Consider the following 72,089-nt stretch of genomic DNA (forward strand, 5'->3'; position numbering starts at 1 on the left):
ACTGAAAATTTAGGAACTACGAGTATTTAAGGTTATTTATCTAAGAATATAAAATAAAAATTAGTAAACATAGTAATCACCGAGGTACGTAGTGAACACTAATAAAAGTTATAGACGTTTTACTACTAATTGTTTCATTCAAGCCATTTTGTGCCTTTTATTGCTAAAAGACTGCGTTTTAGTAGAGTATTATTAAAACCTTATTGTTACCTTTAAGTGAAAGATAAGTTGGTGGAAGAAAAAAAAGATTGAAAACATTAGAATTAGCTGAATTACTTATTACAAGTGAAATCAAAGCTATGAGTTGAGAGCAAGTGTATTTTTAAGACGCTATTTATTACTTTTTGTTTTGGTTTTTAGTCAGTGCTGTAAATGTTATACGACTTTTTTGCAGGATTAAAAAGAAAAACTAATCCAAGGACTAATCCATTAATTGTTATTAATGACTATCTATTAATCGATTAATCTTATTTGTGCATAAGGATTTTGGTGTCTTGCATTTATCGATAAAGTCCCGTGAAGAAAAATAAAATACAAACTGAGTCATAGTAAACCAATTTTTAATACAATGCTTACAATGAAATTACCAGACCTACTTTGATGAATATTTTCAATGCAGAGGTGCCCCGGTGTTACCATTTGAACTTTGTAAATATAGAATTATTTAAAATAATTTCGGAAGTCACACATACAAGACAAAATGGAAAATCGAGAAACAGCGTCTTGTACGAATCCTCTTTTCATAAGAAACGGGTTTACTTAAGATTTTCTTAACGTAGCTATGTACTGTTGGAAAAATTTCATTTTTATTGATTGGCTTCGAAGTAACGTCCATTTTGGAAGCAATATGAAAAAATTCGTAGAGCAAAAAGATATAATAGAGGTTGAGATTGTAATTTTTAAATAATCTTAGGTTATTGTAGTATCACTAGTATAAAAGAATACATTTTCCAATATAATTTTTTATTTTGTGCAAGGTCTTTCTGAATCAAAGATTCCATCATCATTCGTGAAGTGCCTGATGATGGAATGTTTGATTCAGAAAGACCTTGCACAAAATAAAAAATTATATTGGAAAATGTTTTATTCGTTTATGCTAGTGATACTACAATAAAATTTTTTTCCAATGCTCCAAGATTCTACAATATTAGGTTAAATCAGACATGATTAAATCACACGTTTCAGGGGAATTCTACCTACTTATTTTTATCAGATAGAAAAAAGTGGCGTTCCTTAAAAAGGCCTTTGACACGTAGCTTTGCAATGGGGCAAAAATGTTACCAAGATGTCTTTTTATTTCATTAATGTACCTTACTGGTCCTGAGGAATATTACGATGTTCACGTCAAGCTGTTCGTAATGGCGTCTACATTGAGGCAATGCAGCATAGTTTAATATTGCGCACAGTGATTCAAATATCTCAGTCAAGGGAAAGGAAATTTACCACTTTGTGTTAGGGTTCTAGATTTTAATTTGTTGAGTCCTTAACCACATTTAGTAATAATATTATAAAACATAAAGTCATAAATACGTAGTAATACTTTAAATCAATTCGCTGTTAACAAATGGTTTTGTGCGCCTTTCTATTTAAAGCTAAGCCAAATGTGATTTATTTATTAAATAAGAATCGTGACATTTATAATTGTTTTTTCAGTACCAACTTACTGTATGGTTTAATGAGGTTTCAAAAATTAGTTTTAAAGCTGAAATCATTTTTATACTGTCCTGTTTATGGATTGTTTTAACGGTATTCAAAATGACGATGTGTCAAAACATCAAAAAGCTCTTAAAACGATTTTAATTATTACACTGCTAGTTTTACTCTAGGGTTTGTACAAAATAGATAGGCTGAAAACGAAATTCCAAGTATTTTCTCCAGAATGTCTACACACACATCTAAACAAAATAAATAATGTAAATGATTGTTTATTGGGAAAGATTGTGCAATCGAATGATTTTGATTTCACAATACATTTAAAATGGCTACTTTATATCTCAAGTGGTGGATAAGAATAAGTAAGTATTACATCAACTTATCGGTATATGTTGTAAAAAGATATTCATACTTGAGGAGTTGCTGTTCTTTTACACTTTAGTTTGTTTATATAGTTCATGTTTTCAACTTTAACGCCATATAATTAACTTTGTAACTATTTTAACTTAAAGTAAATGAAATGATATACCTTTGAATTTAAATGGCACACAGATTCTTCTACAAATCTTTAATCAAACTTGCTGGATATATAAGGGTTAAAACTGTTTAAGCAACTCTAATTACAATACATAATGCGTAGAAACGAAAAATACAACTATTGTTCTAACAAATTTAAAGTCACTTATTCCTTTTTGACTTTAGTATTTTTGTACTAAAAATTTGAATAAATCATAATGATTCAATGTAAAGTTGATCTAAGTGCCTCTTCGAATATATACAAGGAAGGAGTACGCCATATCGTGGGTCGTACCAGGTTGCAATGCAAAATATCAAATCTTTAGTTCATTTCATTTTTGATATTTTCTAGAGACAGTTAGAGAAAGAGTCTTCTGGGACCTCTGCTCTTCGTCTTGTATATCAATGACGTAATCCCTGTCAGAACCCGTAATGTTTGCGGATGACACCACCTTATTGTTTGGTGGTCTGTAACATAAGGTGCAATCGAGTGTCTGAATCTTTCTCAACATCTTAAACATGGTTGACGAACAATTTGTTGTTTAATGCAATGAAAACTTCATTCATTAAATTTTTTACTAGGAATAAAGATATCTGTATATATCACTAAAAGATTTTGATATCACAGAGAGCTCTTCAGTGAAATTCTTGGGATTGACAGTTGATGATAACTGAACATGGTTAACTCAAATTTCCCAGCTTTGCAACAAATGAAGCCGAATCAGTTTTGCTCTCAGACCATTATATACTCTTTTCCATTCGGATGCATTGCTAATGGTTTATCATGGTAACGTTTACTCCGATATTCCTTACGGAAATGAAGTATGGGGAGGATCACTCCTTGCATCCAGAGTCTTACTTGATCAAAAAAAGGCAAATTTAAAATGTTTTATTTGTCTTTAGTATACATATTTAATATTTTACGTTCTGTCTGTATTTGACAGAATGTAATCGACATCGTCAGCGATACTTCATACAGTATTAATTATTCCATTAACTTATTAATTTTTGTATTTATTAGTTTTAGGGAAAATATAATGTGTTCCGTGTTTTTTACAGTTCATTGTTAATCTATTTTCTTAAAACCCCTGCGAGGCCTCTTTTTCAGAATTTTCTTCCTCGTGTAAGAGAGCATTTAAAACTCTGTTGTGATTAACTAGGGCGGTATCATCTGCATATACATACATGAAATGACATGAAAAAAAATCATTTACAGCAGTATTGAACAATAAAGGTCACAGAACACTTCCCTGTTGGACCCTAACAAAATTTGTGTTAAAAAGATACTTATTTTCACCTTGAGCCACAATTTGTTCTCTACTAGCCAAATAATAATGTATTTAATAAAACAAATACGTAAATAGAATACTTTAACTCGTAATAAGTTAAACAAATAATTTATATTATGACCTGTAAGCTTTCCTAACAGTAGCTCACGATTAATGCTGTACTCAAATCGATTAGAGTTCCTGCTGATAGTAATTTGTTATCGAAATTATGTCAAATATTATTTACTATTGCTTCTACCGCTTTTATTGTATTCCTTTTTGGAAGGAAGCCAAACTGTTAATTACAGAAAAGATTAATATTAAAGAAGAAACTATTCAATTGTTCCTTTAAACAGCACTCAAAAAATTTTCTAAATATTGGAACTAGGGAAATTGGTCGATAACTAGAGGGGTCCGATTTTAAACCTTTCTTAAAGGCTGGTATAACATTGGTAATTATTAATACTTTAGGAAATGAGTCTTCAAATGACATCCAGCTAAACAAAAAAGTTATTGGTACAACTATTACATTTCTAATTTCCTTAAAAATATTATTGGAAAACCCAAAAAAGTCTTCACTTTTAGAATTGAAATCCGGATAATTAATGAAGACCATCTTTAAATTCTTGTAAAGGAGTCCTTCGTTCACGTGGAGTTTTAAAATATACTTATCTTTAGATACACTCGCATAGAATTATTTTTTTAGACTAAAAGAAACCTATGATCTTTATACTGTTGGAGAAAGTTACAGACTCCCCGCCAGACGTGGTCGTTACCTCCGCACTCCAGCACATCGTCTTGCACTGTCATAAAGGGAAATATCTCATGCTGGGACCCTTTACTTCAACAAACTTCCATTTGAATTAAGAAAATTTTAAAGGTACTCTAAAAAAAACTTATTAAAAAAAGAATTTTACTGTGTTGCTAAATTCATTTTTACTGTGGCTATTTTTTTTATTTATTCTGCTATTTCTTCTACAATTAAGGTTAGCTGGAAGACCAACGTAAACAAATTCGCTAACGCTCAGCCTAAACTCCATGGAGTGACGTAAACCATCATCGAACTGATGATCCTAGTTTAGAGATGAGGATTGATGCTTAATTTCAAGTCTATAGATCAGTTTGCGAGATATCGTATGGACAGACAGGCTGAAAAGAAATTTTTCCATTGAACGCTTCATTAAAGCTCAGCCAACTAACCAATACGCTATTATAACATTATAATAAGGTTTAATGATTTTTTTAATGATCTAATAATTATGAGAATTTAAGTTCTTACGGATGTCTTTAAAGAATTCGTAAGTAGGTATCTCTATACCAAGAAGTATTCAAGAGATACTTCATGGTGTTGGCAAACACAAATCAAAATGATCAACATGCCGCCCGAAGGAAAGGACACCCACCTGATTTTGCCTGTCAATATAAGACCAATCGATTCTTCACTATGTTTTCTTTCATTCTTCTTCACTATGTGTCCATTCATTCTTCTTCACCATGTGTTCATTCATTCTTCTTCACTACATGTTCATTCATTCTTCTTCACTATGTGTTCATTCATTCTTCTTCAATATGTGTTCATTCATTCTTCTTCACTATTTGTTCATTCATTCTTCATTCTTCTTCACTATGTGTTTCTTTAGCTTTTCTTCCTAAATTGTATAAAAAGGTAAGTATTACGCACGAAACACTACGTTACCACATACTGCCTCTTTCCGTTTATCCATTACTTAATGTAGCCAACCGTAGCTAAGTAAGAGGGTATTCTTGAATTAATCATTGCTATTTTTGACGTACTGAAATGGGCTCTTACATGAGGACATTTAGCCTCGATTTGTCTGATCGAACATTTTCCTATTAATTAAAAAAAAAAACAATTCTGAAAAATATACATTTTATTATCAAGACCAAACTTGCATATTTAATTAAATTTTTATTTTGCTAAGATGAATCCATCTCTTGGTCCTTTGCGGCGAAGATGACAGACGAGAATACTCGGGAGCTGAAGAGTACAAGATCATTCTCGAATAATCTCGAAACATATTTTACAGCAGTAATATAAAGGCCTATGCTACAGCCTATTTAAGATTGAAATAACCTTCCACAGTATATACGTATGTAAAAGCTTTGGAAAAAGAGAAAATGGCGAAGGAAGAAAGTCTACTAAAAGAAAAATGGCTATAAAGGAATATTTTTGTTCCTCGGTGTTTGATACCGGTTGAAAGTAATATTCAAGTTAAATTTATTTCGGTACTATTACATTTCTGTATATATTTCTATAACTTAAAATTGATAAAAATTACCTAATTACTTACACGCATTGTTGATTTTGGGACAATTGTGAAGTTTCGTTAATTTCTGACGGATTCGATACATTGATGTATTTTGGGTGTTAAAAAGAACCATGATTGTTCTTTACATTTTAGATATCTTGATATACATTTTATTATTTGTGAATATGATAGTTACGAGTTCAATTACATTATTTAATTTGTAGTAAAAGAAAATATTGTTAGTCAATTATTTTACTTAGAATGAAACAGATCCTTTTTTCTGAATAAATAAAAAATGTAATAGTATTATTGTTTTATAGCAACTAATATGAACTTAAAACAACTCAAAGTACATTTAAATTGACATTTATTTGAAAACTATTACATGCCACTTGATTTCCTTAGTGAACAAATAATATAACTAAATAATATAACTACTCGAGTAAACAAATTAACTTTATCAGTTTAAAATAACTGTTTCCGACTATGTTCATTTGTCACTTTACACGTGGAAGTAATAATTTCTCCAGACGGTTTTATATTGTTTTGGGTTAATATATTTATACTATTTTTAATGTTGCACAGCACCTTAAAGGGAAGTTACTGATCTCTTTTGTGGTCGAAATAATCCTTTGAGAATGGATCAATCAAGTGATTATAAGTACTTCCGGTATTTAATGGCTTTAAATTATGCCACTGGACATTTTACAGCAGATCACGTTTTTTTTTTCCCCAAATCTTGAGGACATACGATTTAGGATTGTAAGAATACCAGTATTTATGTATATAATTCTCTCAATCAACTCTACGTGGATGGCGTTGAACTTTATACTTTATGATTTCAAAGGTCAGTTCCTAGGTACAGCTCACCATTCTCTCTTCTTTTGGATGGACATGGCTTTCACGTCGTGGAATTTGTTCGTGGGATCCAAAAGCGTTATTGAGGTTTTCAAAATTCTTGATGCTTCTAGGAAAAGACAAGCTGTTATTCCGGGTGTCCTGAGAGCTTCCCAGTCTAGTCCAGCAGTGTACGCTTATGCCATGACATTTTTGTTCCTAATCACTCACATCGTGTTTCCTATTGCATTTACCTACTACTCTGACCTCAATTTGACATGGAATTGTGTATTTTACTTTGCCCATTTCTCTTGTTTTCCTTACAGGATGTGCTTGGTCTTCTCTTCCATTTTCTACCTGAGTAGTCTTATCGTTCAAGACACGGCCAGAGCTTGGAGCCGCTATTGCGAGCGGTACCACCAGTCTTTCTACCACATCGAAGTCTTCTGTCAAATGCTCCAAGAGCAGAGAGACATGGTGGACAAGATAAATTTTCATTTAGGTACACCGATATTGATCCTACTTGTGTACCGCTGTACCACGGTAGCCTCTAATTTGCTGTATAATACCCATTCAAAGGACCCAGTGATTATGAATGTCAGTATTCTGGTCTTATGGACTTTCTTTTTGGGGCTCTGGATGCTCTTATTCGACACGATTTCTGTACAGGTAATTATGCTATACTGGGTAGTACTACTTTGAGGATATACTATCTATAATATATTATTTCACAACTACCTGCCTCCTGCCAATAGGAGGTGGGGGTTTGTTAGGTCTCACTGTGCTGATTCAAAAGCAGTGTTGCGTCAAAGATTTTATACACTGGAGTGAAAAGCTAACCACAAACTAACGAGAAGTGCTACTACAACAACGGGAGTTAAATTGAGAGTTTGCTTGTTTATCTCTGTGTTTGGACATATAAAGCAACTAATTTACAAAAAAATACTTACAGTTTATATTTTAATAACAACCAAAAAGCGAACCGGCTTACTGGTTTTTAGTGCTTATCAACCAAAGTGCAATTTTGAAAATGCACAATTTGGAAATCTGTGATCCCATTAAAAGCACTGAACATTCTCACATCAATCGAAGATAGATATCTGTTATTGCTTATTTAGGACATAATATTTTAGTTTTTGATTCTAACGACTTCATATATAAAAAAAAAAATAGATAGCATTGTATTTAAAAATTCAAAGTTATCAAGTGGCAGTTTTTAAATAAACATTAAAAAGCTTAATTCTAATCCTACTTACATTACTTTTCTTTTAAACATTCCTATTTAAAAGGAACGTATTCGTTCCTACGTTCAGGCAACTAATAAAAAAATTGTAAACCAAAATTGCTACAATCACGCTCAAGTGCTTGAGTCCAGCAGATTTTGTCTTTAGCCTAACCTCAAGCATCCAAAAATCATATTTAAATGTACAATATTGCATATTGAGTGTTGAATCTAATTACACTATAAGGGAACGGGAATATATTTTTATTCTGTTCAAGCTTTGTCTAGTACAATACAAAAGTTTCAAATGAAGGTGATCCTGATAAGGGAAAGGTGGAAGAGTTTATTAAACTTTGAGTGTGTATTTCGAACAAATGCAGGAACAATACCAGACTTGAAGGAAATTCTACGTAATGAGTAATTGATTAATTGAGTAAGTTAATGTTGCGATTGTGTGATTTAAATATACCATTATACGTTCAAATTGACTATTACGTGTCACCATTACGACTTATAGAGTCTTTATATCGGTATAAACACAACTGAATGTATACCTCCCTCAATACGTACAATTGATTCTTATTCGATAATGTGCGGAAAATAGCAATGGCCTTGTCAAATTGCACAATAAAGCAGAAAAATTAATTCAGATAGTTAGAACCTGTATAACGCATGTTTATTCTTGTTTAGTACAAGAAACTTGCACACAAGACCTTCATCATGGTTGCAAGAGGAGTGTCTCATAAAGATGCTTGGAAGGTAACCAAAAAAACTATATAGGTTATGTATAAAATGGAGGAAAGTTACACTAGGAACTCTGGTTATCTTATGAAATTTATAAACTTTTAAGAGTGAAAATGGTCTCATCCAGTACATTACATGAAGCTTAGAGGATAAAGATTTCGATTGCTTTCATTCAGGTCAAGGTCATCTCGTCTACAGGTATGCTCCATAAAAAAATCTTAATACTCAGTCTTCCAGACCACCGAATAGTATTATTTAGAACCATTATAGAAATATAAATAAATAAATATATATATATATATATATTTCTTGTATGCGTGTGTATGTCATTGAATTCCTCCTAAACGGCTGGACCGATTTTGACGAAATACTTTGTGGGTGTTGAAGGGAATTCGAGAATGGTTTTATTCCCAATTTGGTCCAATTTAAATAGTGTATTTAAAATTTATAAATTATTGTTTTATATATATATATATATATATATATATATATTTATATACGTTGGTTTCATTCCACCACAGGGATAAAAAGAGGTCAGTAGTTTTATTCACGATCATTTTAAATGTGGATACCCTTTAGCCATTTATTCATATTGCAAAAGTGTTTTTGCCTCAAACTCACAAAATATGGTAAAATGGTTTGAAATGGGTGCTAAAAAGTTTTCAACCGACACATATTGCATACATGATTAAAAATTCGTTGATTAATGCTATTCATTTTGTAACGAATATATTACAAAAATTTGAACCTCCCATGGCCGCCTTATACTCAAAATTGTAAATACCAAGATGAACGTTGTTGCTCGTGGAATTAAAATTCTAATACAAATTTAAACTTTCACACTAAAACTTTTACATATTATCTTCTACAATTCCAAGTTGGTATTTCCTTCTTGGACCAAATTCCTACTCACATTGGAACGTCTTCATATTTAATTTACTCAGAAAGAGAATGTTTTATTTCAAATATTAAAGTGAAATACACCTTATATTGCTCATCAATTAGTTTGTTACATAAGTAAAATAATATAAGAAACGTGTTCCAGTTATACAAGGTCAGTTTAAGTTTTCTGCTATATACAAACCAATATAATTTAAGTTATTTATTAGTAATTTTAAAAATATCATTGTAAATATCGTGCTAAGGTTAATGGCATTCTTACTTGTTGTATATTATATGTATATATTATATAATAAATGACAACTTAGACATTTTACAGAGTTTGATACTTTTGTGAGTGTATGATATTTTTACATTTAAAAGCAAATTTACCTTTCATTAAAAATACAAAATCTAAGTAAATATGAGACATATCTAAGGAAAAGACTCAATTTAAGTTAATCAAGTAATTAAAGTTGTTACAGTATAATACCCGTATTGGACAGTGATTGAAACTTAAGGTAGCCTGATTATCATCCAAGCATAATAATAAATGTCACCTCGAGATAGGACTACAGGAACAAATTTCTGACATAGCATATAAAATTAAGAATGTGCTGTAACATTTATTTAGTTAAGCGTTAGTGAAGCCCATCGCTTGAGAAGCTAGGAACATTTTATTTGTTTGTTTATCTGTCTATTTTCTATGATGTCTCAAAAACAAGCATACATATTACTTGTACACCTTAAATTGTGCATGAAGCTTCATTTCTATATAAGCAACATCGAGTTTAATGATGATGCATGTCACGAGACTTGACTGAGAGTTAGCGAACATTTTAAAACTAGTCTTATGGGAAATCATGACGTCAAAGAATTACAAATTTGTAAACAGACTGAGCATAATCATTGAAATTTTTTAATACATGATATTTGTTAAATTGGATAGTATGACTTCATTATATTCTCTTGGGTAATTGGATACAGCATTGTATCAGTTTATATATGTATAGAAAAGCCAGAGGGTGATGATAGTGCATGCTTCATGGCATTTTTCTGAGCGTTAGCAAAGCCTAAAGCTCTAGGTGATAAGTATAAAACCTAAAATTTTATTTATTTTGCTTAGCTATCTCTAAAGTACCAGTAAAAGTTCCTCTTTTTTGTTAGGAAATGCTTACCAAATGCCTAAATTTTTATGTTGAAATGATATTTTCCAGGTCAGACTGCTGCTGGAACAAGTGCACGAGAACCCTGGAGAGTTCAGCGCAGCTGGGTTTGTCAAACTCAACACTCAACTCTTCATCTATGTAAGTATACTAGTATTTCAGAAAATATACCGACACAAGTAGTAACTACATTTACCACTTATGCTACAAATATAACATTAGAATAGGAATGCTAAAGGATACGTATTTGCACTGTTATGAGAATAAAGAAAACGAAATAGAAAATAAAATAATTGGCATAAGATTTGGACTGTATTAATTTCAAGGAATATAAATCATCTATATGGACGTCGTGTGTTCAGTCCACGGTTTGTTTCTGTAAGCTTTGACCTTTGACGCTAGTGCCGCGCCACGTAACTTTGATTGTTGCGTTCAAATATTTACTATCAAACCTCTCACTTCATAGAGTGGTCATATTTGCCATCCTTCAATTTATAGTATAACTAGTACAATCAAAGCTATTCGGCCCACCCATTTTAGACTTGTATTTAGAAAGAGAAATGTCACACTGGAGACATTACTGGACTAGTGCAATCAAAGTTATTAGGCTCACCCAATATAGACTTATATATAAAGTTTTGAAGGTGTTTGTAAGCAAAATACTTTGATGATAGCAAAACTTAACAACCTATTGGCACGAACATGTGGGAGAATGTTCCTGATAAGCCTCCTATTCAAGGGAATGTGGCTGAATCATTGAGATACCTGACAATAACAAAAGTGATAATTCATGAACAGCGTGGTTGGAGAAAAAGCGTCCCGTGGGTTGGAGCAGTATCTAACCTGTCCGCCCCTCCTTACATGAATAGTGCGTGGCCACTGTGACCCTTCTCCACTCGTCTAGCAAGTTCTGCAACTTGAATATTGAAAGCACCAACAACCTTAGAAGGAGTTGTCGCGACGCAGGGAGTTAAGTTGAGCTGTAGAAGTGATCTTGTGAAGTGACAACTAGTGGTAATACTCGTTATAGTGATAGATGGAATTATGTTAATAATTATTGACTCTGTCAGTATTAAATAAGACTCGTATGTAACTAGGCAAACAACATAGTTAATAGTGGTATTGTAACAGTATTGATTAGTGACCGTTTGATAAACTATTAGTTTATTTAAGCCAGCCTAGTTTTAGGTTTGTAAATATTAAGAAATTGTGTTAACAATATTATCGACCCTGTCAGTATTGACTCGTATGTAACTAGGCAAACAACATAGTTAATAGTGGTATTGTAACAGTATTAATTAGTGACCGTTTTATAAACTATTAGTTTATTTAAGCCAGCCTAGTTTTAGGTTTGTAAATATTAAGAAATTGTGTTAACAGTATTATCGACCCTGTCAGTATTGACTCGTATGTAACTAGGCAAACAACATAGTTAGTGGTATTGTAACAGTATTAATTAGTGACCGTTTTATAAACTATTAGTTTATTTAAGCCAGCCTAGTTTTAGGTTTGTAAATATTAAGATTAATAAATAATATGTGGATTCAATATTCGCCAAGTGTTTTATCTAAATAACCCTGTAACACTACTTTTATTTAAATATGGCGGCCAAAGAAATGAAACGTAAAATTTAGTTACTTTAAATGTTTATAGAGTGTTTCATATTTATTTTAATAACATCTTGTTATGTAACACAATATTTTTCAAAGCATTCTTCTTACAGCCCAAGTACAAATTAAAATAAAATATAAATAGTTGTAAGTAAAAACTTTTAAATTTAAACATTAGGAACGTTATACATACAGTTTTTCAACTTTATACAGCAGATAAACTTTGTAAATGAGATTTTTAAAGCTCTAATAGTATTATAGCATACAATTAGTAGATTAAAATACGTATTATAAATATAGATAGTTCAAAGCTTATGGATATCATTACTTTATGAAATATTAATTTCTGTTTCAGTTCATTACTTTAGGGGTTGACTTTGCGATAATGTTGTACCAGAACCTTGCTTGTTTGAAGAGGCTTGTGAGTCCTCCAGGAACGCCTGTACTGTCACAAAATTCCACTTTGTTATAAATAGAACTTTTTGAAGGTTCCTACTATATTCACTTCTGGAATCAGTAAAGTTGCAGTTCTAAATATTATATTCTCAATAAATGTACTAATTCTGTTTTATGATAACGTTTTTTTTATTTATGAACCAATTACCTGAACTATTGAATGATTTAAAGGAAGTCCACCAAATCAAAGAACAGAACTCCTAGGATGGAACAATATTGTCATTCATCTTTAAAAATAACCCATCAATTTTGGTGACTTATTTTTAGCTGTTAATCTTTCGCGTTTGCATAAATAAAACGGTTACATCTCCCAGATGTAAGGATATATAACTTATTTTAGGAACTATGCCAGTACAATATACTGTGTTTAATGTTTTATTACATTAAAAAAATATAACAGGGGTAACTTAATTTGTAATAAATCAAATACATATATTTCCTTTATGTTTAAAAACGTGTTTAAGTTGCATTTACTTTAATTTGTATAACAAATCCTTCCTGCTGTATAAGGCGGCTTTCTTAAGAGAAGCAGTGCACTTATTTAACTTAAAAATAAATAAAAAAAAGACAATTACTAGTAACGGAATCACTGAGATATATAACTTATCAAAAGATATAACAGTATGTCCTATGCGTGAAAAACGGACAAGCTTCCGGCTTGAAATGATTTTGTTAAGGATCCTAATAAGAAAATAAACCTACCAGAAAATTAGGGTCTAAACTCTTTTCACCTAGGGACTCTAATCATTTCCACCTATAATGCTTGTTATCAATCCTGAACGCAATAGTTATTAATTATTATATAATTAGTTATGATATAATTTATTAATAATCCTGAGAAAACTTCTAACCGTCTCGTTGAGTCTTATGGGGTTTAGATAGAGAGTTATAGATCAGCCATACTTTGTGGGTATTTAAGAGATATAATTCGTGTCAAAGTCCCTCATAGGCTTTCAGAGAGGTAAAGACTGAACATACTTTGTGGGAATTTACAGGGAAATGCCTTATCGCGTCTTATTAGGATAGAAATGGCAAAATCGCTTCAGCAGTCTTGCCATTTATACGAATCAGTGTTGTCCTGAAACGAACTGGAAGGAAACATTCTGGTTATGCTTAAGAGCTTCTATGTGCTTCTAGAGTTGAGTTTACAAATGAACTCACTTAGGATCATAGATTTTTGTCGAATATCTTTGCTGATAACAACGCTTGGGTGCTTCGTTCCTACAGCAAGAAACCCGTGTTTTTTTCCTGTAGAGGTTTATTAAAGATCAATTTATTTTATCACTATGCCACTAACTTACAGAACCGATCTATAGAGTCAACGCCTCCGCAAAAGCGATGCCGAATTTGCTGAAACGGGTGTCAAGAATTTGATTTCCGCTGGGATATTCACACCACCAATTGCAGCCACACAGAACCAAAGATGGTGTTAAATTAGAAGTTTGTTTTTACAGAACGACTCTGTATAGATCGTCTTATGTATCTTGAGCATTTTTTGAGTTTTCAAGCAGTAAAGTCCTTTTTCTTCAACATGTAAATTTTTGATTGAATCAGTATCTATGATGGTTTTTCACAGATCATAGAAACAGGCTATGCTAGATTTCCGCGATTAACTTAAAAGGAGTGTAGTGAAGTAATAACATAGGATTGAAGGCCTGGATGCATCCTATGCTGTGAAAGTGGGATCAATACATTTGATACTCAGTCTGCAGTCTGGTTACAACCGGTTTAGAACCGCTAATCAGATAATTCAGTCTGGTTTGTTGGTTTTTATTTTCAAAGAAGTGTAATAAAATTCACTTAGCTTCAGGTTTTTACTCATATTTATATCTCAAACTCTTAATTGCCATTTTGTGGGAAAAACATAACTTGGAGTGTACTATAACAACAAAAAAAAACGAGATCTATCATTTATATTTTAGAGGGAAGAAATGCAAGTAATGTTTAAATTAAATTTTAATACTTTAAAAAATAAGCAACACTATGTACACAGTTATAGCTGTAGTATATAATAAAATAATAATACTTACTGTGCCACGATTCGAACCCGGATCACTCGCTTGCCGGGCGAGAATACTGAACATTACACCAAAAAGCCCTTATTACAGTATTTGTCTATATATTATTTCGTATTTGGCACTAATCTGTGATACAATGGGGAAAATAATATGTGATCGGAAACCAAAAACCTTTCAACCGACAATATTTATTTATTATATTTTTGTATGTGGCTAATGCCTTATTTGATTCCAATAAAGGTTGATGAACAAACAGTATTTGCTTCTCCGGGATTGCTCAGTTTGTGCAACAGATCTTTCTAAATTTTATTTGTTTTCCTGGAAAAAAAAACGTTAATGTAATGGAATTATCATGAAGACAAACCTCCGTACTTACGAGCCAGCTTTACTAATTACCATCTTAATTGTAGCAATTATTAACATTGCAAACCTCATTTACTACCTTATTTTTAGTGGTGAAAAAATGGGATGTGCCAAACTTAAAAAATATAATAAAACGTATTCAAATAATTAATTTTGTAAGGTGGTTCAGAAGAAATTGGTGGGTTTTCTAGTTCAACGTTTTAACATTAACAAATTAGGCTATGCACTTTATAGAACAATCAAAAGCGTTTGGATGCGTAATAATTTAAAATGGGACATCTATCGGGCTCTGATAAATTACAAAGTTGTTCATGAGGTTTAACATTGATATTATGGGGAAAAATCAAGGTCGTTACACTATAGCTGACTTTTAAATAAAAAATCACTCATTATTAACTGTTACTTAAAAAAATACAAATTAATTTAGAGGATGATTAATTTATTTAAAACTCACTCTGTCTTATCTTGATACTCAAACTACGAACATAGTTATAATTTTGTATGATTATAGAACGGCAGGCTGTTATGATTATATACGAACAAATATCGACAGTGAATGATATACAGTATAACAACTATTAATGGAATGATTAAATTGTTTAAATAATTCGAATTAACTATAGAAATTAATTTTATTAAATAAAAACCCTAAACTCGATTAAATAAACATTGGAAGTTAAAATTCACAAACCGCTTCTCCGATTTCCCAGCCCAATCAACCCTCTATTACGTCACTTTGTTTAAAGACACATATAATCAGATAAAGTTGACTGCAGTTTCAATTACTACTGCAAGGTAAGAGGACACCAGACCGTATGTCACTTAACAGGCTTCGCTCGTGTTTCATGTAAAAATTCCAAGTCTATAGCTCGTTCGGTAGTCTAAATGTGTACTATTCTATTACAAACTGGTCACGTATTAAAACGTCGTATTTCTGTAATTAGTTTGTTTACACATTTACTTTTTCTGCAATTTTCTTGTTGCCAAACTTACAAGCCAACGCTCACCCTTGTTAAGTTTGCCTTTAGGTGGCGAGATGACCAGTAGAAGGGTGCTGTCTTCTTTAGGATGTCATACTCCGTAGAGGGGTTTGGTGGAAGTATTAGGCATAGACGTAGTTGGTTGCACACTACCGATATACTGAAATGTGATCTAAGGCTAGGTAGTCATGTCTTATGGTGGTTCTGAACACCGCAAAGCTAACGGCTCTCTCTGGGGACTGGTTTTTTTCTGCTGGTTAGGTCCAGTATTTTCCATTCTGTTTTGCGGAGACGACTGATCCACAATCAGATGGCGATGTGGATTGCACATTTAGTCGAAGTGTATGATTGTGGACACGTTGGCTCTTGAAGAGTTGTAGTATTCTTCGTGAACCCACCTACCCTTTCGACTCCAACGTGATTCGGAATCCACTGCAGGACGATGTACCATCCGACCTTTGCAGTTTCAACATCGTCATGCGGCAGAGTATGGCTCTAGTTTAGTATGTTTTTTTGTTTTGTTTGAGAATAGGGCTAGTATTGCTGTCTGGCAATCCATTAGGAAGACTAAATTCTTAGTTAGGAGTAATCAATTTTTGTAACAATTTGGCTGCTTTCTTATACTGCCGTAATCTCTTCGTCATAAGTTGTCAGGAGTTAACAAGAAGACCGATATAAAAATGTTCGCTAAAGCTCAAACTAAGTCCCATTTAGTGATGTGTATTATCATCATTACGGAATTCGAGGTTTCTTATATAGCAATATAAAATTTATAATCCACAGATCAGTTTGCTCTCGATATATCCTGCGGGGAGACAGAAATGAAACCTCTCGATTGGCTTAGCCAATGATCCACAAATAAGTTCACATTTTGTCAACGAATTAGTAAATCAATGAATGTAAAAAAGACTGAAATATTTGATTTATTCATAACAGACGTAATAATTTGTTAAAAACTATTTTTCTTTTCGAATGCCTGGTTATTACAACTATAAGAAAAATAATTTAAAACATAACAAATATATAGTCGTCTAATTGTTGATTATTTGTATGTATTACATGTGCAAGTGGACAGTACGGTTATTTATAAATGTTTTCTAAAGAACGTTTATCAATTAGTTCTTTAGTTTGGAAATACTTTCGAACTGAGACGGACACACCAAGTTATAAATAAGTTGTATGCTAGGCTTAGTAGCTTTGCTGACCTTTCCGGAAAAGCTATAAGGATGAATAGTTTAACAATAATAAATGATTCACTTAGTGACTCATAGCTTAACTGCCAGTTGTCACGTAAATCCAAATGGCCCGTAGAATATCTACAAGCAAATTCTCTTTGTGAAGTTTGCTTGCTTGCATGCCTCTGTTTTACAATATAAATTTAATTTGATTTCATGCGTGTTACGTTTTAATAATTATGTTTACTTATAAGTAAAAACAATGCATAAAAACTGTATAGAGTAAACGTAGTCTTATTGTTTACATTATATTTCTATAAAATAAGTAAACTATACATAGTTTTGTGCTTTTTGAGGTAACTGATGAGAAAACCAACCGGGGATCATTGTATCCCGAAAAAACGTGTAAATTGTTTTCAGAAAACCAAAATAACTTTCACCAAAGCATTTTCTTTAGACAAAACGCTGAGAACCCTCTCATCGCACTTAGCCCTAAACGGAACTTAGCGAATGCTTATGGAGTGACAGGATTGAAGGGTAATCATTAAGAGGTTTCAATCATTTGATTGATTAATCATTAAGAGGACCTGTCACCCCTATCTCACCAATATTATATATCCTGTTTTTAGATAAACTTTTCTGAGAAACTAATGAATACAAACAAACAAACAAAAACATTGAAAACCGGGGCTTCATTAAAATTAAACCGGGGCTGCTCTAGTGCTTGAAAAATAAAGATAAATTACATGAGAGGAGTTTGTAACAGTTATATTTATTTATGTTTAATTTTATATACAACTTAAAAAAGTATACAATCAAATCATTAATCTACAGAAACAACGTTTTATACTCAAGTTGTCTAGCAACTGTTATTATTGTTATAAACAATGCTATAAGTGACCCGTGAAAGCTTTGTGGAAAAAGTTTGAATAGGTTAATAAATACTGGTACTTTGTAATAAAAAAAATATGGTTGATGGCGTGCGGGGGTTCTCAAAAAAACTAAAATATATTGATTATAGACTTACAGAAACAACAAATGCTGTGAAATTCCATTAGTGGGCTCCATATCCATGTCTGGGGTTATCAGTCACTTGCTCATTTTCTAGAATTATTTTTATATTTAATCTTGCTTTACGCGCCTTTTTTCCAATTTCCTTCATACCCCTTCCAGCTTCGCGCGCACGTGTCAAATCTTGACGTTTCAGTCCAACAGGACAGTTAGCGGGTAAGGTACGATAAGCGGACCCGGATTTTTATACTTTTATACTAATGTAGTCATCGATACCTAATATTCGCATCTCAAATCCTAGACTATAAATCGATATAAAAGTATCTATAGTCCTCAATAACAGTCTAAATTAAAATATGAATTTAATATTTACAGTGATCAAACAAATTATTATAACCAAAATTAGGAAAACTGAAGACGACCATATTTGCTCCTCTCAAAGTTACAGTTGCTTCTTTCCCACAAATTTCACATAATGGGGTTTTCAGTACGAGTTCAACATGTTGAAGCCACGAAAAAATGTCTTATCTTTCAAAGCAATGTCGTGTAGATTTCTAAAATTGATTGCCATTTTTAATAATCAAAATTACTTATGTAAAATTAAAATATTACCCTACGTGTATTATTTGAAAGTGTTTACAGCTGTTGATGTAGATTATTTAAGTTAATAGTTCAAAATAATTAATCAGTATCAATTGGTTATATCGATGGTTATGATTAAGTAATATCGTTTGCCAATTTCGATATAAAAACCGGGTCCGCATATCGCACCTTACCCCAGTTTGCACTTGATCTCTCACATACTTTTTACACCACTTTTGCCTTTCCTAAAACCACCTCTTTGTAACACATTCAACATCGTACACTCCATTGTTGAATGTGTCTAGCACAACAACATCGTCTATTGAAATTTGCGTCCATAGAAATATTTAAACAAACACCAATGTTTTAGAACAAAGTATTGTTTACTTGAGCAACTGGTTGTAGCATAATAAAACATATTGGCTGTCAATAACGAACTTATTTTTTTGTCCCATTTAAGCCTCAGCGTCAGCTATGTCGGCTTCGAAGTGCACTGGTTTTTTTTTACATTATTATTACATTTTTGGACCTCCCCGGGATTTGAACCCGTGATCTCTCGGTTAGAGAGCCGAGACTATAACCATTAGTCTACGGAGGAGTACAACGAACTTATTTTGTTAGTGGAGTAAGAATTTGATATAGGCCTATTGTGCTGCGCACTACTATATAAAGTTGCCATGAACGGAAATATTCCACCTCGTGTATTCAAAGTTAATTAGGTTTTAATTAAGCAGAAAATTAGTTTTTAACATGAATACGAGTTTTAAATATGTATTTGGTATCAATGCACTTAGAAATAATTAGAGAATAACAATAACCAATAAAAATATGAGAAATATAATTTAACATTTGCAGGTACCCTTTTAAGTACGTAATGTGTTGGCCTTGCTGTATCATCTAAGATCTCTTTCCTTTTCAATGTGCTAGGATTGTGTTACATTAGACTACGATAAACGGACCTAGTTTTATATGGGAATTATCAAATGATATTTAATTATTATACACATCGATATAATCAACCAATAGTAATTAATTTGAATAGTAACTAAATCATCTGTACCAACTGTATAGACATTTTCATATTCCAAACACAATTTGTTCTATAAGTAACTTCTTTTGAGTAAAAAAGGTAGTTAACTTTAAAAAATTAAACAAAATAACACTTAAAGATGATTTACAAAGTATTTCTCGGTTTTAAGATGTTCGTTTTGCTGTTGCATTTTCTTTATTATTTAAATGACATTTTTTCTGTCACCCGCCTTACTTTTATCGTTTGACTAATGGTTATTGTTCCTTTATTATTTATGCTTTTACGTAATTTTTTAAACTATATCTATTAATTTGGAACACGTGACTTTAATTTAATAATTTAGATACGTTGATATCGATTAATAGTTCTGTTATTCGATATGTAAAGTATCGATGATTATAATAACCGATATAAAAACCGGGTCCGCTTATTGTACTCTGCTCAATTGGGCTAATATTATTATTATTATTGTCTTTAAAACGGAATGGTAATGTCAAGACCCTTATATAACTTTAAACTTAAATCATAATTCCTATAGTGGAAATTTATTGGATTTGTTGATTTCGCATTATTTAATTAAGTGGTTAAAGACTCTAGTCCCTTAATGGGTTAGCTAATTTGACTTTGCCCCGTACATTGAGTCAATTAAAACTTATAAAATTGTATTTATATTACACCAGTAAAGATGCATTTGTCTACTGCTACATTCATCTGATAAGCGTATCTAGTGGTCAATAAAACTTGATAAGTAGAACCGACATGGTAATAGAGAAAAGGAGATAACATTTGCTTAGTAGGCCAGGGTCAGACTTTGAACTTACATCACGATAGATGAAATGTAATAAATAAATTTGCTTTAATTTACCCATCATGCCAAACCATTTTAATAAAAAAATAGTTCTATAATATAATTGTTTATCACAATTTAGAATAGAAACTAATAGTAAGTATAATATGCTAACACCACAGTATGATTTATCTGAATTTTTAAAGAATCCGTTGCGTTAAGTAGACCTTTTTATATATTTATCAAGTTAATATGAAAAGAATATTTTGATTTCGGTATGCATTATGTTTTTAAATTAAATACAGTATATTACATAATACCTCTCAGTCTGAGAAATTAAGGCGTTCCTCCTGATTTCGATATATACTGAATCCAAATGATGACAATTTGAATGATATTTCTCTCATAAATTTAACTTTTTGTTTTTTTATATTCGTACTTATTAAGTTGCAGCATTATATACTGTATAAATATTTATTTCACTATCCACTTTAGTATTATAACTAACATTTACTTTTCTTTGAGAGTCCTTATTGTGAGTACATTTAGATTAGAGGAAGCACGTGTGGAGAAATCCTTTGTCCTCCACACGTACCGTTAATAAGAAGTTGTAAACAAATCCCTTTAAGATGTGACGGTAATCAGCTCTTCTGACATGCCTTTTCACGCGTCTTTGTAATTTTGAATATTATAGGAACAATGATGACAGCACACATATTTGTCAGTCTGTGCTAAAAGTCTTATTGCTCGTTGATTGATTCAGCACTAATCTTCTGAACATAGCTGTAAAACAGTAAATCTTGTATTTTTTTACTTAAATTTCAGTGTAATTTAGTTTTAGAAGTAATTTTAAAGTTTAATAGTACAACTTATTTACAATGTGCTTTATTGTAAATATAGACTTAGGGAACAAACATAAATAGCGCATGAAAGGAGACATAGTGCGTTTATTTTTTTTGAAAATTACATATTTTTATAAAATTTACAGCTTTATAGTTTGAAGAACGGACATTATTGAAAATAAAAGGTTACTTCATGTTAACTAGAGCTCTTTTTATTCTTGGATTATTGAAAAACTCTTGGTAACAGAATGAGATGTCATCAAGTGGGCTTGACATCACATTTGGAGGATAATTAAGTTAGAACTTGCTTAATTGCGGTACAAAGTTGATTGGCGCCGTTTTTGTTGACTTTGTCAAAGTCTTTCATGGTTGACTTGCAGCGTTCTTGCCACTGCTTCGTCAACGGCAACCTGTTTCCTGCAGGACAGTAAACCTGAAACAGAGTAATACCTTCCAATAATCATACAAACTGTAAACGTTAGAAACCCCAGTACCCATGAATTTTAGATGAATATGATCAAAGGATAAGTATTTTCAGGAATTAACAGTACCCTTGTAACTAAGAACAATCGTCCTAGCAATTTATTAACTAAACGGACAACAGCAGAATATGACCAAGAAGTTCCTACAGACTTACATGGATTAGAAATTAAAATTTGTTTAGTACATTGTGCAATCATTATCTTATACGAAATTTCATAATCTTCTCATATAGAAGCCACCCGTACAGGTAAAATTTAATTGAAGAGATCATCAGTTTAAGACATGTTGAAATAGTGCAATGACTAATTAAATGAGTTTAAATTAGTAAAATAAATGTGTATCATAAAGTATTTGAGTATTTACGGGTTAAATTAAACCTTTTCTCTAATCAGTTATGTTTTCAATAATATATATATTGTTCCATTTGAGATTTTCGTATTCATATACTGTGTTCTTATAAACTATTCTGTAAATAAGAGCCATCAAACATTATTCTGGATTATGCAAGTTTAACAGTGCACATTTGAGGGTCAGATCGAAACAATAATTCTAAAATTTAAGTCATTTTGAGTTTGAATTGAACAGCTGCTACCGTTACTGAGCTAATTATTAATGTTCATATTAATTCGTTAATATTAATTAGCATTAATAGTTCATATTAATGTCCATATCCTCGCTATAGATTTCTTTATTTAGACATTTGTCATCAAGAACGAATGGATATGATACTATATGTAGAATCTATATTGTATAGTGTCTAAGTGTCCTCTCTCATTTGGTTCCTAATAGTTGTTTTATAAACTTTAATTGTTGTACTTGGCATTATCTGTGTTATCATTTGTTAATTGTTAGTTTTAATTTTCTGTGAAGAATGGATTTTATTACTTGAACTCTATTTTAAATTTAAGTTCAGATATACCAGTAAAGTCTTAACTAGTATTTACTATTATTTGTTTTGTAATACCTTGTGGTAATTTGACTTCAACTGTGTGAGTTAACAGCTCGTTTTTGTTGCAATAAAGATTTTTCCTTTGGTAGAATTAAAAAAGCACATACACTGGCCTTTTTTGGCATACACGACATGCGGAACATTTGTTCCAAAAAATCATGTTTTATTTATTATGCATTTCGGTTTATCCATACGATCACATTTGATAACTATACACTACATTTACAATACAAAACATTACGTACCTTCTCGGTTGTTCGCGAAATATCTCTATTAATTGAATTGCCAAATTATATCTCAAGTACTGCTCCTGATTGTTATTGCTCATTATATTTTCCCAAACAAGTCCATTTTTTATCACGTGGCTTTGAATATGGCTAATTTTAGTGAATTTTACCGGTATTAAAAAGTCATAACCTCAAAGTTTTTAAATGTTTAGACAAGAGTAATTGATCTATTTGTCCTCAAGACAACCTTACGATGATTGTAAACTGTACATTTTGGAAATCCTCCAAAAATATGTATATTTGATCTTTCCACAAGATTACGAACAGGAAACCATGAATAGAACGAATATAATTTATACTGTTGACAAGAAATCAGGTTTATGCTTAAGGGAGAAAAGAGAGTATAGCAAAATTAAAATATAGTTTTCCAAAAAAACAAAATAGACAGGTTACGACAGCATAGTATTGATAACCTAATTTTGATAACCTAGAAATTAATTAAAAAACAGACACATAGAAGTGATAACAATAATACATAAGAACAAAAGAAATTAAGAGAAAGAAAGACAGATAAGACATTAAGAGATTACCTCTAAGATGTCCATGTAAGTAATGTAGCTGTAATCGGCCAGAGTGAGAGAGTCGCCGGCCATGAATTTTTGCCCAGTCAGAAGCTTCTCCACGTTCTCTTGGGTCTCTCGAATCTTGCTCAGTAATTCTGCAGAGGGTTGTTGCTTAAAAAAGAGTAAGGCTACCTGCAAAAATAAGTAGTACGATAATCTTAGTTCAGCTAAAAGCAGTCGGTTTCGAGACATATTCAATCAATTAATCAATCAATCTTTATTGCAAAGACATAATTTACACGTATAGCAAACGTCAGTATTAAAAGTTCAGAGCTAACATCTTGCGCATTCTCCCCATATCAGGATCACATTCAAACATACTATTCAACAATATTCATGTATCTAACATCCCTTGCCAATTGTCCACCTACAGCGCCGGCGTAAATCGTCCGATTGGGCGATCTCCCAGTCAAATGTCAAGAACTCGGTAACATCATATATATAAAATATTTGTGACGCTAAAAAGCGTTTGAAACGAGTTTTTTAAACATTGGGTGTTACGGCATTATTTATCCAATTGGGCAGCTTGTTGGTGAAGTGAACAGCTGCCTGTGAGGGCATATTAATTACGTACTCTAGCCAAATCTCACAGGGGTATTAAAAGCCACAGAAGTAAACGTTTACGTTTTTAAAATGTATTACAAACATTTAAGTTTTAAGAAATGTTAAGAAAATTTGAAACTCTTGTAATGTGCATATTTTGCTAGTTGCGATGAAAATGTTTGAAGTAATCAACATATTAATAGCAGAAGACTCAAAATTGAAATAAAAACTATAATCTCGTATACTACCGAAATATTACAAAACGCATTAAAAGGTTTTCTTGACTATAAATGTGATTTCTTTGTTTACATCCCGTCTATAAATTGTTAACACAATTTCTTATTTTAAACCTGAACTAGAATGATGAGTTTTCATCTCCACAGGTAAGGGAAGAAGACAGAGTCTTTTCGTGGCCATCTTATCAAAAGTCTTAACCTTTTCAACCATCAATCAAAATGCCTTCCTTATTTCATGCTGCCACATTTTCAATGATTTGCAAGCCAGTCTTTCAATATACAGCTCCCACCATCTTCACTCACCTATGGATGTATACAATTAAAATTTAGTAAAAAATGTAGTGGAGGTAGCCTGAAAAGAAACAAAGACGCTGAAATATTCAAGAGTTAAATTGTGGTCGAAATTTTGCGATGTGGTGTAGATTTGAAATCCTTGGTTCTCTAATTAAATAAGAGTTTTAAGTATATGTTTTTAAGACTACAATGCATTAATGTTTGGTACTTACTTAAACAGTATTTACTTACAGTTGATTGCTTCAAGACGTAAAAGACGTCGTTGCTGTAATGGAGTCTCTGATCCACGATTGCTCTCTTCTGGAGGTCCTTCGGATAGAGAGAGTCGTCCTTGCCGTACTTGGACACCAGGTAGGTGTTGATTGCTTGGCTGTAAGACCAGCGTAGTTAGACAAAATGGGTTTCACATTTTGCACTAAAATGATGGGTTTTAGTATAATAAGCGTCCAACACTCGAGTGATCGATAATATCGAATTATCAATTAGAACCATTATATATATACTTAAAACTGTATATAATATTCCTACTTACCTTCCCCAGAGGATAAATCCATTATCATCAATAGCCGGAATCGTATGTAGAGGGTTCACCTGAAAAGTTCGTTTTTTGTAATAAATAATTGTATACTGAGAATAAATACGAGTAGTTACTATTCTAAAAATTAATAACAAAAGCGATAAGCACGTATTTTATACGGGATTAAATTCTAAATTATTCTGAAGCATTTCCAAAATTTACAATCAATTGCCAAATTTCGTTAAAATAAACAATACAAACTGCAAACAGTTTTTGGGTAAAGTTAGAAAATAGTTACTGACTAAAGAAGACGTAAGTTATATATTTACGTTTTTATCGTAAGCTGCAATTAAAAACAGTTAGTATATATATATATACATATATATATATATATATATGTATATATATATATATATATATATATATATATATATATATATATATATATATATATATATATAGAATAGATAGAAACAGGTATCATTAGATTGGGTTATTTTCCACACTTTAATTTGTATTTAAAATAGAGTATCTTTTTTTCACTTAGAAGTGGTTGATGAAATAATTCTGTGGTGTAATACTTTAATTTAATTTTACGTTTATTTTTTTATTAAAGTATATATATTTTTTTTTAGAGTAATTTTTTCAAGTATAGATTGTGAGTGCTGTGGTGTCGATCAGGTACACAAGAAGATAGTTATGTAGACTGACTGTCAGTGTAAAACACATAGTTAAGTTTTCTTTGCACTAGCCATCGCTACTTGTTCAGATGGCTAGTATTTCCACCATTTCATTTATGGTAAAATTGTACAAAGTTTGGAATAAAATATTTCTTATTCTTATTTTTTCCATAGATTGCCTTTTTGCAGAATATTCCCTACAAGCTCAACTTGTTAGAACAGCTTATAACATTTATCTGGTAAATCTAATTGCTAATTTAATATATTTTTTAATTTACCTTAAGATATTCTGGAGTCCTGGTTTCTTTTTCGAACAAGTTGATATCCTTGTGTTCAGCAGACAATCCGAGAGCGTGGATGACCAGGTCCACAGATCGTACTGGGGGGCTGACTTCTGCGTAGTACAGGGTAAGAGGCATGGTTTCCTTCAAACACACAACTTTAACGTTTTAAAATTTACTACTAAACTGCACAATTAGATGTTGCAGGTTGAGTGCATTAATAACTATTAAAAATTTTTTATTTATTTTCCTTGTTCAACCAAGGATGTAACTTTAATACAGGAATATATTTTAATGTTTTATTAGTCTAAAAAAGAAATTAGAAAAATCACAAAAGGCTGTAGTACTCAACGTAATTGAAGACTAGAGATTAATAATTCTAGCATATCATCAGTTTTTATGAATCCTACATCCGTAGTCTTATTAGTTTTATGAAACTAATTAAGACTTTAATCCAATATGCCATTGACTTCTTTTCATAGGCTTTGTAATAGTACTACGGACATAGCAAAAGGTGGATTTGGTTTCTCAAAAAGTAACAATGAACGACAAGTTCAATCAAATACAAAGAGTTCCCTACCTAACACCAAACTTTCTTGATTATATTTCCAATCTTATTCAATCTTTTGACACCACATATAAAATTACTATTAGTTACACCTAAAAAAATTTTATTTCCGTTTCTATTTACGTTTTACCACAAATTTAAAAGCCGGCTCAAAGTTACAATGTATAAATAACGAAATGAAACATAGTTTATAAGATCTGTACAATTTATGTAATTGATAGATTTATAGTAGAACACTAATAGAGTACAGATTAATTTGAAGTTGGTTCCCCATATGATAGATTACGGAAGCTACAGCTGCACGTTCCCTGTGAGGCAGAGATGGGGTAAATCAGTGCGAACGTGTAACTGTTACTTCTGATCTCATTAGTCGACGATAATGAGTACAAACATTGGATAATTGAAATCAGTACGTATTTCCGCACTGGTAAGGTTTTAAATACTAGATACTCTAATTCAGTATTTCCGTACTGGTAAAGTTTTAAATACCGGATAGTCGAAATCAGTACTCCCGTACTTGTAACGCTTTAAATACTGGATACTTGAAATCAGTATTTCCTCACTGGTAACGTTTTAAATACTGGATACTCTAATTTTGTATTTCCGTACTAGTAAAGTTTTAAATACCGGATAGTGTACTTCTGTATTTCCGCAATGGTAAAGTTTTAAATACCGGATAGTCGAAATCAGTACTCCCGTACTTGTATCGCTATAAATACTGGATACTTGAAATCAGTATTTCCGTACTGGTAAAGTTTTAAATACCGGATAGTCTAATTCCTTATTTCCGCACTGGTAAAGTTTTAAATACCGGATAGTCGAAATCAGTACTCCCGTACTTGTAACGCTTTAAATACTGGATACTTTAAATCAGTATTTCCGCACTGCTAAAGTTTTAAATACCGGATAGTCGAAATCAGTACTCCCGTACTTGTAACGCTTTAAATACTGGATACTTGAAATCAGTATTTCCGTACTGGTAACGTTTTAAATACTGAATAATCTAATTCAGTATTTCAGTACTAATAAAGTTTTAAATACCGGATAGTCGAAATCAGTACTCCCGTTCTTGTAACGCTTTAAATACTGGATAATTGAAATGAGTATTTCCGCACTGGTAACGTTTTAAATACTGGATACTCTAATTCTTTATTTCTGTAGTGGTAAAGTTTTAAATACCGGATACTCGAAATCAGTACTCCCGTACTTGTAACGCTTTAAATACTGGATACTTGAAATCAGTATTTCCGCGCTGGTAACGTTTTAAATACCGGATAGTCGAAATCAGTACTCCCGTATTTTAAACGCTTTAAATACTGGATACTTGAAATCAGTACTTCCGCACTGGTAACGTTTTAAATACTGGATACTCTAATTCTGTATTTACATACTAATAAAGTTTTAAATACCGGAAAGTCGAAATCAGTACTCCCGTTCTTGTAACGCTTTAAATACTGGATACTTGAAATCACTATTTCCGCGCTGGTAACGTTTTAAATACCGGATACTCGAAATCAGTACTCCGTACTTGTGACGCTTTAAATACTGGATACTTGAAATCAGTATTTCCGTACTGGTAACGTTTTAAATACTAAATACTCTAATTCAGTATTTCCGTACTAATAAAGTTTTAAATACCGGATAGTCGAAATCAGTACTCCCGTTCTTGTAACGCTTTAAATACTGGATACTTGAAATGAGTATTTCCGCACTGGTAACGTTTTAAATACTGGATACTCTAATTCTGTATTTCCGTACTAATAAAGTTTTAAATACCGGATAGTCGAAATCAGTACTCCCGTTCTTGTAACGCTTTAAATACTGGATAATTGAAATGAGTATTTCCGCACTGGTAACGTTTTAAATACTGGATACTCTAATTCTTTATTTCTGTAGTGGTAAAGTTTTAAATACCGGATACTCGAAATCAGTACTCCCGTACTTGTAACGCTTTAAATACTGGATACTTGAAATCAGTATTTCCGCGCTGGTAACGTTTTAAATACCGGATAGTCGAAATCAGTACTCCCGTATTTTAAACGCTTTAAATACTGGATACTTGAAATCAGTACTTCCGCACTGGTAACGTTTTAAATACTGGATACTCTAATTCTGTATTTACATACTAATAAAGTTTTAAATACCGGAAAGTCGAAATCAGTACTCCCGTTCTTGTAACGCTTTAAATACTGGATACTTGAAATCACTATTTCCGCGCTGGTAACGTTTTAAATACCGGATACTCGAAATCAGTACTCCCGTACTTGTGACGCTTTAAATACTGGATACTTGAAATCAGTATTTCCGTACTGGTAACGTTTTAAATACTAAATACTCTAATTCAGTATTTCCGTACTAATAAAGTTTTAAATACCGGATAGTCGAAATCAGTACTCCCGTTCTTGTAACGCTTTAAATACTGGATACTTGAAATGAGTATTTCCGCACTGGTAACGTTTTAAATACTGGATACTCTAATTCTGTATTTCCGTAGTGGTAAAGTTTTAAATACCGGATAGTCGAAATCAGTACTCCCGTTCTTGTAACGCTTTAAGTACTGGATACTTGAAATGAGTATTTCTGCACTGGTAACGTTTTAAATACTGGATACTCTAATTCTGTATTTCCGTAGTGGTAAAGTTTTAAATATCGGATACTCGAAATCAGTACTCCCGTACTTGTAACGCTTTAAATACTGGATACTTGAAATCAGTATTTCCGCGCTGGTAACGTTTTAAATACCGGATAGTCGAAATCAGTACTCCCGTATTTGTAACCTTTAAATACTGGATACTTGAAATTAGTATTTCCGCACTGGTAACGTTTTAAATACTGGATACTCTCATTCTGTATTTCCGTACTAGTAAAGTTTTAAATACCGGATACTCGAAATCAGTACTCCCGTACATGTAACGCTTTAAATACTGGGTACTTGAAATCAGTATTTCCGCGCTGGTAACGTGTTAAATACCGGATAGTCGAAATCAGTACTCCCGTACTTGTAACGCTTTAAATACTGGATACTTGAAATCAGTATTTCCGTACTGGTAACGTTTTAAATACTGAATACTCTAATTCAGTATTTCCGTACTAATAAAGTTTTAAATACCGGATAGTCGAAATCAGTACTCCCGTTCTTGTAACGCTTTAAATACTGGATACTTGAAATGAGTATTTCCGCACTGGTAACGTTTTAAATACTGGATACTCTAATTCTGTATTTCCGTAGTGGTAAGGTTTTAAATACCGGATAGTCGAAATCAGTACTCCCGTACTTGTAACGCTTTAAATACTGGATACTTTAAATCAGTATTTCCGCACTGCTAAAGTTTTAAATACCGGATAGTCGAAATCAGTACTCCCGTACTTGTAACGCTTTAAATACTGGATACTTGAAATCAGTATTTCCGTACTGGTAACGTTTTAAATACTGAATAATCTAATTCAGTATTTCCGTACTAATAAAGTTTTAAATACCGGATAGTCGAAATCAGTACTCCCGTTCTTGTAACGCTTTAAATACTGGATATTTGAAATGTGTATTTCCGCACTGGTAACGTTTTAAATACTGGATACTCTAATTCTTTATTTCTGTAGTGGTAAAGTTTTAAATACCGGATACTCGAAATCAGTACTCCCGTACTTGTAACGCTTTAAATACTGGATACTTGAAATCAGTATTTCCGCGCTGGTAACGTTTTAAATACCGGATAGTCGAAATCAGTACTCCCGTATTTTAAACGCTTTAAATACTGGATACTTGAAATCAGTACTTCCGCACTGGTAACGTTTTAAATACTGGATACTCTAATTCTGTATTTACATACTAATAAAGTTTTAAATACCGGAAAGTCGAAATCAGTACTCCCGTTCTTGTAACGCTTTAAATACTGGATACTTGAAATGAGTATTTCCGCACTGGTAACGTTTTAAATACTGGATACTCTAATTCTGTATTTCCGTACTGGTAAAGTTTTAAATACCGGATAGACTAATTCTGTATTTCCGCACTGGTAAAGTTTTAAATACCGGATACTCGAAATCAGTACTCCCGTACTTGTGACGCTTTAAATACTGGATACTTGAAATCACTATTTCCGCGCTGGTAACGTTTTAAATACCGGATAGTCGAAATCAGTACTCCCGTACTTGTGACGCTTTAAATACTGGATACTTGAAATCAGTATTTCCGTACTGGTAACGTTTTAAATACTAAATACTCTAATTCAGTATTTCCGTACTAATAAAGTTTTAAATACCGGATAGTCGAAATCAGTACTCCCGTTCTTGTAACGCCTTAAATACTGGATACTTGAAATGAGTATTTCCGCACTGGTAACGTTTTAAATACTGGATACTCTAATTCTGTATTTCCGTAGTGGTAAAGTTTTAAATACCGGATAGTCGAAATCAGTACTCCCGTTCTTGTAACGCTTTAAATACTGGATACTTGAAATGAGTATTTCCGCACTGGTAACGTTTTAAATACTGGATACTCTAATTCTGTATTTCCGTAGTGGTAAAGTTTTAAATACCGGATACTCGAAATCAGTACTCCCGTACTTGTAACGCTTTAAATACTGGATACTTGAAATCAGTATTTCCGCGCTGGTAACGTTTTAAATACCGGATAGTCGAAATCAGTACTCCCGTACTTGTAACGCTTTAAATACTGGATACTTGAAATCAGTATTTCCGCACTGGTAACGTTTTAAATACTGGATACTCTAATTCTGTATTTCCGTAGTGGTAAAGTTTTAAATACCGGATACTCGAAATCAGTACTCCCGTACTTGTAACGCTTTAAATACTGGATACTTGAAATCAGTATTTCCGCGCTGGTAACGTTTTAAATACCGGATAGTCGAAATCAGTACTCCCGTACTTGTAACGCTTTAAATACTGGATACTTGAAATCAGTATTTCCGTACTGGTAACGTTTTAAATACTGAATACTCTAATTCAGTATTTCCGTACTAATAAAGTTTTAAATACCGGATAGTCGAAATCAGTACTCCCGTTCTTGTAACGCTTTAAATACTGGATACTTGAAATGAGTATTTCCGCACTGGTAACGTTTTAAATACTGGATACTCTAATTCTGTATTTCCGTAGTGGTAAAGTTTTAAATACCGGATAGTCGAAATCAGTACTCCCGTTCTTGTAACGCTTTAAATACTGGATACTTGAAATGAGTATTTCCGCACTGGTAACGTTTTAAATACTGGATACTCTAATTCTGTATTTCCGTAGTGGTAAAGTTTTAAATACCGGATACTCGAAATCAGTACTCCCGTACTTGTAACGCTTTAAATACTGGATACTTGAAATCAGTATTTCCGCGCTGGTAACGTGTTAAATACCGGATAGTCGAAATCAGTACTCCCGTATTTGTAACGCTTTAAATACTGGATACTTGAAATCAGTATTTCCGCACTTGTAACGTTTTAAATACTGGATACTCTAATTCTGTATTTCCGTAGTGGTAAAGTTTTAAATACTGGATACTCGAAATCAGTACTCCCGTACTTGTAACGCTTTAAATACTGGATACTTGAAATCAGTATTTCCGCGCTGGTAACGTTTTAAATACCGGATAGTCGAAATCAATACTCCCGTATTTGTAACGCTTTAAATACTGGATACTTGAAATCAGTATTTCCGCACTGGTAACGTTTTAAATACTGGATACTCTAATTCTGAATTTCCGTACTGGTAAAATTTTAAATACCGGATAGTCTAATTCTGTATTTCCGCACTGGTAAAGTTTTAAATACCGGATAGTCGAAATCAGTACTCCCGTACTTGTAACGCTTTAAATTCTGAATTCTATAAATCTGTATTTCCGTACTGGTAACGTTTTAAATACTGGATTCTCTAATTCTGTATTTCTGTACTGGTAAGGTTTTAAATAATAGATACTCTAAATCTGTATTTCCGTACTTGTAACGCTTAGTATTCAAAAGTACAACGAAATTATGTAAAATAATGTATAACCATAATTTATTATTATTAAAAATTTTATACTTTTTGAGATGTAATTAATGAATTGTACGATCAATTTAACTTCTGCTTCTTTGAATAGAATCAAATGGACTGTTACACTGGGTATTTTGGTTATGAACATAAAATTATATATTATAAGTAATTTAAATTTCTTTGGTGAATTGTTGGTACATTAAAACTAACGTTTTGTATTACTAAAAAATTAAATAAACTCTCATTTGAATTAAAATAATTAAAAATCTAATCATAGTTTTTTTTAATCTAATTATGTAAATTAAACACTTTTAACTCATTGTATCATATAAAATGTTTAGTTTTCTTTGAATATATATATTACTCAATAACTAATTCAAGAATATCACACTTACAACGGGATAGATAAGTGATTTAGATTGTGAAGTAGTAATATTTTGCAGTTGGGGTTTTATAATTGCGGTATTTATTTTTTTGTATTTGGCAGCCTCAAATCAGTATTTCAGTATTCGGTATCAGTGAGGATAAGAGTACTTCAGGGTTAGAAATATCATAATAGTCATCGTATATAATCAGTACGATAAAATATCTGTATCTTGTTACCATATGGAGTACTAGATACCAAGTATCTGTCATCAGTATTTGTGGATCTCAGTAACCGTTACAGATAATGGAAAAAAGTAACCGTTACAAAGTACTGATTACTGAAATACCATCTCACTTCTATTTTGAGCCAGAGACAAGAGAACGTGTATATTTTTAAACCCAATTGTAATAGAGTCTTTCCAACGTTTATTTTCATTTTTTTAGTTAATTGCAATAGCATAATTTAATTTTAGTAATGATTGATTCACGAAAAGTACTTGCAGAGCAGGTACTAATATTGGTTGTTATATTTCTATACTATTATTTTAAAATCTAATGTTATCTCTCTTTGGGTTAGTGTTTGTTTTTTCGCATTCAAATTGTGCTCATTAAGCCTCATTATCCAGTAGGATATATATCTATACTAGTATATAAGAAAACTAATGGTGTCTGTCTGTGTGTTTTTATTAACGTGAAATTTACTGCATCGACTGAACTGAAATTTTATATGGACGTTCTTCGGGACAATAGTTAATATATAGGCCTATTCCAATTTTGAAAATCCTTCCAGGATACACCCCACTGTCCTCTAAAGTTGCGAAAAATTCCATCATGGTCTTTAAAGTTGCATTACAGCAAAAAGTATCATAAATTAAAATAGTATGTGAAATATAATAATCTGTTCAGAGTAAGCATTGTTTTCTGATAGCACAACCACATGTTCAATTAATTTATGATAATTCATGGTTTTTGATCGAAAAAAACAACAAGGCAATTGTCGCATTAAAATAATAAACAGAATAAATTACTATGATCATAAATATACACTTGAAACATTTTCAAAAGTGTAAAATTATTTCAAAATAATTTGCAAACAGGCAAACTCAACATTTGTGTCAGAAATTAATCCTATAAATTAAGCTGCTGGTAACTGCTAGCAGTTAAATAGTATGTTACATGTTCCACCATTCCCCTTTTTGAAGATTTAACATGCATTTAATGTACGGCGAGACTTTAATCTGTACCCATACAGAGTACAAAACTGTATTTCTGCCGGAAGTACGAGTACTACTCGTTTATACTTTAACCTATTACACAGTCTACATGTGTATCAAGCCAGGTCACAGGTGATAAGAAAGCCTGTGATAAAAACTGCATAGTTTGACCTTGACAGAGGTTATTGACCTAACCTTATAATTATCAGTTCTTTGCCGCCATGGTGGAGTCAGAGTTATCAGAAACTCTTTTAAAACTGCGAAAAGAAACCGGTTAATTATGTTTTAGACTGATTATAATATAAAATAACCAAACTGTATAAATAAAAATATACCAAAATGGTTATGTTGTGTGAAGAATAAATCTTATTTGTACAGCGTTTTGTGATGACTATGTACAATTCATAATTAAATTTTGTTCATAAATGAAATCATATAACCTCCAATCCCAGTTTCCCTAAATAGCACAGAACTGTACCTTTAAGTAAAATATTTTAACCTCGATTTACTACAAATTTTAAGATTGAAACAGGTTACGTGGCAAATGTGTAATTCATTTTGTGAAATCAATATATTTGTTATTTCAAAATGAGAACCAATCCATGTTGTGTAATAGCAGAAATACATTCTCCGGAGATTTTGTTCACGTTTTCAGACATCTCTAAGTATTTACATATTGTTTTCAATATTATAAGATCATAGTTTCTTCAGATTGAGTGCCGTACATGTACCGTAGATTTGTGTAGACAATTAATAAAAACTGAGAATAGTGTTGTAGATAATGAACATGGAAATGAGATTTTCGAGGAATGTTATGGAATTCAGCTATGAAATTAAATATTGGCTGTAAGATGATAATATTTGGATGACCTTTTAAGTTTTAGTTATAGAGAGAAAATAAAAATACCTTTATGGAAGAGAGGTTGCTGCTGTAGGTGTGTTGTGAGCTGAAGAGATGGGCGCCAACTGGGACTGATAGGATGATTATCCAGTCGTGGCTGGTATGTCTGATAGCCGACCTTGACCGAGAGATAAAGAGAGAGGAGAGAGAGAGAGAGATAGAGAGTATATAAACGAGTGAGAGAGAAGATACTAGTGCACTTCCTCCTCTTTCAAACTGGTTTTAAGGTGGTCTTTTTTCAGTTTGGATCATTTTTTATGTTGCTGTATCCCTTAAAATAACTTTCCTGAATGGAGAAAAATATTAAGATATTTACACTTTTAATACTCTGCCTTAAATTATAGGAATTTAAAGTAGGAAATTTAGAACATTTTGCAACCATGTCCAAATAAATATGGGTCTACAAATTTTAAATAATAAAAAACATGTTACATTATTTTTAATTAAAAACAAATAAGGCCACTTCATGAGGCTGTATTCATGTACATACTAGAAAAGCTTCAAATTTATATTTTCTTTCCATTTTTTATTTGGGTTTTATTATATATTTGACATTTTCTACTTTATATAGCTGTAATTTTACGTGTACTGATGAAGATTATTTCTAATTTTTTCTGTATTCTATAAAACTGTATTAAAAGGCTATGAACTTAACGTAAAAATATTTTAGAAACAAAAAATCAAAATCACCACAATTCCTTTTCGGGGCATTTATTGCTGCCTGGCCTAGGAGGTAATTGCTTCCCAGTGCAAGATTATATTATTTACCACAATAAATGTAACGCTTTCCCTTGAATAATAACATTGACAAAATTTATTATCAAATTTTGTCTTCGCTGGTCCCTAGAACATTTTGTTGTTCGAAACAATACAAATCCTGGACCATTCCCACTCGTAGAAATGGTTTTGTCATTGAAAGCCCTTCAGAGTTAGAAGGCTCCAGCCTCTTTTACACATTGAGATGCGATAGCCTTCAGTCTCTGAAAGGTTCAGATCCTGTGGTCGTTTGGCCTTGGAGGCCTGTGGTCGTTTGGCGTTAGAAGCAGTGATCTGTTGAAGGCCCAGATATCCGAAACTAACCGAAGTGAATGGTTTCCAAGTCTCTACTCCTGACGTCTTTGGAAAAATATGAACACTGAAAGTCCTTTGCCTCTGCAAAATGAAGTTATTGAGGGTTCTGCCCTTCGGGAAGACTAAAAAAGTACGCTACTGCACGGTGAAAACGCCTGAGCTTTTTTAGTCCTCGAACTGTGTGAATCTTTGGTCTTAGACTGTTTTGATTTCTTTAAATATTCTCATAATTAACAGCCTCCTAAAATAGTCCGATGGAATTATTGTATTTGTGTAGTTTTGTTCAGTCAATCCATACAACAATAGCGAATTAGAAGAATACAACATTAAATACAATAAAAGATTGTAGAAAACAAAAATTTACGGCTACACAAGAGGGTTGCAAAAATAACTACTTTAGCCTACACTTTATGCAAACTTTATTTATTTTATAAACTAAATTCATACATACATAACAAACATGCATATATGTATTTAATATCTATTAATTGAATAGCGTATAAATTGGTGAAAGTATGTGCATTTCGGTTGAAGTATGTAGCTTAGATCTTGCTGCAGTTGCAGCAAGCTCATGTTTTACTAATGAAATTCTGTACTACATTCACTATTATTTCAGAACCTTCTTTGTTTGCTTTTTCAAAGTCCTTCATGGACGACTGGCACCGACTGACCCATTGCTTTGTCAAAGGAAACTTGCCATCTGGAGGACAGTAAACCTGTAACATATCATTCGTATAAAATTAATATGGTACATAAGAGAAATTTAGCAACTAACTCAAAACATAATGCACCAAAAGGATAAATTAAGGTCTACTATATAAGTACCAGTATCTGTACAAGCGATGGAGAATAGAATAAAAATAGATCAATTCTAATGATATGGTTTAAAATCACTCGGTTTGCAAGTACTCTACACATAAATCTTTAGGTACGAGATACGTATTAAAACTGTATTGGTGTGTAAAAATATAAACTAATAGTATCTTTACTTTTTTCTAATTACACAAAAATGGAAAAATATGGTTTAAAAGTGTACAAGAATGCTCTGAAGACTAACATGTGCGTAAAGGATTTTTTTAACGTTACCCGTGTTCAATTCAATGGTAAATACATAAAACATATAACGCGTTTCGGACCTCATTTACGCTATACATGTAGTTCACTTAATGCAAATTCAAATTCAAATCTTTACCATAGTACAGGTATTTATGGCTAATACACACCCTAAAATACACGGGTTACAAATAAAAAACAGTACATATTAAACCGCTGTACCCAGGAGAGGTCTATGGCATCTATGGCCCAGGGAATACCTCACAACCAGATAATGCATCGTGCGGTTAAAGATCGATGGCCCAGGGAATACCTCACAACCAGATAATGCATCGTGCGGTTAAAGATCGATGGCCCAGGGAATACCTCACAACCAGATACCGCATCATGCGGTTATAGGTCGATGGCCCAGAGAATACCTCACAACCAGATAATTCATCATGCGGTTACAAATCGATGGCCCAGGGAATATTTCACAACCAGATAATGCATCGTGCGGTTAAAGATCGATGGCCCAGGGAATACTTCACAACCAGATAATGCATCGTGCGGTTACAGATCGATGGCCCAGGGAATATTTCACAACAGGATAAAATTCATCGTGAGGTTAAAGATCGATGGCTCAGGGAATACTTCACAACCAGATAATGCATCGTGCGGTTAAAGATCGATGGCCCAGGGAATACCTCACAACTGTATACTGCATCACGCGGTTAGAGATCGATGGCCCAGAGAATACCTCACAACCAGATAATTCATCATGCAGTTAAATATCGATGGCCCAGGGAATATTTCACAACCGGATAAAATTCATCGTGAGGTTAAAGATCGATGGCCCAGGGAATACCTCACAATCAGATAAAGCATCGTGCGGTTAAAGATCGATGGCCCAGGGAATACCTCACAACCAGATAATGCATCGTGCGGTTAAAGATCGATGGCCCAGGGAATACTTCACAAACAGATACCGCATCATGCGGTTATAGGTCGATGGCCCAGAGAATACCTCACAACCAGATAATTCATCATGCGGTTACAAATAGATGGCCCAGGGAATATTTCACAACCAGATAATGCATCGTGCGGTTATAGGTCGATGGCCCAGATAATACTTCACAACCAGATAATGCATCGTGCGGTTACAGATCGATGGCCCAGGGAATATTTCACAACCGGATAAAATTCATCGTGAGGTTAAAGATCGATGGCTCAGGGAATACTTCACAACCAGATAATGCATCGTGCGGTTAAAGATCGGTGGCCCAGGGAATACCTCACAACCAGATAATGCATCGTGCGGTTAAAGATCGATGGCCCAGGGAATACCTCACAACTGTATACTGCATCACGCGGTTAGAGATCGATGGCCCAGAGAATACCTCACAACCAGATAATTCATCATGCTGTTAAATATCGATGGCCCAGGGAATATTTCACAACCGGATAAAATTCATCGTGAGGTTAAAGATCGATGGCCCATTGGAATACCTCACAATCATATAAAGCATCGTGCGGTTAAAGATCGATGGCCCAGGGAATACCTCACAGCTATATACTGCATCATGCGGTTAGAGATCGATGGCCCAGAGAATACCTCACAAACAGATACCGCATCATGCGGTTATAGGTCGATGGCCCAGAGAATACCTCACAACCAGATAATTCATCATGCGGTTACAAATCGATGGCCCAGGGAATATTTCACAACCAGATAATGCATCGTGCGGTTAAAGATCGATGGCCCAGGGAATACTTCACAACCAGATAATGCATCGTGCGGTTACAGATCGATGGCCCAGGGAATATTTCACAACCGGATAAAATTCATCGTGAGGTTAAAGATCGATGGCTCAGGGAATACTTCACAACCAGATAATGCATCGTGCGGTTAAAGATCGGTGGCCCGGGGAATACCTCACAACCAGATAATGCATCGTGCGGTTAAAGATCGATGGCCCAGGGAATACCTCACAACTGTATACTGCATCACGCGGTTAGAGATCGATGGCCCAGAGAATACCTCACAACCAGATAATTCATCATGCGGTTACAAATCGATGGCCCAGGGAATATTTCACAACCAGATAATGCATCGTGCGGTTAAAGATCGATGGCCCAGGGAATACTTCACAACCAGATAATGCATCGTGCGGTTACAGATCGATGGCTCAGGGAATATTTCACAACCGGATAAAATTAATCGTGAGGTTAAAGATCGATGGCTCAGGGAATACTTCACAACCAGATAATGCATCGTGCGGTTGAAGATCGGTGGCCCAGGGAATACCTCACAACCAGATAATGCATCGTGCGGTTAAAGATCGATGGCCCAGGGAATACCTCACAACTGTATACTGCATCACGCGGTTAGAGATCGATGGCCCAGAGAATACCTCACAACCAGATAATTCATCATGCGGTTAAATATCGATGGCCCAGGGAATATTTCACAACCGGATAAAATTCATCGTGAGGTTAAAGATCGATGGCCCAGGGAATACCTCACAATCAGATAAAGCATCGTGCGGTTAAAGATCGATGGCCCAGGGAATACCTCACAGCTATATACTGCATCATGCGGTTAGAGATCGATGGCCCAGAGAATACCTCACAAACAGATACCGCATCATGCGGTTATAGGTCGATGGCCCAGAGAATACCTCACAACCAGATAATTCATCATGCGGTTACAAATCGATGGCCCAGGGAATATTTCACAACCAGATAACGCATCGTGCGGTTAAAGATCGATGGCCCAGGGAATATTTCACAACCGGATAAAATTCATCGTGAGGTTAAAGATCGATGGCTCAGGGAATACTTCACAACCAGATAATGCATCGTGCGGTTAAAGATCGGTGGCCCAGGGAATACCTCACAACTGTATACTGCATCACGCGGTTAGAGATCGATGGCCCAGAGAATACCTCACAACCAGATAATTCATCATGCGGTTAAATATCGATGGCCCAGGGAATATTTCACAACCGGATAAAATTCATCGTGAGGTGAAAGATCGATGGCCCAGGGAATACTTCACAACCAGATAATGCATCGTGCGGTTACAGATCGATGGCTCAGGGAATATTTCACAACCGGATAAAATTCATCGTGAGGTTAAAGATCGATGGCTCAGGGAATACTTCACAAACAGATACCGCATCATGCGGTTATAGGTCGATGGCCCAGATAATACCTCACAACCAGATAATTCATCATGCGGTTACAAATCGATGGCCCAGGGAATATTTCACAACCAGATAATGCATCGTGCGGTTAAAGATCGATGGCCCAGGGAATACTTCACAACCAGATAATGCATCGTGCGGTTACAGATCGATGGCCCAGGGAATATTTCACAACCGGATAAAATTCATCGTGAGGTTAAAGATCGATGGCTCAGGGAATACTTCACAACCAGATAATGCATCGTGCGGTTAAAGATCGGTGGCCCAGGGAATACCTCACAACCAGATAATGCATCGTGCGGTTAAAGATCGATGGCCCAGGGAATACCTCACAACTGTATACTGCATCACGCGGTTAGAGATCGATGGCCCAGAGAATACCTCACAACCAGATAATTCACCATGCGGTTAAATATCGATGGCCCAGGGAATATTTCACAACCGGATAAAATTTATCGTGAGGTTAAAGATCGATGGCCCAGGGAATACCTCACAATCAGATAAAGCATCGTGCGGTTAAAGATCGATGGCCCAGGGAATACCTCACAACCAGATAATGCATCGTGCGGTTAAAGATCGATGGCCCAGGGAATACTTCACAACCAGATAATGCATCGTGCGGTTAAAGATCGATGGCCCAGGGAATACCTCACAACTATATACTGCATCATGCGGTTAGAGATCGATGGCCCAGAGAATACCTCACAACCAGATACCGCATCATACGGTTCTAAAAAGTTATTTGATAAATGTGTTTTAAAAAGTTTAATGTGAGAGTTTTGGACCACAGAACAAGTGGCGCTGCGGTCAACCAAATGGAATGCCGATCGCCGAGCGGTTTAAGACATCGGACATTCGATCGGTTTAAAATTCTATCTGTGACCACAGCACTTTTTGTCGGTACCGACAATCTTGTAATGCATCGACTCTTCCCCTTATTCTGTTTGATAAGAACCTCGCACAGGCCAGTGGCCCATGAAGACAGGCAGAATACGGCTTAAAATTAAAACTGCCTCTAATCTGGACTAATTCATATTTTAAGCAAAAACTGTTCTTGCCACTTTCATCTGCGCAACTGAATTGGTGTATAGAAATGTTAAATCACTAACCACAAATTTTGATCAATATGTTAGAACAAAAGTATAACTTATGTATGTATATCGATATGCGATGAAGAGATGAGATGGCCGCTTAAACTGGCAAATTCCTAGTTTGAAATTCGTAATAGATCAAAATCAATATCCCAGAAGAGTAAATTTGTACCACAAAAATTGTATACAAAGTAGTACTAAACATTGGCTCCATGGGCTAAACATTGGATATTCCAAAATGGTCATGTTTATTTGCGCTTTACATGCAAATAAAGGTATTAGGAAATTTGATTTTTAAATTTATAAAGAATGTAACAATTCATTATAATTATAATTTTTTTTTCATTTAATACGTAACTATATTTACATATGTCAAAAATTGAAATGTCCTTTGTTTCAGGATATGTTTTATAGTTTTATTTGAATAAAAAATTAAGTAGACTATTTCTATGCTGAATATATTCTTATTCATTACGTGATGTTATCAAAAAAGTATGTAGCATTGTTTTGAATCTCTCAAAGTCCTCCTCCGTAGACTAATGGTTATAGTCTCGGCTCTCTAACCGAGAGATCACGGGTTCAAAACACGGGGAGGTCCAATCGGACAAACCAGTGCACTTCGAAGCCGGCATAGCTGACGCTGAGGCTTAAATGAGATTAAAAAAATTACCCTCACCTCGACTAGGTCGACAAGCGTGATGAAGCTGTAGTCGGCAACAGTCAGAGTGTCACCTGCCATGAATTTGTTTCCAGTGAGAAGCTTCTCAATGTTTTCTTGGACAACTTTCACTTTTTCTATCAGCTCAGGCGTCGGCGCTTCGTTCCTGAGGGCTATCCCTCCCTATAATCAAAAATTAGTATGTGAGCCATTTGAAAATATGGCACTATTAAAATCTAAAACTAGTTAGAATTACACCAAGCCACGAATCGTGCAACAGGCTTTGTTGAGGCTGCATGCAAAGTTTCAAGCCTATAAATTATTTCATAGTTAAGATGTCTTTCAACAGAGAGGGATTTATAATTAAACAGAGAATAGACTTTAACAACACCCCGCTGACGAAAAAGATATTGTGTCAGCCTATTGAAATATACTAAAGCAAATCCCATAGATTAACATGCACCATCATATAACTTCTTCTTTTCTGTGTATAAATAAAGTTTCATATATAAAAAAGTCTATAGATGAAATATTTTTTGAGATATCTCTCAAATAATTAAGTTACATGTGTTTCTATGTTACACGTATAAATGTTACACGGTTGTATTCAGTTTGTTCAGAAATGTATTATTATACGATTCGATTTTTACGTTGCAATCATGGTTAATTATGGAACTAATATTGCAATTTTAAAACTCAGCTAAATCCCATGTGCAAACTCAATATTGCCTATATAGAAAATATAATCCCGAGATATAAAAGACCAGTGCCATATATACAGTCAAACTAACAGAAATTAATTTTGCCAGCCCCTCAAGTGATAGGCTTCGCTAACGCTCAGAAAACACAACACATTGAATAAGTACTTGTATATTAACAAAAGTAAGTTTCAAATAACTAATAGTTTGTTGAAACATGTAGATTGTTTCGTGTCATAAGTTTAATAAACATATATACAGGTTTTTTTTTATTTTTTTTATATATTTAAAGTGAGGTGATTAATTTTATAAATTAATCCTAAGGAACTTTTTATAGGAACGATAGATTTCATATAAAAAATATTATTCGACTGATGGCGAGTGCTTATTTTTTTACTCAAGAATTTGTAACCGTTATATGTTAAAAAGGTATAACACAACGTTTCAAGGATTGGAATCTATCCTCTTCTTCAGGTGGAGGAGGTAATTGTACGTAAAAAATAAAGAATAGAAAAAAGAAAAGAAGGGAAAGAAAAGTGATCAAACATAGCCCAAGACAACGCCTGGACTAGACTCCAAGCAGCTATTGCAATACCTCCCCCACATGAAGAAGAGGATGGATTCCAATCACCGAAACGTTGTTTTTAAAAACATATAACGATGGCAAATGTCCGAAATCCTGTTATCCTGTAAAACCTTCTATTGCCAATAACAAAATTTAAACGAAGAAGTTGTAATCGTTTGCTTACCGTTAGCTGCCTTATGACGTAGAAGACATCGTTACTGAAATGCAGTCTCTGATCAACGATTGCTCTCTTCTGCAGATCCTTCGGGTAGAGTGAATCATCCTTCCCGTACTTGGACACCAGATATGTTATAATGGCTCGACTGGAAATTATGAATAAACAATATCAGTTATGACAGTTCTTATTAAACTAAATCTATATTAAATTTGTTGTTGTTTCACTAAATTCATGATATTTCGTATGTTTCGCTCCTTTTACAAGTCCACTAAGTGTGACTGTAGTCAGGCATGTAGTATGACATTATATATATATATATATAAATATAAATATATATATATATATATATATATATATATATATATATTTATTTATTATTTCATTTATTAATTAAGAAGTTTAAATATATTTTAAAAATAAATACATTATTTAGTTGTCCTTACCTCTCCCACAAAATGAAGCCATCGTCATCAATCACAGGAACCGTGTGGAGAGGATTCAACTGTGAGAAAAAATAATTATTAGATTATATAAAAGTAAAAACGTCATTAATTTTATAAGCTAACGTGATATTAACACACAGATATGCAAATGAGTCATGATTTCCGATATAATTTAAATAAAATATCTCAGACATGGGAATTTGTTAAGTAAAAATGATGAATTTATAAATAACTACAGCAAGAACAGTCAATACATAATCTGGATGAGTCTAGGTAGAACTCTGGAGAAATTATTTTTTTCAATATACATTTATAGCCTATGATTTCCTTACCGAGCATACCGTATTGTATGTACGAAATGTAACAATTCAATTTATACTGTAAGGGAATTTTATCGACGCAAGTCAAATTTTATTGTCGAACTCTACGCGTTTAAAACGGTCCTAAATCTCTTGAAAATTTATCATGATCTACGCGAGAATATAAACAGGTAGCATATTGCTGATACGAAATATACAGAACGATCAGGTCCTCCAAGGAAAATTCACCAGCATCTTCCAGACTACCAAAGAAGGCATAGCACTCCCTTGCTATTGCAGGACAATCAAAGAACAGATGTTCAGCAGTTTCTTCCTGTCCGTAACACAATCTACAGAGTAGATTCTCTCAGAAAATGCCGATTCTAGGAAGATGCTTCCTCAGGTAATCATGTACCGTAACTAGACCTACAACCTGAGAAAAAACCGATCTATCTCAGGGGAGAATACCAGATACCACCCTGGGGGAAGGCGAGTGCAGGAGCAATCTACCCATCCTCAGACCCGAATGCAGTCTCCACCTTGAGTCAACCTATGAACTCATGTTCAGTGTGATCCCACTTTGAGACAGTCCAAAGAATTCACGCCTAGAAATACTACAAGAAGGTTGAGCGACCGTTATGTTGGATGCTGAGCTCAAGTTGGTCGGGGCATCAGCTTTTTCGGGGCCTATTACAGATTGATGATCTTTTATGTAGCGCTCTATCAATCAAATGGCATATGTGCTTTGTTAACAAAATTAGGCTATTTAGATAGTGGCACAGGAGATCAATATTGATATGGCTGACAATGACAGATAAGTAGAGTGGTAGTGAAAAAAGTCGCTTGATATATAATTTTCGACAGTTTAATAATACTGTATACATTTTTATTGAAATATTATATTCTAATCAAGCTTAAGATTAAGAATACATGTTTCCTAATTTACCTTATTAACAAGTAAGTGTTTCATTGAAAAATGACATTGGTCAGCAATTTGCCTTTTGACCCCAAAATCAATATGATCCTTCCTGGGTAGGGCCGTTCCAAGGTTAATAAGCGCCCATAGTGAGATTTTAACCTATACACCCCACCACAAAAGTATGTCTAGATATTCTTACGAAATCGAATTTTAGAAACATAACATTTATTTTTTTATTTTGTGTTTACATTTACAAAAATAGCTAAACATTACGTAGTAAATTACAAACGAATAAGCAATTTTATTCGACTATACTTTAAATTTTAAACTCCCATAGAAATTTGCATTGCCTTAGCTTTAAAAAAACAATTTAAAATTAGCTCGTCTCTTTCATTTTAGTTGTGAACTCTGGTCAAGAGGATGGATCTGAATTGATTATGTAAACAGTTTAAAAAAGAAATTAATATCAATTTTTTAGCTTATTCTCATTAATATTTTTGTCAATAGAATCTGAATCAGGTTTACTCATATTCACCGAGAAATGTTAGGTTCACTGGTGACAGCCAAAGAACTAGAAGAAGCAAAAAAAAGAGGTTTGGGACATTTTTAAGAAGTGCTTCAGTAGTCGCCTGCTCTTCTTGTACTCCAGAAATATTTTAGACAAAATGTTTAAAAATGAATCAAGTTGTCATAATCCTGCAAAATGTCTATGATAATGTCAAATATAATATTATAATGTATTCGTAAAAAAACATCTTAGTTGGCATTACACGGAAGAAAATAACTAGAAATAATGAATATACGATATGGAAAACAACAACAAATGACATGAGAATGAAATATTTGATGTTATAAACGAGCGAGTGTGGATATATGTTTATAGTACAATGCGAAACCGCGGAGCACGAGTAGACGAATGAGTCTAATAAATTATGTTCCAATACGTAGCAAAGGCGTTGCCATAAATATTTAGCCAAAGGCAGTACTATTATCATTTACTTGCTTTGTAATAATATGTTACACATTTTTACATTTTACAGTCGATATAGGTAGGCCTACTCTACGATTTATTACTGAAACGATCAACGATGGCGTTTGTAAAATTAAAAGAAAGAACGATTAATTCGGGAAGAATGTCGAAAAATGCTTATTGTCATTGATTACATATTTACGTTTTTTCATTGAATCATTCGGTCTCCCGTGACGTACGAGCGATATTTTCCCTTTACATGACTGCACACTTTTGGGCTGCGGGGTCGGGGGCGAACCTCCCTGCTCCTTGAACCAAGAAGACCTATACGTCAAATCGCTAGGACTTCTACATCAAGAGCTATCTTGAGTGTTGAAGGACAGAAAACAACACTTTTATAAAGGTCCATTGGGTCGTACCATTACGTATAACCTTAGCATACAGAAGAATATTTTGATTTATGACCTTAAATTTATGACATTGTATTATAGAAGAGCCCCCACTAGTTAACTTACCTTGAGAAATTCTGGTGCTAAATGTTCTTTTTTAAACAAATCAACAGTTTTATACTCGACCGGCAAGTCGAGTGCATGTACGATCAGGTTGACTGTGCGGGCGGGTGGGCTGGGCGCCAAGTAATAGAGAACTAGCGGCATGGTCTGTCACTGGGAACAAAACGTAGTTACTTTTAGGGATTTAGATGATTAATGTAATTACTTAAGTAATATTAAGTCGTAATGTATTATCTAACCGTAATTAATAACCGCACCTTGACTTATAACTTATTCATAAGATGTTACAGTACCAATAACTTTGCACACTACACTAGTACACTAACCCATGGACTACTACACATGTATAAATGAAATAATTTCAGGAAAAAAATCATACCATAATTAAACAAGTAAAATGTTTATAATTTGAAACTATAATAATACGTTATGTTATATATGTAAGTGAGTGATTTTTTTTTTGCTTATGACGATTGCGATACAATGTTATATTGTTTAAAAAATGCAATAAAGAGATTATTATTATTATTATTAGTGAGTGCGTGCGCGCGCGCGTCTGTGTGTACTGACGTGTGTATTTTTTCGTTAGTGGATTACTATGACCATAGGTCGGAAATGATTAAGGAAAGTCATACAGTGGCTTCTTATTAATCTAAACTTTGTATAGGATGTTTGGTTCTATAAAAATAGAGAAAATATCAATCAGTAAGGTAATAGCTAAATTATTAATGACAACTCTAGTGCAGGTGCGTTATCAATTCTATTCAAAAGGTAAAATAACTTTTGTTCGACAAATCGATGTTAAAGTTTTTTTAACCTTATTGACAACATAATTCCTTCATGATGTCAGTTTAATTAACAAAACGTTTTTCTTACTGTACATAAGTGTGAAACAATACCAAAGTAAAATATACCTTAGAGCTCACTAGAAAGAAAGATACATTTTACAAAAGGCTACCATCTCGAAATGTGAAATTAAATATGCACTAATTGTTTAAATGTTTGATTCGCACTACACTAATGGGGCACTAACTCTCAATATTGGCTTGTTGATATAATTGTATCACTTCCAAACATTTAGAAAGACCATAATTTTAAAACATTACAAGATAAAATGTTTTATAATCATATCAAATTCATTGCAAAAAACGCGGATTTCATTTAGTTAAAATTAATCAGAAATTATAATTGTAAACATATATGACGGTCCAATTGTATGCTTCTATAAATTTTAATGGCCACCATACAGAAACCTTAAAAATTACGAAACACAAGAAAGAATAAATGTTGCTTGAAATTAGTTGACAATCTTATCGCATCCGTTTGTTAACGGTTGTTGTCGGACATGTCGCCATGCCAATGTCTAAGCCATTGACCTCTACAAACATCAAATTGATAAAAGCAGTTTCCATAAACCAATAAACCATTACTCAAATGTTTTACTTGATTACTAGGATGACTCATTTTAACTGTTAGTTTTAACCCTGCGCTACTCGCGTGATGTTTTGTTACGCTAATACTCGCATTGGCTACAGTTGTACCCCACGACAATTTTTTTTTTTTGTACAGTGACATTTAAACTTTAACACTGTTTTAGATATTTTTTATTATTTCCAACATATAATCTTACTTAAATTAATATTTCAATGTATTACACAACAACAATTTTTAAATAAAAAAATAAAAATTGTAAAGTTACGTTATTTTGTATTTTAACTGGTTTAAAAAATTGCCTATCTTTAAGGTCGTAAAAACTTAAAAAAAGTTCAGGACATGAAATGATGGAAAAATACTTCACTTATAAACATATTTATTACAAAATCAATAAAATATATAAATTAGTTTTAAATTGCTTATTTACATAAAAGTCAATATCTTACCATTATATATACATTTCTGAATCTTTTTCATTTTACAAAAACTCTTGAATTTACATTATAAGGTTCATATTGTTGTAGACTATAACATAAAACTCTTTATTCACTGTTGAGACAGGAAATGACAAACAAACGAAGAGTGGGTCAGGGTAAATCTTGTAGCCACATTTATCACAGCATTTCCGTGTAGATTTATCACGTGCTCTGCCACATAAATAGCAACTGCCTACTCTGTTGTCTTGTGGGATAGGTTGGCGTCTAGGTACTTCTATTCCCAAAATTCGCCTAGCTCGAATTTTCATTTCAGTGGGTAACACTGAGGATTCCAGGCGTTTTCTGATCTGGGGATGAATAAGTTCCCAAGCAAGATGGTCTAGAAAATTCCCTTCTAGGCATTGAAGTGTCCATATTGTTGAAACTTATAGATGCGTGAAGCGTTTATTGCTGCATTATTCACAAGCCCAAAAAAAATTACCATACACCAGGTGTATTCTTGGTGTTTCTTGATACATCATACTTAGCACACATTTGGTCAACTACATCGACTCCAACCTATGTACGATTGTAGAATATAACTATTTCTGGCTTTTTCAACTCCCCACTGTCTAGATCAATGGTTTGGTCACTGTGCATTGTCGGAGAGTAGGACGACTGCCTTATTTTTCTTCGGGCAATAAGATACAAGAGTCTTTTTTTTGTGGTGTGCAAATATTGAGGAATATAATTCTCGGCATTTATTTGCCTTAAGATCTTCGGGTATGCCATTCTGTTAGACCTCATCGTACCAACAATAGTCAACTGTTTTTCTTCAAATAATTTTTCAGCCAAAGGTATTGAAGTAAACCAGTTGTCCATTGTAATATTCCGATTTGTTCCTGCAACAAGCTCACAAATTCGAAAGTGTTACGTCCTCTGCAGACTGTGACACATTGAAAGGTCCTGGATGCTGCTTAGCCACATAAACTTCTAAATTACACACATACATGGTGTTTGCACAAACTAAGGCAAACACATTGATCCCATATTTTCCTGGTTTACTTGGAATGTAAATCTTGAATTGGCAGTTGCCTCTAAACTTCAACAATTGTTCGTCAACAGTGCAATACTCACAGGGTGTAAAGAACGTCCTAAATTTCTGCACAATCACTCTCTTCTGTTTGTCCTTTGAATAAAAAATATTACCTAAAGGAGTATTATTTTCATCATCACACTCACTCATGTCCTGGTGGACTTGAAGGGGCAGTAGGCGCCATTTCTGCATCTTCTTCATCGGTAAATGGATTTCTTCTTCCACATGATCTACTTCTCCATCATCACTGTCCACGGCAATGCAATCCTCCTCATCGCAACTTAAAGGATTGTCAAACTCATCAAGAATATCTCGTTTGGTTAATCTGGCACGCTTCGGATTACTCATGACACAAACACCGCACGGGCTACAGTTGTAGCCCAGATCACTTTGAAGTAAAAACCACATGGACACCTTTACTCTATGAAGTGCAAGAGCACACTGGCTGGACTGAGCAGATATTGGTTTGAAGTACTGAGGCTCCGCCCCTCCTAGGAACACAGCGCTCCTTGTAGTAGGTAAACAAATTACACTGGGCTACATATGTAGCCCGCGCGAGCACCGCAGGGTTAAACATTTGTAATATGCAATCATATTTTATTCGGAATATGAGGTTATTCGGAAGTCCATGAAATTTTATATGAACATTGTTAACGCCCCATGTTTAACATATAGGCCTATTCCTATTTCGAAAATCCTTGCAGCCTAAGTCCGACAGGTTTCTAAAGTTGCGAAAATTTCAATCTTAGTCTCTAAAGTTACATTATAACAAACATATCTTATTAGTTGAAAGAGAATATTAAATGTAATCGACTGTTCTGTGTAAACATTCTTTTACGACAGTACAACCATATATTTAACTAATTTAACCACTATTTTAAATTTGTTTACATTTATCATCTTGAAAGCATAGAGTAAGCTTGAAAGTACCAACACTTTTTAACTTAAAAATTTTCTGCAACCGCTTTGAACAGCGAGTAAGAAAATATCCAGAAAAGAAAATTGAAATTTTAAGTAAAAATCTACTTTTAACTAAACATATTAGCAAATATCAAGTATGCAGTGCTTGGTCAGTACTGTAATGCAGATATCGAAGAAACAGTTACTATCTAACTTTCAGTATAAAATTGAAGACTGTTATAAAAACCATCTTATTTGTCTTTTGACAAAAGTAGGCATCTAAGATCTGTGTAAGTATGTGTATTTTCTTGATCGGCGAAACCAGGCAAAATCAACTATGGCACAAAAAATATTAAGACCAGAGTAAATTACAATAGTCATAAAATTACAGGTTTTGACATATTTTCTTGATCGTGGCAACAAAACAAACTAAACTTTGAAAACTTTGACGTCGAAAATATAATTCAGTCGAACCAGATATGCTCGTACACGTACAAAGCCTACGATATTGCGTGGGAAGCCGCGGATAAGTGCTAGTGCTTGATAGTGGGAAGTTTTGGGCTTTAGCCTTGATATTTCTAAAAATAACTCCAAAGTAGTAGACTTCAGCAATGTTACTTAAATATAAATAACATTGTTATCAGAAAGCGTTCCATGATGGTGTCCCTAAAAATCCCTTCTCAATCGAATACAGTCATCTGTTGAAACTACGAACTGCGACCTGAGGTAAGTAACATTACTAAGAATATTGTTTAGTTCTTAGTTACTTTAAAATCTACTATTGCTAACTTTGATTTAATATGTCTATAGTCATGTATAGATCAGTTCACTTTTTCGCAAGTATAAAACAAGTGTTTTAGTATTTGACACCAGAAGAAGAGGATAGATACTTCTCATAAGTGGTGCTTCTTTCATTTTAACACTTAACTATGGTACAGCACAGTACAAGATTGCTAGATATGAGCGCAAGCACCTGTCAATCATGACCATAACATCTTAACAAAGAATTCAATAATAGTGGCAGTACAACCAGTTAGTTACCCAGACACTTGTATTAATAGGTTACATAATATCTTGCTGTTAGAGCTCCATATGTATCATACAATATAAGATAGAAAGATATACATTTAATAATAGCCCAGCAAGTGTCTCCTACGGAAAGAACACTGAGGCTACAGTCGGCATCTGCGGACCTGTGAATACCAGGACAACGTAACTGTATCCTCAGGAAAGTATCGATGGCTTCTGACCTTGTTCGATTCTTAAATAACACGTTTATATAATCTATACTTCAATAAAGATATCTTAGCTATATTTCTTTCAAAGAAAATTAATTTAGCCAAACAAAATCCATGTTTTCAGAATTCACCCAAAAATAACAAGAATACGGGAATGACAAATGTGGGAAAAGGCACAACATATCTTTTTTTGTTCTCTTAGGACAAGGAGCTTAGTAATTGCACCTAGTCGTAAAATAACCATTGCGCTGCTTTCGGAGTGACAGGATGGATAAGGTTTGGGGTAGGGGCCACCTCCTGTCGAGATCCTCGAGGAAGAATATATTGCATTAATCTCAGTCATGTCCCTATGAAAAGAAGGGGAAGCCAGCTCTGTAGCAGCCTCTCTAGTCAAATCAGGCAGGGGGTGTCATGCCCTTACGTCTCGGTTAGCAGGGACTTCGACTCTCATGGAACCCCACCAACTCCAACAGACATCTCCTGCAGTAGACTAGACCTATCGAACTACTCTCGCCATTTGCTGTTAGTCATGTACTGCTCCTGGACATCCATAAGGTTGCCAAGATTTAAGTGACACATCGGTTTTTACTGTGTCCCGTGCGGGTTCAACGGGAGAATGTATAGACCAGATAGACGTGAAAACTCCTGAGTACACAAAATATCTTATAAGCCTTTATTAACGATACAATAAATAATTTCAAACATCACCCGCATATAAAAAACCAATGTATATATCTCATCACACACGGAGTTTACTGTTTCCAGCAAAATAAAAATACTTTAGGATCTGCAAAACATTTTTGAAGAGTTAAAAATAAAGGGTCATGATGATACAACAACGTTAAAATCTTAGAAAATTAGTGAACCAGATCAGTCAGAGGATCCGAACATCACACCAATAGTCACCAACGCGACTGTTTTGATTGCACAACGCTGTACGAGCTCATAGATAGGCTCACGGTAACTAGAACTAGACGGTAGGGCTCACGCGCATCTGGCTGTGAGGCCGTGACGTCATCTGTACCTAGCCGGCCGCGCCGTCCACTATGTATGCCTAGCTCCTCTGCTCTAATCCTAACAGGAAGCGATTTTATCAAGCTTATGGTTGGCTTTTCGTGTTTACCTTACTTAGACTATTATTATTTTACTAACACTGACTCAGATGTAAAGAAATTTGTTTTGAAATTAATTATTATATTAAGTTTTGTACGCTAAGTTAGTTACTACTGAAGAACTACTTAGGGTAATTGATTTTAAAATCTTAAAATATTTTATAAGTACAATCAAACTTTAATTTTTTTTCATTTCAAATCTTCCGAAAAGGTTCAGGGGGTTAAATAATAATTTCATTAAATTGAGATTTTTTCATATGCAGTATTTAAAATATTATTGAAAAATCTTCTACATAACAGATGTTCTACAGAACATCTTTATTACACTTCACTGTTAGTAAATATTTAATAACCTTCGGTTTTCTAAAAGGACTCCTTGAATAAACCCTGTTAAAACTTCTAATTGAAATCATAGCCTAAATTTGAAAAGGCAATAGTTTTTTTATACCTAATGTTACTTTGGCAGAAGAACAAAGATCATACAGCTTATTTAAAATAACATCCTGTAAATTGAGATTGCTATATGCAGTATTTTATTATTGATCCATACCGCACTTTTTAACTTCACTGTTAGTAGGTTATTTAGATTCTTGAATTCAATACATCAAAACTGTCATTGTAAACTTTAATGAAATCAAGCCTACAATAGTTCGTTACCCTGGGAACAAAGATCATACAACTTATTTAAAATACATATTGCCTGTAAACTGCTAGTTCCCGGTACGGTATTATTCTTAATTCAATACATCCTCATTGTGTGTTTATGTCAACTACAAAATGGTCGTTACCTGGGAATTAATACATTGCTTAGTTTGACAGCAGTTCAAACGCTTTTCTTAATCCGTTCACTTGTACTAATAAAATGATTTTCTGGTTATCTTATACGCTTATCAAAAGTTTACTAAATCAAACATATCTTAGATACTTGCTTAAGTTGCTCCTCAAACGTGAACTGAATCCTTCGTCTAATAGGTGGTTTCTTGTTAGTTTTAACAGATGAGGAACATCATAGAATGCCCAAATCTTACGACTTTCTGTGCATGGATTAGCTATATAAGACGTTTGATGACTTAAACTCAAGCTCATTCCAAGTTTCCTACTAGGACCGTCTCCCATGTCGCTTACAAAAGCACGTATACGAAACCCTGACTCTTCAATCAACTTCAAAAAAATAGTTCAACCGTTACACTTTGGTCGAATTGATAGTAAATAGGCTGTTTCCAATTAATACTTAGGCTTCTAATAATAATTACTTGAAACACTTACATGTGGCCCTCTAGACATGCCTTGGGCGGCGTCGTAGCAAACATCGATTTCACCTTCATCTCGTCAAAGCACATAACAACGTCTTTGTGAAAATTCATCGCTCCAAAACTGCCGATTGTATTTTGAGTAAATTTAAACTTATATCTAAAAATCCAGGAGGAGTATGGATCTGTGACAACCGTCTTCCTATAGTAGCCTCGCTTGGTAAGGGGTATTTTAAAGTATCTTTAACATACGCAAAGGCTTTTTTGAAATACACCTAATCGTGACAGCTTTTGCAACGTCTTCACTAGACCAATTTGTACATTTTGCTTTTAAAAGTTGTTGACCTTTTAGAAAATAGCTGTTCATATTTCATTAAATCATGTTTTAATTTAGTTATAACTTGTTGGGCACATTTTAGTTGTTCTGTTAAAAAACTGATATTTTCTTTTAGTTCTTTGTTTTCGTTTATTAATTGGATGTTCTGCACGATTTTCAGACTGTAGTTTCGTCTAAGGCTCCTGTAATTTCGCTGCTTCTTTCTTCTGAATTTTCTATTAACGATTTTTACAGTTTTCTCACAATTACGTTTATCTGCACGAATTTTTCTTTCAATGGATCCCAAAGTGGCGGTTGAAGTTGGAACTGTTGATATTTTTGTGTTGGTACAGAGGAATCTTTCAGTTTACGTCTGGTTGGTAGGCCTTGATAATTCCGATTTCAAATCTCTTTCATAATCACTTTCCAAGAAATGTTCCGAGCAAATTCAGGCTGTTTTACTGTTGAATTCTTCTTTTCGTTTTCAAAAATGCTGCCATTGTTTGTGAAGGTCTTTGTCCTTTGGAAAAACGTGAAATGGACAATTATCCGAATGGTTTGTACAACCGGCAACGGCACAACACGGCATTTTAAAGACAGATAAATACTCAGTCTACCGATAAAATTCAGTAAAACAGTCCGAACACTACAAGCAACTAACAACACTAGAGTCCCAAACGGTTCTGATTTCTATTATCTATTTCGAATTAATGAGCACTTAGGTTATTGTTTAAGATAATGTTCAATAGTAGCCTACATGGCAACTATCCTAACTTATAATTATAACATACAAATTCTATTTATTTGATTAAGGCTGATGGAAAATGCAATAAACCAAATATAATGTTACAGAACACTGTTGTTGGTTTAAATTTTAAAATACAAAAGATTCAATTTTAAAACCATATTTAATGGTTGTTTTTGTATTTGGGAGTCCCTAAAGATCATTATTTAACAAAATATGCTAAGTCTCGAATATTTGGAAGAGTTTGTATTTTGTCTCGTAAATGTTTGTATGAATGAATGAATACAATCAAAAATATGAGTGAGTAAACATATGTTAAAAAGTACAATTAGCATGAGAATACCATTTAAAACTATAAAATTTCTAAATTTTGCAAGTAGGGCGTTTTTTTTTAACTTTTTTAACTTCTCGGACGTTTAATCCCCTCAAATTGTTTTCTATCTACGCCACTGCATGTAACGAGGTTACTTTGTTACATTGGACTTCCTTACACCTTGTGGGCCTTTCGATAGTCCGTTGCATTGGTTTATTTGTATGCAGACAATATTAATTGCCATTAATTACGTTGTAAAATAAAGGTTTAATGAAATAAATGTAATTGTTCTGCATCCTGCAACAACCAGCTTGTAAATGTAATTTCAATATATGTATGTTGTACCAAACTACTAAAATTTGTATAACTCGGAGTATAAGCGGAAAACACAGTGGTAAATATTAATAGGTTTGCCAGGTACTAAACTAAATTACATCCAGAAGAGTACCTATGGAGCGTGAGACAGCTCTTTCACTATTCTAATACACGGGCTATCTGTAGATGGCAGGAGAGGCCCCTTCAATTCCACCATTTGTTTCCGAGATTGCTGATCAGCTCATCTGGGTGGGCCTTGAGGAGGTCGTGAACGCTCTTCACAATCCCCCCCACCAGTTCATGACTCGCCCACCGCCGCTCTCCCAGTCCAAGTCAACGGTTATAAAAATTATAGTGTACAAACACGGAAAGTTCCGTGATATATTGTTAGTGCTTTACATTATATACAGTATGATAAACATGATTTTATACAAAAATAGTAACATATATTAACATACATAACATATATTAACATACATAACATATATTAGGGCATTGTATTAAGATTTGCAAGAAGCCTATATAAATTTAGTGGTGTGAATACGTCGAGTTTATTGATAATTTGACAGATATTAAATGCAAACGTCATTAAATATGAACAATCGAATTAAATTTTATAAATCAGTGATGTAATAAGTTGAAATTGTCAAAAGTTTATAACATATAGGTTTCCTTACATTTCCAATTTTCATTCCTGATACTACTTCCACATTGAAACACTTGTAATATTGCCCATATATATATATATATATATATATATATATATATATATATATATATATATATATATATATCTCGGGTGAGTTTTTTAAAGTGATCCAATAGCTAACTTTTTAATTACACGACTTAGCACCACACTTTAAATTAGGAACTTGCTCAATTTTAAGTTTAACTCAGGAATACACTTTCAAATTTTTTGAAGATGGCCGCCCCAATATGGTGGCCAACTTTAAAATCTTTTATGGAACACCCTGTAGTATTTTATGTTGTTTTTAGATTCTACTCTACAAAATAAGACATTTTTGCTATTGGGAGTTTTTCAATATCTCTAATGGTTCAGAAGCTACGTGGACTGGAAGTTTTCGTCATCAGTGGCATGAACTCTTAAAGCACGTTTAATTGATGTTAGGTTTTATTTGTGTTGTTAGTGTTTTGTTATGTGTGTAGTTTGTATGTGTTTTGATATTAGACATATTTTACGCTGAGCATTAATCATTTTGCTTTGATATTTATTTAACTTTTCGACTAAATGTTTAGTAAAAAAAGAAATAAGGAAATATAAATAAAAGAAAGGAATCACAAATATTACAAGTAAAATTTACTTTTATAGTGTAACTGAGAAGGTCATGGACAGATACTTTTAAGTGGAGCCTCTTCTGAAAATTTGTAGATACTAATAAATAATCAGATCATGCAAATATTGTCTCACATCAAATGTATTCGCTGAACTACACATAGCTCCTTATATTTATGAATAAGAACGTAGGCTAAACAAAATGTATGGTACATTATAGGCCTACGCTGTAACTTAACTCGTTAAAACCCATTTTAAATGTAAACGGATACAGTTAAACAGAGCTTTTGTGTTCATGCTGATTGTTTAAATTACATTTCATGAATGAATTTGTGATACAATGGTTACTTTATATAGCCCATCCTTTATATGCTTATAAACTGAGATAAGTAATGTTTTAAGTTATGAGAAAATTACACTCAAATAAACTAAGGTTTATCACATGATATTCTATTAAGAATTTTATCATTTTTACAGTTTCAACAATAACAACCCGGTCAGATAAATCGTGACATTCAGTCCGATAAACCTCTACTGTGCCTGCCTGCAGCTGCTTGAGTGGCAGGATACTGTAAACTGACTTCCTGGGACTAAACTGACAATTTAAATGAATATTTCTCTCTTTGGGAATATAATACTGTACATCAGTATGAAAATATATAAGGAAAAGGACTTGCTTATAAGACTCCGTTAATTGTCTTTGAAGAATCTTACACGATTATAATAGATTACATTCACTTAGGAATATCACGGTGTTCTGCCTCTTCCTAAATAAAAACTCAAAAATTATATATAACCTATATACGTGAATAATATTGCCTTCATACCAATAACAGTCCACCTTTGGACATACCTTGTTAATAAAATTCACAATTTATTGGCCATTACGTCTATTATGCACTGATAACTAACCTGTCACCGATGTTGTGTTGAAATGACAAGAAGATAGAGAAGGCAGGAAACAATAATTTCGCAACACTGCCGTGAAGAACTGCCTGGGACTGACAGAGAGGGGAGAGGGAATTTCCAAGTCAGCTGTGGCACATAACAAGTGTGTTGGCAAGTGGACAACAGCTGGCAACCAACACTGCTAGCGACACCTGTTGCTGTTTTGTTAAACTAATACAGTAGAGTTACAGTTTGTAAGCTAAACGCAGTCCTTCAATAGGCACTGTTTATTTCACACAAAACTGATTCTAATTAAATGCTGACAGGAAAAGAAAGAAATGTTTAAAGCTACTTAAAGTTGAATTACGTAAACCATATTTTACAGCCTTACATGATTTATTCATCTAAAGTAAACAAATCGCTGTTCCAATTTACTGTAATAGCTTAATTAATAACTGATATAAAATGGAAGTATTTTTTTTATAGATTAAAAATATATCCTCCATTTAAATAAATATCCCTTTCATGTTGAGCTTTAATTTACAGTAAATTTTTCATTTTCAAACGTAAACATAAATTTATATTCGTTAATTTTTATTTTGTAAACTTAATGTGGTGTCATTAGTTTTTTGCGTATTTTAAAAATTTTAAAGTCACAGTGATTTAAGGTAACTTTTGTGAACTAAATATAGAAATTACATTTTTCATTACCTCAGGACAATTTATAAGCTTTTAAAGTAGGGAATTTGGGAATTTTTTCCAAACATTTTGCGATGACGTTTTAACAGGTCAACAAGAAGCCTTCTAACGTTTTTATAATGACGCTATACAAACCAAATCAAACGCTAACATTTAAACTTGTAATCAGTGAAAATGTGTTTAAAGGATCATTAAAGTATGTTTATTGTGTTGTTGCGAGAAGTCATTTACAGAGATAGCCTCAGTATCTTTATCAAACGACATAAGTGATGCAATCTAGCCACAATATCACTAAAAACTAATTGCTGACTGTAATCCACTGAACCAACAAAACATAAGCCAGTTCCAAACATTATACGAGGTATGTGGAAGGATATAATTAACGATTAAAAGTAACTATAAACTATTGGATATTTATACAATACACTAAAGGAGTACTAAAGTATTTATCCAATTCAACACAATATAGTAAATAAGACAATATTTATGTTTACTCGACAATGATAAATTGTATTGAATAAACGATTGGACATTAACGAGACTACGTTGGCTTAGAAAAAGGCTAAAATGATTGTAATTGTAGTCCTGATGCGGAAAATACACTCGTGTACAGAATGTTCAAGAAAAATGAGAATACATTTTGGGATATGGTCCATAAATGAGAATAGAAAAGCGTTCCTCTATCGCTATGGAAAATTTTTCTTGTTTATCGTACGTTTGTTTGTAAAAAATTGACGTTTGAGGAAAAGTTAAGGTTATAGCGTTGAATATTACGTATTTATGTTTGTTATTAAGATGTAGGTTTTTTGTGTTAAGAAACCCATCGTTTAAAATTTTAAAATATAAACACTTTTTCAACATTTAAAACTAAATTTTGGTTTAACTAAAAGATAAAATGTTGTAAAAATATAAAAAAAACATAACGTCTGGAACGAAAAAGAACTTTATTTGTTATGGTTATGTCGTGTTTACTACCCTCGTGGAGTTCAATTCTGTCAATACTTTTTCTTAACTATTTTAACTATTATCTATCCAATCTGACCCTTTTTCTCAGGAAACACTGGATATAAACATACGATATTATATGACAGTTTGCTATAAAGTCCATTATAAAAACTCCCTATCATTTTTATCGTATGATTTAGCTTAACTTCGAATCCAAGATTTTTAGATTTGTATTTGGATTTATATAATTTAATCGTAATTATTTATTAAAATCTTTTCAGAAGAAATACATAAAAGAGCTAATACAGAAATTATCTAGAGCTAATATAATTTAAAACTGTAACATATTTAATTTTTTTAGAGTAATTACTAAGAAACGGGAAAAATTTGTTTGAAAAACCTACTCTTGGAAATCAAGGCACGAAATAATCAACCAAAAGAATGATTTACCTATTTTAAAACATTCCTTCGTCATATTCTGGTTCCATTTATTTCCCTACATCTTGCTTTATATTCAATAACGATCTTCCTTGTTCTATCATTTTCGCTTTATGCTCTTGATTTCTGTCAATAACATACCATATTGGTAGACCGTAATTCCCACGTTTAAGCCCAAGGTTATTAAAACTGTAATTTGGAGATTTCATTTCAAGTACCTGTAGGATTATAAGTTCCACATTTATGCACATTTTAAGATCGTCCAAGGCGATATTTCTCACAATTCTGACGAAGCTACATCCTGTTACACGAGTTTTATTATTTCAATAAAAATCATATCTACTCTATGTGTATGGCTATAAGGTACATTATCCCTTTCTGTTGCTTCAAACTTACACAAGAAATATCGAACAGCTCATATTGAGGTTAAGAAATTCATTCGATAGTATAAACATTTATACTTACTAAAAAACTTAGGAAACCACAAAATAAAAACATGCTAGGTATGAGGCAAAGAATAAAAAATTGCAATGCACATTTTTTTAGGACAAAAATTTTACATCTGTCACCGGATACGCCAACATGCAATCTGATTTTGCATGCTTCCAATGAAAAATCTTATGTTTTCAGTAAATTGTTAAGCGTGTTTATGAATTCATCCCATACAATGGTTTTGCATACCCGAAGAACCTTTCTCATCCCAGATGATTTTAAAAGTTAGTTTTGTAAATTATATATTTAGCGACATCAACTATGGCACACCCTTATGGCAACAATACAAAAAAGTGCAAACGCGTTAAGCTCGTTTGAACGGAATTTAGGGTGCAATCAGTCATATTGATTGGTCACAGCTTGTATGCTGGTAAAACATATAATATTTCATCTGTGAAGAGTTTCAGTGTATATTCAAGAAAGAACAATGGTATTTTATTAAATGTATGTTATACGATTGCTCTGAAAGCTGTTTTTTTTAATTGTTTACATTAAAACGGATCTATTTTTTATCTCACATCTCATTGAGCCAACAACGTAGACTGTCAATAGAATAAAAAAAATTAATTCCTTAATGTTTTCTCATAAAATATTTTGTAGTTCCTCAATATTTCTTCTGATTCCAAAAAAAGATTTGCGAGTACTCAATTGGTAATTTTTATTTCCCATCAAAGGTTTGGGAAGTTGATAATTCTCTTAATAAAAGAGCGTTTTGTAAACATTTGCCACTAAATTGCACAAGAAAATGTTGACTTATAAAATTGCACAGTTACAAAATTAGTGACGATTAAAGACGTCTGAAAATAAAATGTTTTTCCAATAATTTGGAGAAATGTTTTGCATCATATGTAATGATTTTTTACAAACTTTTAAGTAGCTGTTTTGGCCTTTCACGTTTCCAGGAGTTTCACTTATTCATTGTATTAATATAAATTTTTATTTTGCATACTTCACTTATCATTTTCATGAAAAAAACAATTATTTGGAAAAACTATACAACTTATTGATAAGGTAGCGCACAGACGGACGGATTGTCCTTCTTCCTTGGATCAAGAGAAATCTACAAGTTTCACGTTTCTAGGACCAATGTTTCTTGTTTTAGGTTTCCATAACAAGAATTATCGCACAGACGAACAGAGAATTGGATTGGTTGCTTTTTTATCTTTAGATTACAAAATAAAGATCACATATGATCTTCATTGGATCAAGAGGAACATATGTGCCAAGTTTACAGTCTCTAGGATCTTTCTATTAGGAGTTATAATACAGCGGACAGACGGACAGACAACATACAATTTCATGAAAGTCTCGATGGCCCTTAATCCCTAATACAGTCTTTAAGCGTACCGACTAAGAATGTGTAAAACCAGAAAACACTTAAGGCAGGTCTAAACCTCATTGAAGATATCTTTACTAATTCTCTTGAGCTATCACGGTAAAAATAACGAAAGTTTTTCAAAGTACCATTTACCTTCAACCGAATTATTGTTATTTATTTCTATACATTTATAACTCACCATTCCAGTAAGCTGCAAATTAAATTGAGAAGGCTTTTTAAAACGTAAGAGGTATGGATACCTGAATTAGAGTCTCTGTGTTTTGTGTGTATTGGTTCCCATATAAGCAGGTCTACAGCATATGATTAATAGACTAGAACATTATTGCGAAGCTTGGAATTTGAAAATAAATTTAGCTAAATCTAACATATTGGTTTTTAGAAATGGCGGAAAACTAAAATCTAACGACAATTGGACTTTAAAAGAAGAACGAATTGAAGTCGTCGATAAGTACAAGTACTTGGGTATGCTTTTTACAAGCTCCTTATCTTGGGGACTGCATTTTCAAGAAAAATTAACCATGGCTAAATTTGAAATCAATTCAATTTGGCGAAATTTGATTCTTTCTAATAAAGCTCCTCTGAGGGCAAAGATTATCTGCTTCAATTCTATTATTAGATCCATTATTTGCTACAGTGCTCAGGTATGGGGCTTCACAGAATATGATGCAATAGAATCAGATCAGAGAACATTTATTAAAAAAATGTTACGTCTACCTTATAATACGCCTAACTATGTTTTATATTTAGAAACACATTTTGAAAAGATTGTTACATACACTAAAAAAATTAGCTCTGGTTATATTTGTAAAATTTTAAATTTAGAACACCACCGTTTGCCCTACATTTTAGCCAGCAAATAATTTTGAAAAACATCTATTGTTGTAAACAATGGAAATTGTTGGGTGAAAAGTGTGGAGTGGAGGTGGATTTCTCGACCGATAACTTGGGCAACCTACGCAACCAGCTGATAGAGGTGGTATCTGGAATGAGCGCTCGGTGGCGGGCAGAGTGCGAAGGCAGGGCCCGCACCGCGGTCAACCGCTAACAGTATTTAACCTTGGACCTGACCCTCGGTGACAGGAGTGTTTTTACTGATCGTTATGATATCCCTACAATATCGTGGGCTATCAAAGCCAGGGCAGAACTAGTTGACTTAAATTACAAACCATGGTTACCAGAATTTAATTATAACTGCTCTTTGTGCAATTTAAATGAAGCTGAATCCGTCTTTCATTTCGTATCAGTGTGTCCAATTTTGAGGGAAATAAGAAAATACTATTTTGGTAAATCAACATTAAACAAAAATGAATATATACATTATTTAAACGGTAGGAATTGGCGGGTTTTGGGGGGTTTCATGAGCACCGCGTGGAAGTATAGATGGCAATTAATCCAGGAATTCAATTTTTAGGGTCGAATTTAAGGTAGGAAAAAGGGGAAAATATTTTAATTACAACATTTGTATATTTCAGTCATCACCTTGTTTTTTCTTCCATTTATAATGTAATTTTGTTTTAATTTTTCTGAGTTTAAGGTGTTATATGTGTATAAAATGTGTATGCGTGTATGTGTGTGTGCGTGTGTGCTGATTTTATTTAAAAAAGTTGTGATTAGTTTAAAATTGAGAAATTAAATAATTTTAAGTTAGCCTTAATCAATTTTTGGAAAAGTGTCCCAGTGTGTTGATTTATAATTTTAAATTATTATTGCCATTTAACTTGACTTTTGTTATTCTTAGATTAGTACAGTTATCAATCCTGCTAACCACTACAGACGGCATTCAAGCCATTGTAGATGTAGTGTTTTTTTATTGTATGTATTGTATTATATTTTGGTCAAAAATAAAAACACTTTTTCATTCATTTCATTCATTCATTCATTCATAAGCAAATTCCTTCAGGTTAATCTCTTACGAGTTATTTTTAACAATTAAAATCTTTATATTTCAAAATATGTTCAAAATCTGTTTTATGAAGAAAATGTGTGAGAAAACGTTTATACATTAAAGACTTGTTGTTAACAAAGTTAAAAACTGAAGATTATTAAAATTAATTAAAAGACCTCGTATTATATTCCAATCTAAAGTTTTTTAATAAATTTCAAAGGATTATACTTTTAATAGGAAAAATGGTTTCAACCTCTGAAATAAATCCTTTAATAATCAACTTGGAAGACCTATAGCATAGAAAAGGAAAAGTCCATTTTAAATAATATTATATCATCTATTTATGTCACTTTTAAAGGGAATGTTTCAATATCTGAATTATTTCTTGAATCAAACAAATGTTTTTAAGAAAAAAGTGTTCAAACACATTTGCAAATTTTCATTGATGTCCCCAACAATTAAACGCGTGACATTTTGTTAAGAGAGCCACATCCTTACGCTACGTTGCAGGTAAGTGTAGAATCTTATAGATTTTGTACTGTAATCACAGTATGATATAAAAGAGCTTCTATAAGTATTTTTAGTAGTTTTCTTAACAGTTGTAACAACAATGAATGTAATAAAAACACAAATAAATTATACTTAATATATAGCGTATATTTTGAAATTTTACATAATAGACGGTTATAAATCAAACATTATAATTAGCAGGATCTTTAGTTGAATATTGAACTTAGCGATGGGAAATTCAAGCCTTACCTAAGAAACTTTTAACTTTACTTAACACCATGTTGGCTCCATTCTTATTAGCCTTTTCGAAATTCTTCATGGTCGATTTGCAACGACTGAACCATTCCTTGGTAAGGGGGTACTTATTTCCTGGTGGGCAGTAAACCTGTAAAACATTAAAACGCACAGAGTAAAATATTACTTAAAATTGAAAATGAACATTATGTTTGTTTTCGAAGTTTGTAAGTTATTAAAATGTTCAGTCATAATGTTATTAGAGTATTGTCATATAAAAACATATAGCAGGTATAGTGAGAATAGGAGATGAAGGGTGCGATTAAAAAAGGAAGAGCATAACCTGTGATAGACAGTAAGGTATTAATTTCCCCAACCGATATTTTAAGATTTAATTTCATATAAGTTTTGAAAAACTAACTTTTGCTAGAAACAGCGTAGAGATGTTTTCTTAGTGTCATTGTGTTTCCATTAAATATACCTATCAAATGACATTTCAAAAGATGCAAATTTGAACAGGATTGGAATTTGAAAATATAATAAAACCCATAAAAGTAATTTTTTAAGTCTGGTGAAGGTCATTGTTATCTCTATATGTTTGGAATATATCCAAGCGTATTAGGACTTAATTTATACCCTTAGATGTAAGGAGTTGTTTGCCCATAACTTTTACTAGGATCATCGTAGAGAAGTTTTGTTCATATCATTATTTCCTTTTAATTTACTTTTCAAATGACATGTCACAATATAGGGATTGTATTTTCAAAATGTACAAAAAATTTGAAAATGAAAGCGACCCCTCTTTTTCCCCTTTGAAAACAGGGAGAAAATATATTTATCAAAAAGTCCAAAATATTATTTTAATAGGTATGATGAAGACTTTACGTCTATAACTCAATCTGTTATCGACTGATTGAGTTATCCGACTCCAAGGCGTATCAGGACTTAATTTCTTAATTTACAGCCTGTATAATAGATATAGAGTTAAAAATATACAAGGTGTTTGAAAAGTCTGGGTAAGGCTTAATATTTTACAAACCATAGCAGATAACATTTATAAACTTTGCACAGTGTTATATGGCTATGTAAACTATTTTTCTTTGCTATTACCATGACATGCCAACCATGGGGGGACGGCCCACAGAGGAAAACATGGAAATCTTAAATGAAAGCATGGGTCGAGTGATTTGGCGGGTCCAATCAGAAATGGCGGGTTGTTTTAGGTAATACATTGTGAAGTACATTATGCGCTGCCATTTCTGTCTGAATCGTCTGATGCGGTAGTCTCTACTAACCGATGTGTTTTCACTGACCTTTTGTAATTAGCAAATTATGTCATACATTTTTTACACAATAAATAAAACTAAAATGAATTCGTCGTCTTTATGTTTATGAATTAATTAAGTTCTACCATTGTTCTTTGTTGGTGAAATATTTAACTTACCACTTAATTTATGAATTAAATTTTTTTGTTATTTTTTATAAATACTAATCAGTGAAACCATTTGTAAGTAGAGTGAAACGCCGCCTACTGCATCAGAATACGACGATTCAGACAGAAATGGCAGCGCATAATGTACTTCACAATGTGTACCTAAAACAACCCGCCATTTCTGATTGGATAAACCTTTTAAGATGCGGTTTGCGGCATTCAACTCTACTAAGTAAATTCTTTCAAATGAGGTATCACTCGACCCATGCTTTAATTTAAGATTTCCATGTTTTCCTCTGTGGGCGGTCCCCCCATGGATGGCATGTCGGCATGTCATGGTAATAGCAAGGCAAAATAGTTTACATAGCCATATGACACTGTGCAAAGTTTACAAAAATGTTATCTGCTATGGTTTGTAAAATATTAAGCCGTACCCAGACTTTTCAAACACCTTGTATAATAAATATAATAGTCATTACTTTAAAATAAATAAATTTGGATAACGCTTGGAAATATAGCCAGTACAAAAATAATACAGACGTTGATAATGTATATCTACATGAGCAAGTATCTATTATAATATTATTAAAGTCGTTATAACGCAACAAGGAATACCCTGGTAATAATATCGTAATTTCTAAAGTAATTTTATTACGGAATGCCATCATTAGCGTGTGGTACTCATAAATGTGTCCGGCGTTCTTATCTAGGAACTAATGAGGAATGCAGTAGCGATAATCAATATGTTTGCTTGTTATTACAGCGGCACGGCGCGGCGGCGCTTGGCGTGGGATGCCGTAACCGATAAACCACTAAGTTCCTATAAGGTTGTTTTGTTTTCAAAACTTTATCATCAACCAGTGGTTCAGGTTTTTCAGTTTGTGACACTTTTTTATTCATGCTTTACTAGTGATATGTTTTCCTGGTAAGTTATAGATTTGGTAATGTTGACTATTAATAGTGATACTAACATTTGGTATTATTAACGATTTGAATAATAATAAGTACTATAATGCATTACTTAATACTGCATATATATTTTTATCAAGATGGAGATTTGAGATAGTGGGTTATTTAATACTGTAAGGGTAACCAACAATGCCGTTAAATCTAAAAAAAGTGTCTAAACAGAGTTTAAAGTTAGTTGCTGTGAAGATGAGGACGAGGGAGAAAGTTTAGTGTCACGAATTGTTGAGCAGAACCATCAAGAACGACAAACAAAGTAACTCAAAGGTATCTGTAATTTTATCTGATAGTAAATTTAGCAAAGATTTTTTATCCGTCTTTTATCCCCGACCTACGCAAATAACGCTGAATTAAAAATCGTATTATTTTAACTGCCATGTAATTCGCTTCAAATTTTCTTCAGAAAATCATCCCCTCCCTCGAAAAGAAACTTGGCTTCTGAATAGGATAGTTTTAATTAACGGCAATACAATCCAATAAAACAAGAGGGAATATAGTTTTAGAGTTACTGAAAGTAGCATTGAAAGATGTAGCTTGTATTTGGGACTTCTGGGAGTGAAACGATAACGAAGAAGAAAGGAGGAGGACAAGACATAACTTGCAGTACTTGCCTGGTGGCAGGAAATCTATCCAAAACACTTTATCCGTTTTGAGCTAATCTGTCACGATAGCCTCATTATCGCAAGCAGTACATTGGATATTCTCCATTGTATAAATATTACGCTGAATTGAAATCCTAATGTTATTCCTTTATCAAACAAAAAACTTCTTATTCTGTAATCATATCCTCTCTCACCCTAACTTGAAAATTCTGAAAGCAAATCCTTATTTCCTTTATAGTGTACTATAATTTAATATAATATTTCACAATGTCCTGTTCAAGACATAGAATTATGAAACTATCCAGAATTTTTCCAAACTGTGCATTGAAAGCTTTTTCAAAAGTTTTACACAAAACAGGAAGAGTGTAAATCGAACGGTAGTAGTTTGAGATGTAAAGGTTTGCCTTTTTAGAAATTTGTGTAACTTTGGCTGTCTTCAGAAAGATTAATAATTGTAAGTTAAGAGCTATGCACGGAACTAAGTAGCTCTTATTGTTATTACTCTAGAATGTTTTTAAAAATGTAATACTTTTTATGTATTGTGATAAAAAAAGAGGTTGCAAATATATACACCCTAGGCTTAAATAATTCTTGACAAAGTTTTCGTAATAACATCATGACAAGTTTAGTGTATTAATGCATAATTTTATAAAGTAGCCTAACTAACGACTATTTTACATGCTTTATAATGCTTACTTAATTAGGCAATAGTAAATATACGTTTAAGAATTCAATAATGTAATCTTAACACATCCTGTTTATCCAGTGCAGCTTACCTCCATTAAATCAACAAGTGTGATGAAACCGTAGTCAGCAACAGTTAGCGTGTCACCTGCCATGAATTTGTGACCTTTGAGAAGCTTTTCTATGTTCTCTTGGGCTTCTTCAATCTTTCCTAGCAGTTCAGGTGTAGGTGGTTTTTCATAAAAGGCTATGCCTTGCTGAAATTAAAAACATGTATAAATACAATTTTGCAAAAGATGTTCAAAACCTTACTTGATATACTTGTAATACATGTGCTGCTCACTCACCGTAAGCTCCCTCACGGCGTAGAAGACGTCGTTACTGTAGTGAAGTCTCTGGTCCACGATGGCTCTCTTCTGGAGGTCCTTCGGGTAGAGAGAGTCGTCCTTGCCGTACTTGGACACCAGGTATGTCATGATTGCTCGACTAGAACATACATTGGTAAGGATTAAATACCCATGTCGAAAGGGAACTATACCAAACTGTTCTCGGGGGAAGTAAATTAAGTTGTCTGAAAATTGTTAAACTTCTATCAATTTTATTATTTTGAAATGTTTTAAGTACTTCATTTTAGAAGTAAAGCGCATTTTGCATTGTAATACATACCCTAAAAGATAATAATAATGCTTAAAAAATGTAATAACAAGCTAAAAGATAACGTAGGGATAAAAAAATCATGCGTGAAAATCTTAGTATGATTAGAGTTTAACGGGAATCATTGAACAACGTAGTGCAACAAATAATACAGTTAAATATTAATATATTTATTTATCTCTTTATGAAATGAATCGAACGTTTAGTTTTAGAAAAACATTTTATCATTAGATAATAGTTGATTTCTGTATAACATACTGTAGTATTCTCACCTTTCCCATAGGTAGAAACCATTATCATCTATTAATGGAACGGTATGGAGTGGATTCATCTGGAAAAAACAAAATAAACCATTGCATTACTATTATAAATCATTTTTACGGTATAAAAGGGTGGTACGGTTTTTTTTTTTAGAATAAATACAATTTTGTATTGCGTAAAGGGATTTCATAGGTTATAAGAAATGGTATTATGCCGATTAATAATATAAATAATACGTGTATGTACCTGTATTATTATTAAGAGTTGAATAGTTAAATTACTTTTTGAAACTTTGGCTCAAACGCCATTACACAGTAAAAAACAAATTCGTACCTAATCTATGTTATTTAGTAGTCTGATACTCAATCCAGGTGTGTGGTTGGATTGTTATTACAAGTAATGTTGACAGGGTTGCTTCTATCTCCTGCAAATGTTTTCATAACTGCAGTGTTGAGGAAAATTTACATCCTTGATGTATGGCGTCAAAAACGCAAGTACGGTAACTACATGATCGCCCTCAATTTACATGTTGCAATTCTATTTAATAATTACTACTCACAGCGTTAACTCAATGAAGTTAGGAAATAATTTTGTAGAAAAAGTACGAAGTTTGAATCAATTTTGGAGCAAATTTATACAAGTGCGTCTTCATGAGATACTCATATAATTCCTATTATAAATATAAAATAATTGTTATCTGAACCAAATCAGATCGTCATTCAGTCGATAAGTTCTTCGTTTAAAGCTTGGTATTAGTGATGGATAACTTCACAGTATAATAGGATTTCAGACTTATGCTATCGCTAAATATTAAAAAATTACAATACCACGTTTCGAGGATTAAATCTCTTACTCAGGTGTCAAAACCCCTAATACAAAACGTCGAAGTCTTATAATTTCCCTAAGGCATGCGACATGTGTAGTTCTGGGTTCTGACCAATGACATTGCTTTGGTTAATTATCAGCAGTCTAGACTTAATGCTGTTGTTTTTAGCTGTTAGGAATTGCATGTTTTTGAATGTAGACACAAATTTGTTATGAATTGTAGTTCAAAATGGGGCTAAGTTCGTCACCACAATGCTATGTAAACATTTATGTATTAGTGGTTTTGACTCATTAGGAAGGAAGATTTCAATCCTCGATACGTAGTGTTAAATTTTTTTGTAAAATAATAGCTATAAGTTATTAGCCTACAGACTGAATGACTCAAATAATAATCAGCAGACCTTCCTTGCAATCTTCAAACCATTTTTCTAAAGTGCTTGGCATCGCTGCATCTGAAATGCCCCCTTAGAAACACGTATATCTGTACATCTTTCCTTACTTTACCACGCACGTAGACCCTAAAAACCGACCATCGTCTCATATTCTATTTATCAGCACTGTACCTAACGGCTCTTTGTTAAAATACTGTCAAAGATCTAAAATGAATACTTCATATATATGGTACGAGTACGTTTTGATTAGAGAGTTGTATACAATCTTTAAGCTCCTAATGATCTCATTCAACAAGACCTCTAATCTAGGTAATCTTGTTAAAGTTCTAAACCACTCAATCAGAACCACAAATGGCCAGACTCCCACCTGTATCCTGATAGAGTTTCCATTAATTAAAAGTTGGTGATAATAAAGTTCTATTTGATGAAAAATATGTTTATAACTGATAATAAATTAATCTTGTGAATCAGTCTACTCACGAAAGAATGTTCTTTGATCAACAGTTCCTCTTAAATAGTTGGTCGATGGGACTTGTTAAGATTAAATTGAATGAATTCCTACAATCTGTGGAAAGTAATTTTTTGATTCATGTCATATTTTATGCTATATACTTCCTGAAGGAATATAGCTATATTTCTTTAGTTAAGAATCTTTTTTTTGTCTGAAGGAATTTCTGTAAGGAGGTGATAGAATATTATTCAAAGAACCTTTAAATTAAGCAAAAATAAATTACATCAAATTAAGTAATTCAGAACTATAATAGTATGAATTTTAAAAACCACATTTTTAACTCAACACAATATTTGAATTTTTAAAATGCTTTGATAAAGAGTGCTAAGGTTAATGACATGTGATAACATTGGGTTTATTAACAAATGGAAAACCAAAGGTTATCAGCTTGATAACTTTCTTGTACTGCTCTTCAATTTTTCTGTTTTATTTACATTGAATCATGCTTATAAAAAATAATTGAGTTTTACATAATGTTTAGTGTATAATGTATTTTATTAATTAAGTACATACAATTCGAAAGTACAACTAAAGTCACCTTATAATATGCAAATTTTTATATTGCAAATATATAAAAAATATATGTTATTTTTTGTTTCTATATACTTATTGTGCAATATGATGTAGTTGAAACGGGTGAAATGATCCTAGGTGGAATAATGGATCAGATAATGGGTATTCCTAGAACTAAGAGTCACAAGTCAGAATCTAGAAGTTTTAACTAGTAAAGCTGGGCTACGTATTTCAATATTAAAGTACATTAAAATCCTAACTGAAGTTATTATTTAAATTTTGTGACAAACGCGAAAAATACGTAACCCTATGATACCTATTTCCTTTGGCGTTAACGAAAAAATAGAGCTATATCGAATTCATTAGTCAGTAACAATAAAATTTACAAAACTTCAAAGAAAATTTTAAAAAATGCATACAAAAGTTGTAAAATTATAAAACAAGTTTTGTTGTAATTGAATAGGTATGTATGTAT

The 72,089-nt window shown here is 33.0% G+C and overlaps 2 protein-coding genes across 2 annotated transcripts in view; both read right to left on the minus strand.

Moving 5' to 3' along the window:
• Nucleotides 1-21,494: 21,494 nt before the first annotated feature.
• On the minus strand, nucleotides 21,495-58,410 carry LOC124368297. The gene is made up of 12 exons (XM_046825570.1): nucleotides 58,257-58,410; nucleotides 46,919-47,068; nucleotides 44,216-44,274; nucleotides 43,779-43,917; nucleotides 42,350-42,514; nucleotides 36,914-37,057; nucleotides 35,277-35,478; nucleotides 26,240-26,400; nucleotides 25,297-25,355; nucleotides 24,996-25,134; nucleotides 23,659-23,823; nucleotides 21,495-21,842 (listed from the first exon to the last, which is right to left on the minus strand). Exons 2-12 carry the CDS (start codon nucleotides 47,057-47,059, stop codon nucleotides 21,702-21,704), a joined length of 1,515 nt encoding a protein of 504 aa, XP_046681526.1. The 5' UTR covers nucleotides 47,060-47,068; nucleotides 58,257-58,410; the 3' UTR covers nucleotides 21,495-21,701.
• A 6,256-nt stretch (nucleotides 58,411-64,666) lies between these two features.
• LOC124367834 (glutathione S-transferase 1-like) overlaps nucleotides 64,667-72,089 on the minus strand; it is a 10,558-nt gene continuing 3,135 nt past the window's right edge. Inside the window, exons 3-6 of the mRNA XM_046824978.1 lie at nucleotides 69,385-69,443; nucleotides 68,806-68,944; nucleotides 68,551-68,715; nucleotides 64,667-64,925 (exon numbers count right to left, since the gene is read on the minus strand). Of these exons, the coding sequence (XP_046680934.1) occupies nucleotides 64,779-64,925; nucleotides 68,551-68,715; nucleotides 68,806-68,944; nucleotides 69,385-69,443 (510 nt within the window). The 3' untranslated portion in view covers nucleotides 64,667-64,778. The remainder of the gene's footprint in view (nucleotides 64,926-68,550; nucleotides 68,716-68,805; nucleotides 68,945-69,384; nucleotides 69,444-72,089) is intronic.

Source organism: Homalodisca vitripennis, chromosome 8 (genome assembly GCF_021130785.1).
Source record: "Homalodisca vitripennis isolate AUS2020 chromosome 8, UT_GWSS_2.1, whole genome shotgun sequence".
Classification (NCBI taxonomy): Eukaryota; Metazoa; Arthropoda; class Insecta; order Hemiptera; family Cicadellidae; genus Homalodisca; species Homalodisca vitripennis.

What these genes read in the sequence shown, in the direction of transcription:
- LOC124368297 (XM_046825570.1), bottom strand. Translation starts at nt 47,059, where the DNA reads ATGCCGCTAGTTCTCTATTACTTGGCGCCCAGCCCACCCGCCCGCACA. An exon ending in CGCTTGTCGACCTAGTCGAG is followed by an intron (nt 37,058 to 42,349) that starts GTGAGGGTAATT and finishes GATATGTTACAG; the next exon opens with GTTTACTGTCCTCCAGATGG. An exon ending in GGACTCCAGAATATCTTAAG is followed by an intron (nt 25,356 to 26,239) that starts GTAAATTAAAAA and finishes CGAACTTTTCAG; the next exon opens with GTGAACCCTCTACATACGAT.